Source organism: Eriocheir sinensis, unplaced genomic scaffold (assembly GCF_024679095.1).
Source record: "Eriocheir sinensis breed Jianghai 21 unplaced genomic scaffold, ASM2467909v1 Scaffold930, whole genome shotgun sequence".
Taxonomy (NCBI): domain Eukaryota; kingdom Metazoa; phylum Arthropoda; class Malacostraca; order Decapoda; family Varunidae; genus Eriocheir; species Eriocheir sinensis.
This window is the reverse complement of record NW_026112309.1, coordinates 83,651-155,739: the sequence shown is the minus strand read 5'-3', so window position 1 is coordinate 155,739 and position 72,089 is coordinate 83,651. Positions and strand designations below refer to the sequence as shown.

The 72,089-nt window shown below is 43.3% G+C and overlaps 1 pseudogene; it reads left to right on the top strand.

Moving 5' to 3' along the window:
• The first annotated feature begins 21,074 nt into the window (after positions 1–21,074).
• LOC126994943 (uncharacterized) lies at positions 21,075–25,031 on the top strand (annotated as a pseudogene).
• Positions 25,032–72,089: the final 47,058 nt, after the last annotated feature.

Below are 72,089 nucleotides of genomic sequence, written 5' to 3'. Positions count from 1 at the left end.
ACATACTCCCTGACCCGCCGCACGGCCAGACACGCCCGCTTCCCCGCCAAATTTTTGGCTTGGCGTCAGCCACCTCACCCTTGCCCCCCCCCCCCCTCTCTCTCCAGTCACGTAGTCCACGCCGCTTCTAGAGTGCACAGGCCGCCTAAACGTCCCATACACGCTCAGGTTTGCCTGAACAGTCCTGGTTTTCGCAGGCAGCCGGAGAGGCCTCCAGAGCGTGTAAAATATAGGGTAATGTAGGATAATGTATAATATAGGATAATGTAGGTATACATAACACAGGATAATGACACCAACTCACCTGCTTATTGATCTTATTCCTCAACCAAAGCAAGTATTCCTTGGTTGTAAGATATAGTGGGAGGTGTACACTACTTGTGTGTTGCTTTAGTGCTCATCTCGTCTCTTTGGCCTAAATTTAGACAGTGACGTATATGTACGAGGTCATTCCAAAGTTAATGCCTCCTATTTTTTATTCTGCCCCAAGGGGTCCGAGGGATTGCTTATTGCATTCTTATGATGACAACCTCCTCGCAAATAACCTGAAATTTTCATCTCTGTTGCAGACATTGACGGTGTGAGTTTAAGAAAGCAACCCGTCATGGACGTGCGTCAGAAGCAGAGGTGCGTCACTGTATTCCTCCACGCAGAATAAGTTGAACCAATCGACATTCACCGACGCTTGGTGAACGTCTATGGAGCCGAGGCAGTTTATGTCAGCACGGTTAGGAGATGGGTTGGTCGATTCTTGAGTGGCGACAGAGATGTGAGAGACAAACCGCTCTCCGGACGCCCATGCACAGCCACCCGCCTGGCACACACTTTGCTGTATCCTTGGGATGACAGCATTTTTTTCAGTACACCGACACCCACATCCAGCAGTGCATTCATTTCATTCACTGTTATACGCCAGTTAGAGCGGGTGAGTTGATCATGGAGCACCTCAGTTTCCGGAGTGGTGGCTGTGCATGGGCGTCCGGAGAGCGATTTGTCACTCACATCTCTGTCGCCACTCCGGAATCGACGAACCCATCTCCTAACCGTGCTGACATCAACTGCTACGGCTCCGTAAACGTTCACCAAGCGTCGGTGAATGTCGATTGGTTCAACTTGCTCTGCGTGGAGGACAGTGACGCACCTCTGCTTCTGACGCACGTCCATGACAGGGGTTGCTTTCTTAGACTGTCACACCATCAATGTCTGCAACATAGAGATGAACATTTCAGGTTATTAGTGCGAAGGTTCAGTCATCATGTTATAATCAGTCCCCTCGGACTCCTTGGGGCGGAATAAAAAAAATAGGAAACATTACTTTTGGAATAACCTTTTACAAGCACATTGTCCTCAACCAGATCCACAAGATGAGCATCAATCATTCATCTCCTTCATTACTTATCCCTAGAATCATTTGTGAATCTATACTTTCATTTTTCCATGAGTGAAATTCAAATAATCATGTATATTTGAGCAATAACATATGATTCAAGAATCCCCAATTGATGTGTCTTTACTGTATTTCCTTATATATATATATATATATATATATATATCTATATATATATATATATATATATATATATATATATAATATATATAATATATATAATATATATATATATATATATATATTATATATATTATATATATATATATATATATATATATATATATATATAGATATATATATATATATATATATATATATATATATATATATATATATATATATATATATATATATATATATATATATATATATATATATATATATATATATACAAACTATCAAGAGATGCATAAAAAAAAGTTAATGGACGCATATGATATATTCTTTTCATCCCCAATATATTGTTTTCAAGTACTTAAGATAAATAAATTAACTTAATCAATAACTTATTTCCTAGACTGCATCTTTTATGATGTTCATTGTTTCTTAAATTTAGTTTGGCATTCTGTAGCCAGCCTTTCCATGTATGTCATGAATCCTATGTTTTTATATGAGTGCACATGTCAAGATGTGCATCGTACACTTTACATTGTCTTTCAGCTGCTTCCTGCTGCACCCGATAGACCGTCATTTGCTCCTGATGCTCAATTTTTGTTTGCTGAATGAAGAGATCATAGTAGTCATCCTGTTTCCTCCTATTCCTATACATAGAATACTCAGCAGCAAACCTCCCTTTGGTGTGCCTCCTTACATTAGGAGAAGGGGAAATGGGTGTTGTGGAAGCTGAAGGAATGTGCTGGAAAGTTACAGTGGAAGGATTTCTAGGGGCAGGAGGGGATGGGTCCATGGGGGAAGGCACAAGCTTGTCTGGGAGAGCAGAGGATGAAGCCATGCAGGCGGACACTCGCAAACCTGAAGCCCCACATTCATTACCAAGCAGTGTAGTGACATGCAAGGATGGATTTGCTTCCACTAATGTGAAAAAGAAGTTTAAAAATTTAAATACGTGTGCAATTAACCTAAACACCATGCCATGCTTTATTACAATCTTAACACTTTAGTAGCCTTAATAACTAATCCAAGAAGAAATACCTAAGTATACAGTGTTGTCTAAAAACAATGGATGGAGGGGTTACTGTTTTCAGAGGGAGGGATTGCTGGATCGATCTTGGAAGACCCTCCGCTCCCCCACAAGCCTGAGGAGCATCATTCTCTGCTCACGAGAGAATAGAGAAGCTCTGTCACTCATCTTCTCCATAGCGGTGTTCAGGGGCGGCGAAGCGATTCCAAGCAGTACAGGTCAGAAGAAGAAGAGGCTGTGTTTATGTTGTCGTTCTTCACAATTCGGCGCGATCCGGCGCACGGCATAGAACATAGTCACCCACACCCGCGCGGGTCGGAGCTCCTCACACTATTTATGTACGTCTGGGCCTCTTGTGCCGGTCGGCCTCTTCCCGGTGGATAACGAATATATATATATATATATATATATATATATATATATATATATATATATATATATATATATATATATATATATATATATATATATATATATATATATATATATATATATATATATATGGTTTTGAATGTCCTGCCTTATTTTTTTCGGCTATTATTATTATTATATTATCCCCATACATCGCTTACTATTCCAGGCAGACAAATTCAGAGACAACCACTTAAAAGCAGAAATAACTGGCTGACTATCCTTATTATTATCATCATTCTTATTATTATAATGATAATTCTTCATCAGTTCTTCTTCTTATCATTATTGTTATTATTATTATATATATGCATGATACTTCAGTCACTTAACGACGATGTCGGTGTTCAACATAAAATGAGAATAATATTTAAGATAATACTAATACTAATAATAATAACAATGATAATAATAATAATAATAATAATAATAATAATAATAATAATAATAATAATAATAATAATAATAATAATAATAATAATAATAATAATAATAATAATAATAATAATAATAATAATAATAATAATAATAATAATAATAATAATAATAATAATAATAATAATAATAATAATAATAATAATAATAATAATAATAATAATAATAATAATAATAATAATAATAATAATAATAATAATAATAATAATAATAATAATATTTATTATTATTATTATTATTATTATTATTATTATTATTATAATAATAGTAATAATACAAAAGCATGCGACGAAGACGTTTCCATGACGAGCTTGTTTTGTTTACGTCACGCACTTAGGCGTCTCCCCTCTCACCTACCCACGATACCGTTCAGCGAGATTCATGCTACAACAAACACTTAGGCGTCTCCCCTCTCACCTACCCACGATACCGTTCAGCGAGATTCATGCTACAACAAACACTTAGGCGTCTCCCCTCTCACCTACCCACGATACCGTTCAGCGAGATTCATGCTACAACAAACACTTAGGCGTCTCCCCTCTCACCTACCCACGATACCGTTCAGCGAGATTCATGCTACAACAAACACTTAGGCGTCTCCCCTCTCACCTACCTACGATACCGTTCAGCGAGATTCATGCTACAACAAACACTTAGGCGTCTCCCCTCTCACCTACCTACGATACCGTTCAGCGAGACACATGCTACAACAAACACTTAGGCGTCTCCCCGCTCACCTACCTACGATACCGTTCAGCGAGATTCATGCTACAACAAACACTTAGGCGTCTCCCCTCTCACCTACCTACGATACCGTTCAGCGAGATTCATGCTACAACAAACACTTAGGCGTCTCCCCGCTCACCTACCTACGATACCGTTTAGCGAGACACATGCTACAACAAACATTTACATTCAAGTTTTTAACGTCACATGATAAAGTACAGTTCCTTATCTTCAACATTATGCAAAAATGTGTTCTTTATAGTAAATAACATCTCTGCTACGAGCAAAGCAATTCATCTGCTACAGTCATTTGAAACACAAGGCGCCGTCATTCACAGTATCACGCGTGGCTGGAGCTCGGTAATCAAAACTCCATCATTACCCACAGTGGCACTATATATGCCGGCATGGCTGGAGATCTTGTGGGCGGGGTCGCGGGGGTCTTGTCTCCTTTTGGGGTCCCCCCCCCCCCCACACTAGCTTCTACAAATGAGTATGGCAACAAATGGGGGCTTCCAAATGGACCATTTGGAGGGCGGCGGGTACCTTTGTTGGGGGCCTGGGGGGCGTCTTCTTATATGACCCCAACACCCCTTTCCTTAGATACGTTACTAAATTTAGCCATTAGACTTGAGCCTGTATCATGGCACCACCTCCAAGCTTTCACCCGGGGCGGACCGCCCCCCCACCCCCCTTACTACGCCACTGTCCTTCCTGCAGGAAGTATGCCTTCATACAGCCTGTGCCTAAGAAGGGTGAGCGTTCCAATCCCTCAAACTACCGTCCTATAGCTTTACTTTCCTGTGTATCTAAAGCTTTTGAGTCAATCCTTAACCGGAAGACTAAAAACCACCTTTCCACTTCTGACCTACTATCTGATCGACAGTATGGGTTCCGCAAGGGGCGTTTTACTGGTGATCTCCTTGCCTTCCTAACTGACTCTTGGTCATCCTCTCTTAACCGTTTCGGTGAAACCTTTGCTATTGCGCTGGACATATCAAAAGCTTTTGATAGGGTCTGGCACAAATCTTTGCTTTCAAAACTACCCTCCTACGGTTTCTATCCTTCTCTCTTTACCTTTATCTCCAGTTTCCTTTCTGACTGTTCAGTTTCTGCTGTGGTAGAACTCTAAACCTATTAACAGTGGTGTCCCACAGGGTTCTGTCCTATCTCCCACTCTCTTTCTGTTGTTCATTGATGATATTCTTTCCAAAACGAACTGTCCTATCCATTCCTACGCCGATGACTCCACTCTGCATTACTCAACCTCTTTTAATAGAAGACCCACCCTACAGGAACTTAACGATTCAAGGCTGGAGGCAACAGAACGCTTAGGCTCAGACCTTCCTATTATATCCGATTGGGGCAAGAGGAACCTGGTGTCCTTCAACGCCTCAAGAAAACAGTTTTCCACTTATCCACTGGACACAATCTTTCAAACAACTATCCCTATTCTTTGACAACACTCAGCTATCACCTTCCTCAACACTAAACATCCTCGGTCTATCCTTAACTCAAAATCTAAACTGGAAACTTCATATCTCATCTCTTACTAAATCAGCTTCCTCGAGGCTGGGCGTTCTGTACCGTTTCCGCCAGTTCTTCTTCCCCGCACAGTTGCTATCCATATACAGGGGCTTGTCCGCCCTCGTATGGAGTATGCATCTCATGTGTGTGTGGGGCTCCACTCATACAGCTCTCCTTGACAGAGTGGAGTCAAAGGCTCTTCGTCTCATCAGCTCTCCTCCTCATACTGATAGTCTTCTACCTCTCAAATTCCGCCGCCATGTTGCCTCTCTTTCTATCTTTTGTCGATATTTCCATGCTGACTGCTCTTCTGAACTTGTTAACTGCATGCCTCCCTTCCTCCCTGGCCCGCTGCACACAACTTTCTACTCATGTTCATCCCTATACTATCCAAACCCCTTATGCAAGAGTCAACCAGTATCTTCAGTCTTTCATCCCTCACGGTGGTAAACTCTGGAACAATCTTCCTTCATCTGTATTTCCTCCTGCCTACGACTTGAACTCTTTCAAGAGGAGAGTATCAGGACACCTCTCCTCCCGAAATTGACCTCTGCTTTTGGACACTCTTTTAACCTCTGTTCGGGAGCAGTGAGTAGCGGGCCTTTTTTTTTTTCTTTACGCCCTTGAACTGTCTCCTTAGCTTAGTCTTCTTAGCTGTAAAAAAAAAAAGTAGAGATTACTGTCAGTAGCCTCAGAAATCTGTGTTTCGGTGCTGAAGAAAGTGAGGTTTAGAGGAAGAGATGGTGTTCCGCATAATGAAAATTAAAACGAAGACCGCGAATGTTGCAGAAATTGAGAAGAAAGAGGTTCGAGGATTTATCAAGACTGTTGGCATCACTCAGGAGATCAAATCTGACAGAGGCTCCAATTTTACCAGACTAGCATCCCAAGCGTGAAAAAAATGATAAAATAGAATTAAAAAGGTGACTGTGACTGTGATTTAGTGGTGATTGTTAAAGTTTGTTACAAGTTGTTTGTAACTATTAACCAACAAGAAAGTCCTTGTTTGTTACTAGAATAAAAATACCAATATGTAACTTAAGTATATATATATATATATATATATATATATATATATATATATATATATATATATATATATATATATATATATATATATATATATATATATATATATATATATATATTCAAATAGGATTGAATGTGAGCAAGTGCTATCAAGAACTATTCATTTATAGCAAGTGTTACTTACTGATCACAGGGTAACAACCAAAAAAATCGTCAGGGGTTTCTCAGCTGATTCTGACTAATTTTGGTGTTCTGAGTCCGAATATCACACTGATTTTGCTCTATCAGGTCAACTTTTTGAGATACAGCCATAGGCCTACCTGACGAGCTATACATATGCTAATATCAGGGGTTTTGAGTTCAATCATATTTTTCTTGAAGAATATATCGAATTACAAAACTAACTTACTTCTCTAAATTAGCTGCATACGTGTCAGTCAGTCATCCTGCTGACAGTCAGCTGCATCCTGCAATTACATAATTATTACATATATTTTTCTTAATATTTTTCGGGTCATTGATATGGCTTCGGCGCGACGGTCATGCAGGAATAATCCTGACGTTTTCTGCTACATCTGCGGAGAATACACGCTGTCAGTGGACAGGAAGAACATCACAGGATTTGTGAAGCGCGCCTACCAGGCTTACTTTGAAGTCAAGCTGGGTGACCAAGATAAGTCCTGGGCACCGCACACGGTGTGCAAGACGTGCGTGGAATACCTCCGGCGGTGGACGAAGGGCGCGAAAACTTCACTGAAGTTTGGGATTCCGATGGTTTGGAGGGAGCCGTTTGACCATGCATCGGATTGTTACTTCTGCGCCATCAATACTACTGGCATCAACCGGAAGAATCGGCACAGCCTCCAGTACCCCGACCTTCCATCTGCCCGCCGTCCAGTTGCTCACTGCGAAGAAATTCCTGTACCAGCGTTCAGAGAGCTTCCTGACAGCGACGACGAGGCCACCACTACAGACGAGGAGGAGATACAGAAGAGGAGTATGGTCCGCAGCCCTTTTCACAAGGTGAGCTTAATGATCTGGTTCGGGATCTCAGCTTGTCGAAGAGTTCCTCCGAGCTGTTGGCCTCTAGACTCAAAGAAAAATCTACTTGGCGAGGACGCGCGTATCACTTTCTTTCGTAGAAGGCATGAGGACTACATGGGCTACTTCTGCCAGGAGGAAGACCTCGTGTACTGCCGAGATGTCGCCGGTCTTTTTGTTAAACTCGGCGCTTCTCAATACGATCCGAGAGATTGGCGACTCTTCATTGACAGCTGCAAGCGCTCTTTGAAGTGTGTGCTCCTCCACAACGGGAACCAGTTCGCCTCAATCCCTCTTGCGCACTCCACAACTCTCGAAGAGAACTATGAAGCAGTGAAGTACGTGCTCGACAAAATCCAATATGAGCAGCACCAATGGATCATCTGCGTCGACCTCAAGATGGTGAACTTTCTACTTGGTCAGCAGTCCGGGTTCACAAAGTACCCATGCTTTATATGTATGTGGGACAGTCGAGACAGAGCCCAGCACTATGTAAAGAAAGAGTGGCCGGCGCGAGAGCAGTTAGTACCTGGGGCGAGAAACATCATAAACGAACCTCTTGTTGACCGGGAGAAGATATTGATCCCACCGCTGCACATGAAGCTTGGGTTAATGAAACAGTTCACGCGCGCTTTGGACAAGGATGGGAGGTGCTTCAACTACCTGTGCCGAGCCTTTCCTCGATGGCCCACAGATACGGCAGCTCATCAACGACACAGAGTTCCAAAACTCCATGAACACGCTAGAGTGCGCCGCCTGGAAATCGTTTGTGGAGGTGGTGAACAACTTCCTGGGGAACACGAAGGCAGCAAACCACGCCAGACTCATCAGCAGCATGATAGAGGCTTTTCAAAAACTCGGGTGTTTGATGAGTATAAAGATGCACTTCCTATTCTCACACATGGAGAAGTTTCCTGAAAACCTTGGGGCGATGAGCGACGAGCAGGGGAAAGGTTCCATCAGGACATGCGCCAAATGGAGGAGAGGTACCAGGGGAGGTGGGATGCAGTCATGCTGGCGGACTACTGCTGGTCGCTGAAGAGAGACAACCCAGCAGCTGCTCACGCACGGGAATCGAAGAAACGCCGATTTATGCCGTGAACTCTGAAATTTTGTGTCACGTAACGTTTATTTAGAAGTATTATATGCTTATCAAATTTGATGGAGTAAATAAAAACTGAATGAATTTGGATACGTTGACTTTTATTTCTTGAGGAAAACGGAAAAAATCGTCAGGGTTTCTCAGCTGATGATCCGCAGAAATTTGTTTTTTTTACGAAAAATCGATTATAAAAAAAATTCTGTAGCAAAAAATCTTGACCTGATTGAGCAAAACCAAGGTCATTTTCGGACTCAGAGCATCAAAATTAGTCTAATTCAGCTGGAAAACCCTGGACGATTTTCAAAAAATATTTTTTTGTTACCCAGTGTAGTCAGTGTGTGAGACTATCATGACAAACATATGCTGATTCAGTGAGATGGTTGGGCTTGTTTCTTTGCTACTAACAAGTTAATCCTCCCAAATGAACACCACTGAGTGCCAGGATCCGAACCCGGGCCTTCTGATCAGAAGTCAGGGCAGCAAACCGAGCAGACCACCGACGGGCTAAAAGGTTACCGCGCCTGAGGCCACTTCTGCGGCCATTACCTGACGCCCCAGCCCCGCACTGTGGACATGAAGGTGAAGGTAACCCCGCCCACACCCGTGACTGACGGAAACGCATTTAATCAAACCCTTATGGCACATACGGTGCGTAAATACATTAGAGAAACTGTATTAACACAGTGATAAACATCCCAAATGAACAACACTGAGTGCCAGGATTCGAACCCGGGCCTTCTGATCAGAAATCAGTTGTTAATACAGTTTCACTAATGTATTTACACACCGTATGTGCCATAAGGGTTTGATTAAATGCGTTTCCGTCAGTCTGAAACGGGGTTACCTTCATGTCCTGACTTTGATGAAGGCGAAGGCCGAATCCTGGCACTCAGTGGTGTTCATTGAGATATTTTTCACTGTGTTAATACAGTTTCTCTAAAGTCAATCCTCAGTACAGTGTTTGAAAGAGACACTTTTATGGCATCTCTGACTCCTAGACATGATCGTAACTTGTTTTTAATCAAGCACAGTGCTGAGAATCCCTGTTCACAGCGGTATGTAAAAGGAAACATCAAGAGGTTCCGGGCACATTTATTTGCTAGAGTAGGGTAAGAACTCGCTATTGTTGATCAAAATCTTGTCAGTGACAAACTCTCAAAACTTATCTTTGCAGTTGTTATTAACACAGTCAACGAATTTGTCTTGTAAGTCTTCTGGAAGTTATCTAGGGTTCGTCTTGAATCGATTTCGAATAAGTTGACAATCTAAGTCTGTGATATTAGGAAAATAGTTGTCCAACTCTTCACTGAGAAAAAACAAGTGCTCACGGATAACAACACTGACCTTATTCACATCATCTCTACACAGAGATGACAAGCTGTCACTCGTTTTCTCAAAAATGTCATACCGACCTGCTTGGACTTTTTCTTGCCAAAATCTGAGTTTCATTTGAAAAGCTCTCAGTTTGTCGAAAAAAATCAATCGCAGTTGTTGAGTAACCGTGAAGGGAGCTGTTGACTGCATTTATGCGAGAATATATATCAGTGAGTAAATATACGCTTGAATTCATCATTACTGCATGTAATGACAACAATAATTATTGTGATGATGTCTTGTGTTCAGCGTTTCAGGTCAACGGAGCATAAGCCAGCCAGTCAGTTCGCCTCGCCTCACCTCGCCTTCTTCCCCTCCGTCGCCTCCTCCGCCTCCGCCTCCTCTTCCAGTATGGGCACCAGCGTCTCCCTGGGACTCACGGGCTGCCTACCGCATCCCCCCATTTCCTCCACCTAAAAGGAAGAAAAAAAATGCTATTAATAACACGAGTAAAGAGTTTATGATGTGTAAAATTAGTACTGTTAGGGAAAGAAGAGTATCCGCGTGCCTCCATTTCCTCCACCTAGAAGTTAGAAAAAAGATGCTATTAATAACACGAGTCAAGAGTATGTGTAGAATTAGTATTGTTAGGGAAAGAAGAGTATCTGCTATGGTGTGAAATAAACCGCTAAAAATAAGTACCGGTGAACAATAGAGCTCTGAGATAACTACCGGTAGATCCAAAATAAATATGAATGCTGTGAAATAATTACCGAAAACTAAGTAAACAGTAATGCCGTGAGATAAATAATTAAAACTTGAAACGTGGACACACACACACACACACACACATTCGTAACACTAAATCACCTAACTGAGCAAAACTACCGTGAAATAGCTAAACTAAATATATAAAAATATGTGAAATAATAACGAAACAAAACTGCGGTGAAATAAAGTAAGTAAACTCAATAAAGCCAACACGTAGCCTACCAAGGAGACTATATTAGTACTCTAGTCTCCTTGTAGCTTAATCACCAAGCTCTGCAGCCGCTTCAGTCCCTCCTCGCAGCCAACACACGTCATCGGTGGGCTCCTCGGAACCTCATCTACGGAAATACACGTCCTCTCCACAGTGTCCAGCCCCTGCCGCAACCTCTCCAGCACGGGGGAGTCCTGGCGGGGGGAGGGGGGCCTGCGAAGTAACCTGTAGGACCGCTGGGGGGTCATGGTTCCATTGGGAGAAGTGCTCGAGGGTGAATATGGGGTACGGGGATCTCTTGGGTGGAGAGGGATGCTGGGAGAAGGCTGGGAGGGAGATTTGGGGTGTTGGGGAATGCTGGGGGAAGGTTGATCGGGTGATATGGGGTGCTGAGGAATGCTGGTGGAAAATTGGACGGATGCCAAAGGGTGGATGCTGGGGGAAGGCTGTGCTGGTGATGAGGGTGATATGAGAGGTAGGGGGAGGCTCTAGGAATGAACCTTAGAGCAAAGGGAGTAAGGGTGAGGCGCAGACGAGGCACTGGGGGACTCAGTGGCAGCAGGGACATGGGTCGAGGCTTACTGATGGTAGGTGTGGAGAGATTGAGGGACTCGAGATGGAGGTATAACTCGTTACTGATGGAGGGAAGGCGGGAGAGGTATGGAGATGTGGAGGATAGCGTCTCGTCTGCTCGCCTCGACACCAGAAGCTACAATGACCTTATCTGCGACTGCTCGGGACTTTGGGTTAAAAATGACAAAAACGGTTATGAACCACTCCCATGACCCACCTCCCTCTCTTCATCCCCTTCCTCTATATCCACCCCTATCTACATCACTCCCTCACTCTCCTCTCCTGCCCATTCTTCCCCTTTACCTTTCCCTCTTTCTCTTCGCCTCTCCTTTCCTCACTCTCTTTTTTAATCCCCTACTCCTCCCCGTTATCACTTCTTCCCCTCCTACCCTATTCTTCTCTCTCCCTCTCAAGGTCTGATATACCTGACAACACCTGACCTTACCTGACCCAACCAACCTCATACACACACCTTTCTGCCTACCTGCCCTGACCTTACTGTTAATGACCACACACACACACACACACACACACACACACACACACACACACACACACACACACACACACACCTGACAACAGTATCCTGTTCCTAACTTTTATTATTATTATACTGTTCTGCTTTACATGTTTTATTCTATTCTTCCTCTCTATTCTATTGTTATGCTGTTTTTTTTTTTACTGGTTTTGATTTCCCTGTTCTAGTTTGTCCACTGTATTCGTTTTATTTATTTATTTATTTTTTTTTTTTTCTCTCATATTCTCTCACCTTATCATCATTTACTTCATCCACCTTCATTATCACATCCCTCCTCCTCCTCTCATTCGGTCTCCCCTATATTTATCTCATATTATATTTTTCTTTTACTCCTATGGAAAATGCTGAAAAGTAAAGATGGCGCCACTATAAACACTTGCCTGAGCCACAACGGGCCGACCATCAGGCCCTACTATGAAGGCCTACCGACGCCAGAGGCCAAGACGTTATTATATAGGAAAACAACTTGAAGAGAACAACAAGATGGACAATCTGTTGTTCGGCGTCTGTGACGCCAATAATAATAAATGTCCCAATGTTTTTTTACCAGGCCAATCAATCAGATGTTAAAATAGGGCACCACAATATTTTCTTTCCATTCAACTTTTTTTTCTTACCGTCTCCATCCAAAAAGTTGGAATAAGTAGCACAATTATTTTCAAGCTCCTGTTTTTCTTTGCCTCTCCATCAATAAAGTTAAAATAGATACCCCATTATTTCCAACTCCCTCTTCTTCTTACCTTCTCTATCCAAAGAGTTACAAGACCGTTAAACAAGGAACCACTAACCACTTCTTTTTCCAATTCCATCCCCCTCCTGCTTTCCATTCGCTTTTTTCCTTCCTTCCTCCAGCTCTCCATTCACTTCCCTTCCTCCAGCTCCCATTCCTTCCTTCCTCCAGCTCTCCATTCCTTCCTTCCTCCAGCTCCCCATTCCTTCCCTTCCTCCAGCTCCCATTCACTTCCTTTCTCCAGCTCCCTATTCCCTTCCCTTCCTCCAGCTCCCCATTCACTTCCCTTCCTCCAGCTCCCCATTCCCTTCCCTTCCTCCAGCTCCCCATTCCTTCCTTCCTCCAGCTCCCATTCCTTCCTTCCTCCAGCTCCCATTCACTTCCCTTCCTCCAGCTCCCCATTCCTTCCTTCCTCCAGCTCCCATTCACTTCCCTTCCTCAGCTCCCATTCCTTCCCTTCCTCCAGCTCCCATTCCTTCCTTCCTCCAGCTCCCCATTCCTTCCCTTCCTCCAGCTCCCATTCACTTCCCTTCCTCCAGCTCCCCATTCCTTCCTTCCTCCAGCTCCCCATTCACTTCCCTTCCTCCAGCTCGCCATTCCTTCCCTTCCTCCAGCTCTCCATTCACTTCCCTTCCTCCACCTCCCCATTCCTTCCCTTCCTCCAGCTCGCCATTCCTTCCTTCCTCCAGCTCCCCATTCACTTCCCTTCCTCCAGCTCCCATTCCTTCCCTTCCTCCAGCTCCCCATTCCCTTCCTCCAGCTCGCCATTCACTTCCCTTCCTCCAGCTCGCCATTCCTTCCCTTCCTCCAGCTCCCCATTCACTTCCCTTCCTCCAGCTCCCATTCCTTCCTTCCTCCAGCTCCCATTCCCTTCCTTCCTCCAGCTCCCATTCACTTCCCTTCCTCCAGCTCCCATTCACTTCCCTTCCTCCAGCTCCCATTCCTTCCCTTCCTCCAGCTCCCATTCACTTCCCTTCCTCCAGCTCCCCATTCACTTCCTTCCTCCAGCTCCCATTCCTTCCCTTCCTCCAGCTCCCATTCACTTCCTTCCTCCAGCTCCCCATTCCTTCCTTCCTCCAGCTCCCATTCCCTTCCCTTCCTCCAGCTCCCCATTCCTTCCCTTCCTCCAGCTCCCATTCCTTCCTTCCTCCAGCTCCCATTCCCTTCCTTCCTCCAGCTCTCCATTCCTTCCCTTCCTCCAGCTCCCCATTCACTTCCCTTCCTCCAGCTCCCCATTCCCTTCCTCCAGCTCCCATTCACTTCCTTCCTCCAGCTCCCATTCCTTCCCTTCCTCCAGCTCCCATTCCTTCCTTCCTCCAGCTCCCATTCACTTCCTTCCTCCAGCTCCCCATTCCTTCCCTTCCTCCAGCTCCCATTCCTTCCCTTCCTCCAGCTCTCCATTCACTTCCCTTCCTCCAGCTCCCATTCACTTCCCTTCCTCCAGCTCCCCATTCCTTCCTTCCTCCAGCTCCCATTCCTTCCCTTCCTCCAGCTCCCATTCCTTCCCTTCCTCCAGCTCCCCATTCACTTCCCTTCCTCCAGCTCCCCATTCCTTCCCTTCCTCCAGCTCCCCATTCCTTCCCTTCCTCCAGCTCCCATTCCTTCCCTTCCTCCAGCTCCCCATTCCTTCCCTTCCTCCAGCTCCCATTCCTTCCCTTCCTCCAGCTCCCCATTCCTTCCTTCCTCCAGCTCCCCATTCCTTCCCTTCCTCCAGCTCCCCATTCCTTCCCTTCCTCCAGCTCCCATTCACTTCCTTCCTCCAGCTCCCATTCCTTCCCTTCCTCCAGCTCCCCATTCCTTCCTTCCTCCAGCTCCCCATTCACTTCCCTTCCTCCAGCTCCCCATTCCTTCCCTTCCTCCAGCTCCCCATTCACTTCCCTTCCTCCAGCTCCCATTCCTTCCTTCCTCCAGCTCCCATTCCTTCCTTCCTCCAGCTCCCATTCCTTCCCTTCCTCCAGCTCTCCATTCACTTCCTTCCTCCAGCTCCCATTCACTTCCCTTCCTCCAGCTCCCATTCCTTCCCTTCCTCCAGCTCCCATTCCTTCCCTTCCTCCAGCTCCCATTCACTTCCTTCCTCCAGCTCCCATTCACTTCCCTTCCTCCAGCTCCATTCCTTCCTCCAGCTCCCATTCCTTCCTTCCTCCAGCTCCCCATTCACTTCCCTTCCTCCAGCTCCCCATTCACTTCCCTTCCTCCAGCTCTCCATTCCTTCCTTCCTCCAGCTCTCCCATTCACTTCCCTTCCTCCAGCTCTCCATTCACTTCCCTTCCTCCAGCTCTCCATTCCTTCCCTTCCTCCAGCTCCCCATTCCTTCCTTCCTCCAGCTCCCCATTCACTTCCCTTCCTCCAGCTCTCCATTCCTTCCCTTCCTCCAGCTCCCATTCACTTCCCTTCCTCCAGCTCTCCATTCACTTCCTTCCTCCAGCTCCCATTCCTTCCCTTCCTCCAGCTCTCCATTCACTTCCCTTCCTCCAGCTCTCCATTCCTTCCCTTCCTCCAGCTCTCCATTCCTTCCCTTCCTCCAGCTCTCCATTCCTTCCCTTCCTCCAGCTCTCCATTCCTTCCCTTCCTCCAGCTCCCCATTCCTTCCCTTCCTCCAGCTCTCCATTCCTTCCCTTCCTCCAGCTCTCCATTCCTTCCCTTCCTCCAGCTCCCATTCCTTCCCTTCCTCCAGCTCCCATTCACTTCCTTCCTCCAGCTCTCCATTCCTTCCCTTCCTCCAGCTCTCCATTCCTTCCCTTCCTCCAGCTCCCATTCCTTCCCTTCCTCCAGCTCCCATTCCTTCCCTTCCTCCAGCTCTCCATTCCTTCCCTTCCAGCTCTCCATTCCTTCCCTTCCTCCTCTCCATTCCTTCCCTTCCTCCAGCTCCCATTCCCTTCCTCCAGCTCCCCATTCCTTCCCTTCCTCCAGCTCTCCATTCCCTTCCCTTCCTCCAGCTCCCCATTCCTTCCTTCCTCCAGCTCCCATTCCTTCCCTTCCTCCAGCTCCCATTCACTTCCCTTCCTCCAGCTCTCCATTCCCTTCCCTTCCTCCAGCTCTCCATTCCTTCCCTTCCTCCAGCTCCCCATTCACTTCCTTCCTCCAGCTCTCCATTCCTTCCCTTCCTCCAGCTCCCATTCCCTTCCCTTCCTCCAGCTCTCCATTCCCTTCCTTCCTCCAGCTCCCATTCCTTCCTTCCTCCAGCTCCCCATTCCTTCCCTTCCTCCAGCTCTCCATTCACTTCCCTTCCTCCAGCTCTCCATTCCTTCCCTTCCTCCAGCTCTCCATTCCTTCCTCAACTCTCCATTCCTTCCCTTCCTCCAGCTCTCCATTCCTTCCCTTCCTCCAGCTCCCCATTCCCTTCCTTCCTCCAGCTCCCCATTCCTTCCCTTCCTCCAGCTCTCCATTCCCTTCCCTTCCTCAGCTCCCATTCCTTCCCTTCCTCCAGCTCCCCATTCCTTCCCTTCCTCCAGCTCTCCATTCCTTCCCTTCCTCCAGCTCTCCATTCCTTCCCTTCCTCCAGCTCCCATTCCTTCCTTCCTCCAGCTCTCCATTCCTTCCCTTCCTCCAGCTCCCCATTCCTTCCCTTCCTCCAGCTCCCATTCCTTCCTTCCTCCAGCTCCCCATTCCTTCCCTTCCTCCAGCTCCCATTCCTTCCCTTCCTCCAGCTCCCCATTCCTTCCTTCCTCCAGCTCCCATTCCTTCCTTCCTCCAGCTCCCCATTCCTTCCCTTCCTCCAGCTCCCATTCACTTCCCTTCCTCCAGCTCCCATTCCTTCCCTTCCTCCAGCTCCCCATTCCTTCCCCTCCTCCATTCCTTCCTTCCTCCAGCTCTCCATTCCTTCCTTCCTCCAGCTCCCATTCCTTCCCTTCCTCCAGCTCCCATTCCTTCCCTTCCTCCAGCTCCCATTCCTTCCTTCCTCCAGCTCCCCATTCCTTCCTTCCTCCAGCTCCCATTCCTTCCCTTCCTCCAGCTCCCATTCCTTCCCTTCCTCAGCTCCCCATTCCTTCCTTCCTCCAGCTCTCCATTCCCTTCCTTCCTCCAGCTCCCATTCCTTCCCTTCCTCCAGCTCCCATTCCTTCCCTTCCTCCACTCTCCCATTCCTTCCCTTCCTCCAGCTCCCATTCCTTCCCTTCCTCCAGCTCCCCATTCCTTCCCTTCCTCCAGCTCCCCATTCCTTCCCTTCCTCCAGCTCCCCATTCCTTCCCTTCCTCCAGCTCCCCATTCCTTCCCTTCCTCCAGCTCCCATTCCTTCCCTTCCTCCAGCTCCCATTCCTTCCCTTCCTCCAGCTCCCCATTCCTTCCTTCCTCCAGCTCCCCATTCCTTCCTTCCTCCAGCTCCCATTCCTTCCCTTCCTCCAGCTCCCCATTCCTTCCTTCCTCCAGCTCTCCATTCCTTCCTTCCTCCAGCTCCCCATTCCCTTCCCTTCCTCAGCTCCCCATTCCTTCCCTTCCTCCAGCTCCCCATTCCTTCCCTTCCTCCAGCTCCCCATTCCTTCCTTCCTCCAGCTCCCCATTCCTTCCCTTCCTCCAGCTCCCCATTCCTTCCTTCCTCCAGCTCCCCATTCCTTCCTTCCTCCAGCTCCCCATTCCTTCCCTTCCTCCAGCTCCCATTCCTTCCTTCCTCCAGCTCCCCATTCCCTTCCCTTCCTCCTGCTCCCCATTCCTCTTCCTTTCCTTCCATTCCTCATCTCCCACTTCCCTTCCTCCAGCTCCATTCACTTCCTCTTCCTCCAACCACCTTCTTCCTCTTCCTCCAGCTCCCATCCACCTTCCCTTCCTAAGCTCCCCATTCCTTCCTTCCTCCAGCTCCCATTCCTTTTTCACTCTTTCTCCATGACAAAAGTACCACTATTTATTTCCAAGCCCATTTTCTTTCCCTCCATCAGTAAACAGTAAAACAGGCACGAGTCAAACACAATGATAAATAGCTATAAAACAAGCTATATTTTTACCGGAAGGCACGACATACCTTGCCTTGGACCGACTGTCAGGATCTACTGGGAAGAACCTGCTGGCCCTACCTAGCGCAATTGGCCAAGACGTAAAAAAAAAAAAAAAAATATATATATATATATATATATATATATATATATATATATATATATATATATATATATATATATATATATATATATATATATATATATATATATATATATATCCATACCTGATAATTTATCTACTTTTTTTTTTTTTTACATTGTTATCTTATCTCCTTACAGTTCTATTTTCTTGGCAACTCTATCTCCATATAACTTTATCTTATCTTATCTTATCTCATCTCTATATTTATAAGTACTCATTTAACCTCCAGCCGATCAATCCTTAAACAATACATTAAATAAGTAATAAGATCATAGAACAAGAAAAGTAATAAAAATAGACTATGACAAATAAGTTAATGACAGTAGGTACAGTATATAAGAACATAAGAACGTAAGGAGTCTGCAAGAGGCTGGTTGGCCTATACAAGGCAGCTCCTGTACACTCAACCCCACCTTACCTCACCATCCGTGGTTTTATCTAACCTCTTCCTGAATGTATCTACGGTATTGGCACCCACAACATGGCTCCCAGGCCTGTTCCATTCATCTACCACTCTTTTGGTGAACCAGTTCTTGCCTATGTCTTTGTTGAATCTGAATTTGTCTAACTTAAAACCATTGCTACGCTTCCTACCTGGCTCTTTTACTATCAAAATCTTATTGACATCCCTTTTATTAAAGCCCTTCATCCATTTATAGACTTCGATCAAGTCTCCTCGCAACCTTCGCCTTTCTAGAGTGTAGATTTAAATGCTTCAGCCTATCTTCATAAGGCAAGTTTCTCACCCCCTGAATCATCTTTGGCATCCTCCTCTGTACAGATTCTAACATCTTGATATCCATTCTATAGTAGGGGGACCAGAACTGAACTGCATAATCGAGATGAGGTCTAACTAATGCTAAGTAAAGTTTGAGGATGACTTCAGCGCTCCTATTGCTTACGCTCCTTGAGATGAAACCAAGTACTCTGTTTGCCCGATTTTTAGCCTGAATGCATTGAGCCCTAGGACGGAGGTCAGCGCTCACTAGTACTCCTAAGTCTCTCTCACGCCCAGACCAGCTTAGAGGAGTGTCATTTAAGGAGTAATTGTGTGAGGGATTATTCCTACCTACACTCAGAATGCTACACTTCCCGACATTGAATTCCATCTGCCATTTCACCTTAATGATATAGTCTGTCAAGCTCATCCTGGAGAACAGTAGCGTCCCTGTCTGATTGGATTACTCTACCGATCTTGGTATCATATGCGAACTTACTGACATCACTACTAATTCCTGTGTCCAAGTCATTGATGTAAATAATAAAAGCAGAGGACCCATCACCGACCCTTGAGGGACTCCAACATCTTTTCTACAACTGATGTAAATGTAAATGTAAATGTAAATTCCATTGATTGGGCACATACCCAGAATTTACCGACATATTAAAGATATTGGTAACTGGACCACTGAGGACCTCCTTGCACTCTTTCAGAATCCGTGGGAATACTTTGTCCTGCCCCGGCGATTTGTTTTCTTCAACCTACCAATCTCATCCTGGACTACTTGCCTAGTGATGATCACATCCCTCAACTTGTCGTTCTCTTCGCCCTCATAAACCTGAACTCTCTCTGGAATGGTTGTTAGATCTTCCTGCGTGAAAACTGAGAGGAAATAGTCATTCATCATTTGACTCATATCTTTTCCATTCTCAACGAGCTCACCTGTGTTTGTTTTCAACGGTCAAATCCTGTCCCTTGTTTTCGTTCTGTACCTCTGTAAGCTGAGATATAACAAAGAAAAATAATGTTATAGAAAGTAATGTTTGGGACAAATAGTATATACATAAACTTCGACAATGGTTCTTATTTAACAAGCAGCCAAGTCAAAAGTTGCTATAATGTTACTTGATTACTGAATTTGTTGAAGTACGTAGCAATATTTATGTAACTTTCTAAACTTAATGAACACCCAAGAGACTCTAGTGAAACGAGAAAGTGTGTATGCCGTTTCATATCTTGTCCATGTAGGAGAGCACGTAACTTCTTGTAAAGCTTCTATATACGTATATCTTATGGACCATTATCCCGGTAGCAGCGACGGGACAAATTTGTGGCTTTACCGTGTAGCAGCGATTGTTATAGTAGGATATCAATGTATTATTATTATTATTATTTAGTATCACCACGAATTAGGCATACAATTGTCAATGGAAAAGACCCTCGACAGATAGATCACGCCACCTTATAGGAATGTCGTCCGTCAGTGTTTACCGTCTCAGTTTGTATACAAAGCATTTCATCAAGCTTGAGTCACCTTGACGTACGTGACCAATTGTAACAATTATTTTCCAACCTGTAACTCGTCACTCCTTCACGAGAGTCCGACTGACACACAACGGCAGTCGCTCTCGCTCCGACGCTCCTTGTACATAGGCTACGAATATATTCGCCTTAAGGAAGCTGAAGTCTTAATCAACGCCCTTTAAACGCCCCCCGGTAACCCGTTACACGATAGGCCAAATTTCTGCCATGATATGAACCTCCCAAAATAGACGATGTATTCACTGATCACAAATGCGTTGATATATATTATGAAATGGCTTGTACTAATGATGTTTCTGTCTCATTATTTTGCTTAGATGGGACCTTTAACCTAACCTAACCTAACCTAAGAAACATGACCCCCGCAGCTACCGGGTTAAATGAAGTTTATACACTTAATTAAGTCAACAAAGCAGCAGTCTTACTCACCCATTGGTCCAGCACCCTCAGGCCCTCCACACAGCCGAGGCAGCTCACGGGCCGAATCGGAACGCACCCACGCCCTGGTCCTGGCCTGCTGCACGAGATCCACGGACGCCTGCATGTGGTCGGGGAACCTGGTCCAAGAAGCGATCTGAAGGACTTCACCGAGGTCATGGAAGAGCTACGGGTCATGGTAGACGGCCCTGCAGCGACCCCGGCAGGCAGCGTGTGTACCGAGCCATGCAGGGAGGGGGAGGACAGAGCGAGGCTGGATGGGGGTGTCTGGAGGAGGCTGGAGGGATGGATAAGTGGGTCAAGGTCGTCGGTGAGTGTAGGCGGCCGGAAGGGGCACAAGGGGTATTTGGAGGGCCAGTACGGGGTCATGGAGACGGTGGAAAACTCAGGAAGACCAAACGAGGAAAAGGACTCGGAGGAAACAGCAGTGCCATCGAGAGCTTCAGCAGCAGGAGCGGTAGCAGATGCCTTCGTCTCGGCAGCACCAGTAGTAGTAATGCTGGAGGACGTCGTGAGGAAGGAGGTATACGGGTAGCGGGGGAGGGAGTGGACCCACGGTAGGGCCTTGGGTAGCCGACTTGCAGGACTCTGGTTATTCCGCGCCAGGGAAGGGGGCGCTCTAGTCCTCCTCCTCCACCGCCTCGCTTCCGCCGTCATCTATCGACTTCGCTGTGGAAAGAAGACGACGTTAGAATATTGGTATGAAGTGATAGTGACAGGTACACAGACACACACTCACCCTGCAGCACACCTGCATGAACAAGCACACCAGCAGCGAGAGAGAGAGAGAGAGAGAGTCTAAATATTTGAATTAATGTCCGCCTATGTAATCATGTCTATATAAATATAAAACACACACACACACACACACACACACACACACACACACACACATATATATATATATATATATATATATATATATATATATATATATATATATATATATATATATATATATATATATATATATATATATATATATATATATATATATATATATATATATATATATATATATATATATATATATATATATATATATATATATATATATATATATATATATATATATATATATATATATATATATATATGAAATGGGGATTTGGTCATTTTGGAGGTAAAAAATGATTTTGGCCTCAGGAGTGTTGGAATCACTATGGACAAAAATGAGTGCATAAACTATTAGAGCATTCATTTGCGGTCATTTCAGTGTGTGAATCGTTTTTCTACGTTAAAAAATGAATGTGTGACAGAATTGCTCCCAAAACCATGCAAAAAATGTTGCAAAAAACATTTGCAATGTTTCAGAAAATTTGTTATAATTCACCACACGGATAAATTTTGGGGGCAATTTGCGATGCTTGAAGAATTTGGGGCAATTGGCGATAGCTATCACTTCCATAGCATTTATATGCAAGTATTAAAGACACCACAGCATTCTGAAAGTGGGGCAGATTACGACTGGTGTGGGGGCAATTGAGGATCGCTACCCGATCGTTTATTGCCCCCACACCGATCGTAATATGCCCCATCCACGTTTTCTATTTACCCCCATTATGATCGTCAATTCCCCCATGTTACTTAACCTTTTTTCTAGGTTTCAGAAGTTGTGAAAATGGTGCGAGATTATGTTAAGAAGGCTAAGCCATATAATGATGCCACCCTTAAACTCGCCCTGGAAGAAATTGCAAGTGGTGTTGCAATTAAGGAAGCATCGAGGAAGCACAAGATTGGGTATGGAAAGCTATGGAGTGACCATACGAAGCACCAGGAATCTGAGGACTACCAACCTACAACGCACACAGGCAAAAGAGTGAGTACAAATATAATTTAGTACAATAAAGCCATTGTCACAGATGCATAAGATTCACGTTCGAGTCAGAGACGAATGCGAAATTACCATTTTACACTGTTTAGTTTCAAAGTCTCTCATAAGTTTTGTTGTGTCTGTTTACCGTAGGAGTACATTTTCTGGGTTAGGCAGCAGTTTTTATAGTTTCTGCTCAATCAATTTTAAACTCAATAGCTTTAAAACTACATTGATTTCCATATTTTGTTTTTCTTTGTTTGCAGGGAAGGAAGGTTGCACTGTCCGCTGAGATGGAGGCAGAAATATTGAGATGCGTGAAGATCATGGAGCAAATGGAATGCCTCCTCCCATTGCTGAATTCAATCTCTCATACATGACTACCTGGAATTCAACCAATGTGTCACGCCTTTCAAAGACAATCGGCCAGGAAGGGACTGGGTGAGCAGTTTCTTGAAGCGCCATGGGCTCACATTAAAGAAAGGAGGCATGATGCAGCTGGCGAGGAAGAGTGTCACGTCAGACCCATTCGTTGTCTACGGATTTTACGACAAGTTAGGGAAGCTCTTCGATGAAATGGGACTAGCAGACAAGCCTAGTTCCATCTTCAATATGGATGAGACCGGTTTTCCTACAGACCCATCAAAGGCCAAGACCATCGGCACAAAGGGGTGAAAACAGTAAGGATTACACATGGTGCCAACAGGGAAAACATCACTGTGTTAGCTACCTGCTGCGCCGATGGGACTGCACTACCACCTTTGATTGTATTCAAAGGCAAGAAGATGCAGACTACCTGGCGGGGTGATAATGCTTTGCCAGGAACTCAATATGCTGTGACTGATTCTGGGTGGATGACCACCTCTGTCTTTGAGGACTTCTTCGAGTCTTTTGTAGAAGTAGTGAAGGAGGGCCAATTCTGGTGGTGCTATATGGTCACCTGAGCCACACATCCTTACGTACAGTAGATTTGGCAGTGAAAAACAACATCACCATCTTGAAGTTGCCACCTCATTGTACCGACCTCCTCCAGCCCTTGGATGTGGCTTGTTTTGCTCCCTTGAAGTCGTACTACGACTCCAAGTTGCTGGAGTATACTCAAAGTACAGGAGGCCGTGAGAACCTTCGTAAGGATCTCTTTGTGAACATGTTGTGTTCAGTTTGGAACACTGGGTTGTCAAAGGAGAACATTGTGGCAGGTTTCCGAGCAACTGGTATCCATCCCCTAGATAGGGTGAAGTATAACACTTCAAGGCTCGATACAATAAAGCTCAAAACCTATGATGACTGGGTGTCTGCAGGAAAGCCCACTGATGACGATGACCAGCCAATCCTGCCCACTGCTCGTACCCAGTCCCTAGACATACCTCCTCCTCCTGCACCTGAAGATGATGAAACCCCAGCAGCATCTACACCTACTGCTTCAACACCTAAGCGAACAGCCACTGCTTCTACATCCACGGATTCTCAAACAGCCCCCTCACAGGAATTGAAGAAGTACACGGACCAACAGCTGGTGGATGAGCTACTGAGCAGGGATGAGGCTGCATTGAGTCTCTTCTTCAAATGTCTCGTCTCAAGCATCTCTCAGCATGGTAAGAAACTTCCCCCAGCTTCCATAGAGGCTGTCCTACACTCCAGAGGACGTCGTGCTACCCCCTCACAAAAAGAGGAGAGTCATTCCCATGAGTTGCTCTGTAATAACTGATGAGAAGTGCCGCCAAAAGATTGCAGAAATGAACGAGTCTAAGGCAAGACCTCGGAAGAAGGGAGCTCCTACTCAAACTGAGAAGTCTACGAAGGAAGCACCAAAGAAAAAGGCAACAGGGAAGAAGAAAGTTGAAAGAGGAGGAGGATGAGGACTCGGACTCAACAGTTGTCTCCAGTGTCGCAATGACTGAAGCTAACACCTCCAGTGATTTATCTCTGGAGGATCTGCTGAAGATGACCTTGAAGAGGTGCAAGACGACCTTGAGGAGGCTACAGAAGTGAGAATGGAGGAGGTGACACAACGAAGAGAAGAGACAGAAGCCAGAAGGAGAGACAGAAGACAGACGAGACGAGACAGAAGACAGAAGAGAAGAGACAGATTACAGAAGTGACAAGGACAGAGATTATAGGCATGATGAGGCCACAGCAGATGGAACAGAGGCGGTCACATCAAAGAATGGTAGGCCTACCATTGAAGACGCAGACACCTATAAATATGTCGCAGTGTACTTCTCGCACCCAAAGCCTCAGTACTTCTGGGGGAAAATTCTTAAGGTATTTTCAAGTGACGAAGAAACTGAAGTGACGCAGGTGGAGGTCGATTTTTTGCAGAAGAAAGCGATCTCCAGTGACCCTTCAGCATGGACCTGGGCTGAGAAGACGGTTAAAGAGGTCCTAATCATTGACACCAAATTCATCGTGTTTGGGCCTCTGGTCCCTGACGTAAAGAAGAACATATTCCGCTTTCCAGATGTTCAGGCCATGGCCTCTCTTCGAGAATTTGAACAGAGGGATGATTAAGGAAGAAAACACTATAAGGAAGAAAAACACTTTTATTTCTCCTAGAAAAACACTTTTAATTCTCCTAGAATACATTATGTATCAGCTTTAAGGCCAGGCTAAGTAAGCTAGCCTTGTAATGTGGGCTATATCATCTTTGTTTTTTGTTTGAATATATTTAGTTGATAATTTCTGTCTTTATCTATCCTATAGTATGCCAAATTACCTTCAAATAAACGAATTACAGACCGATAGTTAATTGCCCCACGAAAATCGTCATTTACCCCACTGGGGCAAATGGCGATTACCACTAAATTCGATCTCTATTTAAAACAACAAGATTTTCAAAATCTTTCAATACGGGGATAGAAGCATAATGTATCAACACACTGTGTGGTACCTAGTTTGTTTTTCAATTATTATTGTTTTATTTTTTGTGTGCAATAGAGCTGCCTCCTTTGTTGTAAAAAAAAAAAATAATAAAAATAATAGAAATATAAAAAAAATGGAAAAAGAACAGAATAAACATCGAAAAAGAAAAGCAACAGAAATAAATGAACATCAAGAAAAGAGAAATACAAAGAAACATCATCCACCTTTCGGTCCCAAACAACATCACCAAAATTATGGATGGGTCTCTTCTGGGAGGAAAGCGGCTCAGCCAGACCAACGACCATCAACAAAAGGATGATAGGAAAAATAACAACAAAAGCATCAATAAAGTAAAAGAAAAAGAACAGGAAAACATCGAAAAAGAAAACTAAAGCAATAAAAAGAACGAAAAACACGACATCAAGAAAATGAAATAAAACAAACATCATCCACCTTTCGGCCCTAACAACATCTCCAAAATTATGGGTGGGTCTCTTCTGGGAGGAAAGCGGCTCACCCAGACCAACGAACATCAACAAAAGGATGATAGGAAAAAAGAACATCAAAAAAGAAAACCAACACCGGGAAAACACAAAGGAAAAAAGAAAGAAAAAGAAAACAAATAGAAAAAAGAAAAGAAAGAAAGAAAAGGAAAAAGAAACAACAAAATAACAAAAAAAAAAAATAATAATAATATAAATAAATAAATAAATAAATACAGAATATAGTAAAATTAACTAACTGACTCTAGCTGCTTAACTAACTATCAAACTATCTATTTAAGTAACGTACCTAACTGACGGTAATACAGCTGTTTGACTACCCATTAACAAACAAACAAACAAACCACTTAACGATCTAACATGGATAGTGAGGTAAGGTGGGATTAGACTTACAGGAGCTGCCTTGTATAAACCAACCGGCCTCTTGCAGACTCCTGACGTTCTTATGTTCTTTTACGTTTAATAATATGGCCCTTAAACCCCATTCACACCTGTACTAATACCTGACTGGTTGGGTGACTCTTCTACCTCTGCCTGCCTCCCCTCCTGCTACTGTCTCCGCTATCAGCACACAATCTACGCTCCCCCATAAAACCCACACCTAACCTAACTTAACCTTCCTGTATATCCCCTTCACACCTGTGCTAATACCTGGCTGGATGGGTGACTCCTTCTACCTCTGCCTGCCTCCCCTAATGTTACTCCCTCCGCTATAAGCACAAATCTTCCCTCTCCCATAAAACCCACACCTAACCTATCCTAACCTTCCTGTAAACTCCCTTCACACCCGTACTAATACCTGGCTGGTTGGGTGACTTTTTCTACATCTGCCTGCCTCTTCCTGTTACTGTCTCCGCTATCAGCACACAATCTTCCCTCAACCATAAAACCCACACCTAACCTAACCTAACCTTCCTAACCTAAGCTTACTGTATACCCCTTCATACCTGTGCTAATACATGACTGGCTCACTTCCCTACATTCAACCACTAACACCTCACCCCCCCACACACACACGCATAAAACTATCAAACCCTCATTTAAAACAATATATCAAACACTCACAAGAAAAAACACTAGGACGCAACACTGTATAAGGCAAAGATGATGGTGGGAAGAGGGGTAAAGGGGGGTGGGAGGTCTCACGATAACCTACGCATTACCCCGGCGCGCTCCTCCGTCCCCTTGGCTCGTGACTCCGCGCAGGTAACAGCAGACCCCCTCAGCCGGCGACACAGGACCGATTGTGACACGCAGGTTACCTCAGTTTACCTTTCCCAGGCATACCCATTTCACTGACCCACGCGTGAGGAGGAGGAGGAGGAGGATAAAGAGCAAGGGAAAAAGACGACGAGGTAGAGGTCAAGAAAGGGGAGCTAGCGAGAGGGAGAAAAAAGAGGAGGAGGAGGAGGAGGAGGAGAAACCCAACGTGGCGGGTAAGGTAATGTAGGCTGCGGGGTCAACTAAGCTCTGCACCATTATGCCCTATTTTCAGGAGTAAAAAAAGTCCTTGAAATGGATTTTCAAAGCGTTTCCATGACTGTTGAAGGTTTGTAGAAAAGATATATGAAGAGATAGTGATGTTTCATAAAGTAGATCATAAGATACTGGCACGGACATGAAACGAATCTTTACCCGAAATGTTTAAGAATATGGCTCCTTATGGTCTTACAGTATAGAGGTTTTGCAGTGACGTCACGAAATAGCGTCGTCTGCACCTTGTGCGTCGTCTGCAGACCCGCTGGTGGTCACCTACCCAGCAGAGTGAGCAGACGGACCACGTGTGCCCCCTCCCTAAGTCACTACCCGCGGGCAAATGGCAGGAACTTTAGCATCATTTGTGTTAAGTGTTAAGATCGCTTGGGAATGCTGCGAAGCTAAGATACATCGAACAAATCAGTGCTTTTGGAGGAGGAAAATGGTAGACTGGCTGTCTAGCTGGCTGGCTGACTGTCTGGCTGGTCGGATGACTGGCTGTCCCTCTGCCTGGCCGATCTCCTGTTGCTGACCAGTGATGCCCAGGTAGGCAGCACAGGCAGTCAAACAGGAGAGGGCAAGTGACGACAGGTGAGGGCAGGTGACGGCAAGTCACCTTACACTACGCACTCTTGGTCACTTCCCTGCGTACACTTATATACTCCACCCAGCACTGAGCTCTGTCCCTCTGTGCATTTTGCCTCCACTGAGTTTCCTTTCCTATTTTCTTCCCCTGCTTGAGCGCCGCCATGCGTGTTTACCTCCGCCAGCTTGTTTACCTCCGCCAGCTCATGTAAATCCCGTTCAAGAGTAATCCCCCGCCACACAATAAGCTAGGGGACCCGGGACAACACCTACATGAGTGATAGCTCATGTAATAATCTGATAAGTTTTGCCTGTAATATATCTTTGACAAAATAGGCACTACAGAGTCGAGGTGAAGCAGACGGCCGCCAGTTCTCCTCCTCATAGCTGTTATCCACTTCCCCACTGTCATGATTTTATTATTCAAGAAATAGGCTGGGGAACAACACGCGGGAATCCCCGCCATTTTGATTGAGAGAGCGGGAAGATGCATCACTAGAAGTCGGGAGCAGAGCGATATTTCAAATCATATTCGTTATTACTGCCATAGCTGAGCTATGTGTGGGATGCATGGCCCACTATTACTTACTGCATGTGTTAGGTTATTAATAAATAATAATCCATAGCCGTAGGGCGTTTAGCATAAGTGTTATGCAGAAAAACGAGATGTCAGTGTGGCGAGACCTGACATCTTCTCCGCGCCGGGGCGCTGAGCCTTGTGGGTCTTGCCGCTCCCCGCAGCATTCTTCCACCCAGACTCCAACGCAACTAGACGTCCCTCTACTTGTTACTTGTTACTTGTGTTTCTTATTTATCTGGTCCCACTTCCGCCGAAGCGCTCTGCAAGACCCACATATTTTAATTCATTAAATTTTCAATAATGATAACAGCTTATATGCCATGTTAATTGTCAATGTTTCCATGTCATAGCAGTCAGAGAACAGAAAAGTTTTTTGTTCTTTCTTAAATTTGGAGAGATCCTCTGTTCTTCTAATGTCAGGAGGAGCTTATTGTACAGACTTGGGGCAGCAGAACTGAAAGCGCGCAATCCAACATTTGAAGAGTACCGCGGTTCATGAAGTGTGATTCCAGTAGTGGCTCGGCAGTGTTAATGCCTTTACCTGGCTGTATTTCGTGTAATAATTCTCCCAAATACGGTGGACGGCCAGTAATCAAAGCTTAGTGTGTCTAAACACATAACTTAAATACTATCCTTGCTTTTATTGGCAACCAGTGGAGCTCTATCAGAACAGGAGTAATTCTCTCTCGTGGTGGAATTCCTTTGATTAATCTCGCTGCTCTATTTAAGACCATCTGTAATTTCCTTAATTGGAGCTTTGGCAGGTTATAGTAGATTGAGTTGCAATTATCCACTCTTGATATAATACTGTTAATCACCAATTTCTTGATAGAATCTTCATCCAGGTATTTCATGATAAAAGCAATATTTGTAAGGTGATATCCGGCAATCCTTACGACATTATTTATCTGACATTTCAGTGTCAAATTGTAATCCAACAACACTCCCAAGTCACGAACACTTTCAACAACATGAATTTTATTACCACTTATAATCATGTTACCGTCACCAAAATAACGTAGAGTGCCCTTCTTCCCCACAAGCATGAATTCAGTCTTATCATCGTTTAATTTCAATTGCTTATAATCCATCCAGTCCTTGACTGAATTAATAACACTATTGATCTTAGCACTTGTATTTTCAATATCAGTGATGGAAAAGTAGAACTAGGTGTCATCAGCAAACACCTTGAATCCTACATCATGTTGTTGTAGTATCCTGAATAAACTAATTGTGTATATACAAAATAAAATAGGTCCCAGCACACTTCCTTGTGGAACTCCTCTTGTCAGAGCTTCATATGAAGAAAAACAATTTCAATTTGCACACAATAATTTCTGGTTTGTAAATAACTCTCAAGATACTTTAACGCATTGTCTACCACTCAATGCTCCTTAAATCTTTTACAAGCAATTCATGAACAACCGTATCAAATGCTGCACTAAGATCTAGAAGAACCAATATAGCACATTTACCCCATCCATCATTTCAAGTAAATCATTAACAACAGAACAAAAAGTAGCCTCAGTAGAAAATATTGGCCTATATGCAGACTGACTATCAGGCAAGACATGGACCTTTTCAAGTGTTCCATCAACTCTCAATAATTGCATACTCTAATAACTTAGACAAAAGGCAAATTTGATACTGGTCTATAAGAGCTTACATTTTGATAATCAAGTTTTCCCTTTAAGACTGGTTTTATAACAGCTCGCTTTTCAGAATCCGGAAATTTACATGAAGAAATACTAGTACTGACAATTCTTAGCACCATATCCATGAAACTAGGAAAATTATCTGCATCCATGATATCCAATACAGGCAATGGGTCACTGGCACAATATGTTTTCTTAGCTTTCTTGAAAAGTCGAACAAGATCATCCTTCCTAATGATTTTAAAACACTGCAATCTACAATCCACCTCAACATCAGCAACAGGCATAAAGGTGTTTACACAAATTCCGATACAATATTCATAATCTTACTCTTGAAAAAATTACAAAGTTATACGCTAAATCTTTATCACAGAAACCATCAGGAAGCTTTCTTCTCAAAGTAGTACCAGTAAGACTATTGAAAAGTTGATTTAATTTGTTCATATCTGATCCTGCCTCAAGAATTTTAGTATGATAATAGTTTCTTTTACTCCTACTTATCAAGTCATTATAGCGATTTCTCACATTTTATAATCCTCCCAGGCCACAACAGATCCCTCATTTCTCCATTTACATTCCTTGCGTCGTTTCTCTCTTCTCAGAGTCAAAATTTCACCATTAAATCAGGGCGATCTATCCTTGACAGTAATGACCTCTAGGATCGGACACACATTGTTATATTGTGTCTTAATCACCTCATTATAAGTGTCAGTAAGACAATTCACACAATTTGATTTAAATAACAAATCATTGTGAACACACTCTCCAGTCATATCTTCATAAAAGTCTGACTAATTTCACTGATAAATGTAGCAGCAGAGAAACCCATCTTATTCCTATAATAAATTTTCTTAGTTACCTTACATATTGACAATAGTAATTTAAATGTTATGAGCCTGTGAACTGGGAAATAGTAAATTCATGTTCAACATCCACCCTACCTATGAGATTGTTTACATCATCACTAATGACTAAGTCTAACACATGGCCAGTTGATGAAGTTATTATGCTCACCTTGTTTGACAACTGATAAGATTCAAGAAGCTCACAGAAAGAAACTGTGTTATGGTTTTCATGATCATCCATCCATATATTGAAGTTACCAACAATAAAAACTTTAAAAGAAACCATATCAATTGGGTCCAACAATGCACCAAATTCATCAAATAAAGATTAACACTTGACCAAGGTGGCCTATAAATAACAAGGTATGCTACCCGCTGGTTTTGATGCTTAAAACTAACCTCAATATATTCAAAACTTGATACTTTCACTCGTGTCAACACCCTCAGGTGAAAAAAATATTCGACAAGAAAATGCCTACACCACCCCCTCGTCTGCCCTCTCTGGGGCTATGACAGAAAGTGTGAGTAGCAGGTTTCATCTCAGTAACTCTACTTGTGTCATGCTCATTCAACCAAGTCTCAGAAATAGCTAAAATATCAAGTGATTGCTCATTTAACATTTCCCTAATTTGAATAGTCTTGTTACCCACAGATTGAATATTAACAAAAGCACAATTTAAATATTCAATAGTAGACCTAGACCATACTTTAAATATTCAATAGTACACCTAGACCACACTTTAAATATTCAATAGTAGACCTAGACCACACTTTAAATATTCAATAGCAGACCTAGACCACAATTCAAATATTCAATAGTAGACCTAGACCACAATTCAAATAGTCAATAGTAGACCTGGACCACAATAAATATTCAATAGTAGACCTAGACCACACTTTAAATATTCAACAGTAGACCTCACCATCCTTCCGTGCCACGTGTCCGTCGTGGTGGTTTACCTGCCTTTGTAGTATCCACAAGTCAGGGTGATTGTGTACTGCAAGGCGAGGAAGCATTTGGAAGGTCGAGAGGCGGCGTGTTGCAGAGAAGGAACGAGAGAGGACTGAAGGAAGACTCCAAGACTCCAGACCACGAGGTAGACCAGGTGTGGTTTCGGCTTCGCCCATCTCCAGCTAAGTACATATTTTGCTAAGGATGTTTTAAGATAGTTAGCTAGGTAGATGTGTGCCTGGAATTAGCTTATTCCTTATTTTCCAGCGAGTTTCTTTGTTGCTGTAAATAAACTTGAGAGCAGGTTCATTTGGCCTTTGTTTGTCCTATGGGACAAATAATAAAGACGAGAAGGGCTGTTAGTCTGAGAACTCAATTTTTAGATATTTTTTTTTTTTTTTTTGCGGATAATTTTTTCGAGAACTCAAGAAGTCCAGACCTTTCAAGAACCCCACACCCGCTCTACTGGATTCGCTGGCAAACTATAAAATGACAAAGCATCTCACCCCTGGCGGTTAGAACATCCAACCGCACAGCATACGTATCCCATGACGAACACAGAGTACTTGTGCTGCAGGTTCTGCAGCCGCCACCAAGGTTTGCTTTGATAACTGACCACCAAGATGGCCGTGCAGGCCCGCGCGACCCCCGCACCCCCACTAATGACGTCAGCTGCAAAACCTCTAATGCATTCACTAAGTCTTCCCGATCGTTCTTAGGGGCTGAACAATGAAGCAGAGGCGAGGTGATTTAGTTCGGGTCAAGGTGAGGCTGCAGGTTCTTAAGAGGCTTACGTGATGGTGCAGAAAGTCATGGAAGGAAAGTCTTTCAGGTTTAAGATCTAAAGGTTATTCACATCATTCGGTAACTCAGCAAATACTCGTCTGTGTGTGTGTGTGTGTGTGTGTGTGTGTGTGTGTGTGTGTGTGTGTGTGTGTGTGTGTGTGGAGGCGGGTGAATATGTGTGTATGTCTGGGGGGGAAGACGGGGTACGTGTATGTGTGTGTGTGTGTGTGTGTGTGTGTGTGTGTGTGTGTGTGTGTGTGTGTGTGTGTGTGTGTGTGTGTCTAAGCCATCTATCTATATTTATCTATCTGCACATTACGTCGATATCTGAATCTTTTTATCTATCTTTCCATCAGCCTATTATTCTATGTATTTCTATCAGTCTATGAGATGGAAGAGGCAGGAATTGGTTGTTTTTTGTGGGTGTCATCACTAAAAATTATTATCCAAGCTTATGACGATTAAAAAATGTACAAATTGCAAATATTAACCTCGCCCTGATCCTCTTGTTTCAATCACATACAGAAGGAGATCTAAGTTATTAAGCAATAGAAACTCCACCAGTAAACGCAAGAAAGTGTAAATACTGACCTCTTCCTGATGCTCCAATTTCTTACATGTACAGAGAAATCTTAGGTCGGCACTGTCAGACCCTTCCACACCTCACATCAACAATTTCCAAAGGCCAAAAAGGAGGCAAATCAGGTTCTAATGAGTGTTTTTAGGGTTCTTGGTACAGAGGAAGGGCCAAACTACCACCAGGGCTTTAAAGCTACCCAAGGAAATGCCCAAAACTCCTAGGAAAACCGTGTCAAATATGTGTGCCTGCGCCGATATGTTTAAGAGTATGGGCCTAAGTTATTAAGCAAGACAGTTCGCGCGAGTGACGGTTCAGTAACTCCTGCTACTCTTCCTATTCCTCCGCCTCTTCAGCCCGTGCCGCGCCGCTAAAGCCTCTGAGCCACGGTTTTTACACGCGTAAAACTCAGCGTGATCAAAGCGGACACCTACTGTTTGATATCTATTCTTTGTTCCTGTCATTACAAGCGAGTCAGTACAGCCGCCGGCATCACAGTGAGCACGGCGGGATATTATTCATCAAGGGGCTGAATTCCGCGAACTTTAATGGATTATACACACACACACACACACACACACACACACACACACATACACAGTAGCACATCACGCCACACGTTTCATAACTAAGCGAATCCAGTCAAAGCAAACTTAATTAAAATTGTTTCTTTGTGAAGAGTGGAACAGACGCGCCCTCGCCCCGGTGAAAAAACGTGGGCGGGTGGTTACCCGCGACAATTATCCGCAGCAATAACAGTCTGGAGACAAATGATTCCCCTGGACGTGGGGCGGCGGAAGGCAGGGAAGGAAGGAGGGGAAGGAATAGCTACAGGAAAGGAACACATAGGGATAGGAAGCGGAGAGATAGGACAGTAGGCTGGGATTTGGTTGTACGAGGGGCGGCGTGAAGCAGGGAAGGGAAGGAATAGAGCCAGTTAGGGATAGAAAGGCTAGGGATAGTAAGCGGATACAAGTCAGTAGGATGGACAGGCTGGTGGACCTTAGTTGATGATTCGGCTGCACGAGGAGTGGGGGGGGGGCAGGAAAATAGGGAAGGCAAGAGCACCAGGACAAGCAAGGGCAGGAAAGTTAGGGGCAGGCAGCGGGGATAGGACAGTAGGCAGGGGGGACCGGCGAGCCTCAGCTGTTCACAATTGGCTTGCGGACTGGCTCTCTGAGCGGAAACAGAGTAGTTCTAAACGGTAATACATCTAACTGGCTCGATGTCAAAAGCGGCGTACCTCAAGGATCAGTGCTTGGCCCCATGCTCTTCTTAATTTATGTTAATGATATCGATGATGGGCTCACTTGCAAAGTATCAAAATTTGCTGATGAAATGAAATGCAAATGAAATTTAACGTTGACAAATGTAAAGTGTTGCACATCGGAAAAAATAACAATCGCGTTCGGTACGTAATGAATGGCCAACAACTTTCTGCAGTAAGTAAAGAAAAGGATCTTGGAATCACTATATCAAGCGATTTAAAGCCCGGTCAGCATTGTTCAGAGGTAGTTAAAACTGCAAACAAATTGGTTGGCTTCATCGGACGAGTCTTTAATAATAAATCGGAAAAAGTAATATTAAAACTGTATAATTCGTTGGTTCGACCCCGTCTAGAGTACTGTGTACAGTTTTGGTCTCCCTACTACAGAAAAGACATAGAAAAGTTGGAACAGGTCCAACGAAGAGTAACAAAGATGATTCCTAGGTTGAGAAATTTGTCATATGAACAAAGGCTTAAAGAAGTAAATTTATTCAGCCTATCAAAGCGAAGAATGCGAGGCGATCTAATAGAAGTGTTTAAAATGTTCAAAGGATTCAGTGATATTAATGCGGAAGATTACTTTACAATTGATCGATCAAATAGAACAAGAAGAAAGCACAATTTGAAGATAAGTGGTAAAGATTCTCGTCGCACGAAGCTAAACACTTCTTCTTCAATCGAGTTGTTAATGTTTGGAACTCTCTACCTTGTGATGTCGTTGATAGTACAACAGTTACGGCCTTCAAGAATAGATTAGACAAGTGTTTTGAATCCAACCAGCAACTTAGATATTACTCATTGTCGTAATAACGTTAAGTTCTTTCGAATACTGGTGTCCTTGTCCGCTTTTATCGCCCGGTTAGTGGTAGCAGTAATGGTAGTTCTTTCCTCTTTCCTACATAAATTCCATGCAGTTTTTCCATGGTTCTATTTCCTTTACTGCCAGCTTTGGCTGGAGGGATGGGGGGGTGGGGAGGAGCCTTCGCCTTTGCTGTCCTTCATCTTCCACCTTTGATTAGATAGTTAGTGTAGCTTGTCACAAACAACCTCGTAAGGACCAGCAGGTCTGCTGTTGTTTGTTCTTCCTTTGTGTTCCTTTGTGTACTTTGTGTTAAGAGTGAAGCTCTTCGTACAGGGCAGTGTCATCGGCTGCCTGTTGGAGGAGGAGGAGGAGGAGGAGAATGCCGACGAGGAGGAGGAGGAGGAGGAGGAGGAGGATATGGAAGTGAGGAAAGAGAGTGAAGAGATGGAAAACGAAAAGAGGGATGGGGAGAAGAGAATAACGAGAGGGAAATGGGTTTAGGGATTATATCAAGGGGAGGAGCAGAGTGGAGGACGCGAGGAAGAGGCGAGCTTGCCACACACACAAGGAAAAAATGGAAAAAATGAACCAGCAATATTATCATCCATGCTTTCATACACCAAACATAACTATACATACCAACTTTTTCGTGTCAATCATAACATATACATACGACAATAATTATATACTTTTGAACGGATATTATTTGTACTTGTATATAACATCAACGTGCACCAATATCTATACGAAGAGACATATATACCAATACAGAAAACAATATCCCTGTAGATCTTTGAATGAGTAAAAGGTAAGAAAAGTGGATGGTAGATAACTTAATATGTATCTCTCTCTCTCTCTCTCTCTCTCTCTCTCTCTCTCTCTCTCTCTCTCTCTCTCTCTCTCTCTCTCTCTCTCTCTCTCTCTCTCTCTCTCTCTCTCTCTCTATATATATATATATATATATATATATATATATATAGATATATATATATATATATATATATATATATATATATATATATATATATATATATATATATATATATATATATATATATATATATATCATTAAGATAAACTCACCATTTATTATCATTTATCATTCAGCGTAGCTCCATCTACTTATACGTATTAATTATGCATCTCCTATCTCCTTATGACTACGAGAATACTCCGGCACTAACATGGATTTTAGGACAGTGCGGCGAAAGATGGAACGGATCAAGCCACCACTGTAACCTAACCTAACCTCATCACTTTGCATCTCCCTCTATCTACCACGCACGAGCATACCCTTACACAACGTATACTTTTGGGTGAGTGCAACCTAAGGAGGATCGGATCAAAACACCATCGAAGCCAAACTAATCACTATCACTCAACGTCTCCCTCTACCTGCCTTTTAACGTGGCAGAAGGTGAGACTCATCTTCGTGTGCGCCTCAGTTCAGCTCCCCATCTGCCTCCCGCACCATAGGCATTAGAATAAACCAATACAAACATCCTCTTATCCAGACACCACGTTATCACACGGCAACGCAGGTCCTCAAAGTCCACACAGCACACACTCGTAAGGGCAGCAGATGAACACTAGCGGCAAAGGGTCCTCGTGTGTGTGTGTGTGTGTGTGTGTGTGTGTGTGTGTTATCAATGGCACCTCCGCAGCCTAGTTCCGTCCCATCCTCGCCCAGCCAGCACCGATAAGGGGACCGTACACAGCGACAAAGCGTTAGCCGGGCATGCAAATGATAGGCTGCTGAGGGGCGGACGAGGAAGGCAAATCACGGCCCAGCGAGAGAGGGAGACTGGTGATACTTTAATTGAAAGACTGCCGCTGGGTGATGCCGGGATGGCGATGAATATAGGCGTCGTTATGTATAGGGAATGGATGGTCATGAAGGATTAAGGAGGGATATTAGAACTCTCTTACTCTATGAATGAATGAAGAGAGGAAGGAAGGAAAGAAGGAGGAAGGAAGGAAGGAAGGAAGAAAGGGGAATTAGACCTCTATTACTCAATGAATGCATGAAGAGAGGAAGGAAGGAAAGAAGGAAGAAGGAAGGAAGGAAGGAAGCAAGGGGAATCAGAACTCTCTTACTCTATGAATGAATGAGTAGTGAATGAAGAGAAAGAGAGAAAGAAGGAAAAGATGTAAGCATTTGAATATAAACTGCCAGGGCGTGCCAGGATGATGCTATATGAAGGCGTTGTTATGTATGGAGTGGGTGGCCATGCTGGATTACGGAGGGAAGACATACTTATATTACTCCATGAATGAACGAGGGGGAAGGGAATGAAGAAAGAAAGGCAGACAGAAGAAAAAGAGATGTACGCATTTACTTATAAACTGTAAGAAAGCGAGCTCAGAACTATTAGTCAATATATGAAGGAAGGAATGAAGGAAGGAATAGGGATGGAAAAATTAAGGAAGGAAAGAGAAAGAATGAAAGAAAAATATGTAGGTACGTATATATCTATGAAGTATAAAACCAAAATCAGACCTCTCAATCCACAAATCAATGAATGAAAGAATGAGGAAGGAAAGAAGGAAAAAAGAGGAAGAAATAAAAAAGAAATACGCATTAACCCATAAACTATAAAAAGCGAAATCAGACCTCACATGATCCATATACAAAAGAATGAAGGAATAAATGAACATATAAGTAAAGGATCATGAAAGAAAAAAGGGAAAGAAAAGTGATGAATGAAGAAATATAGAAGGGAAAGAAACTGAAGAAACAAACATAGGAATTTACCTATAAAATCTCAGAACCCCAAAACATGAATAACCCAAAACAGGCAAGGAAAAAACTCACAAAACAAAAGAATAACGGGATTGAGTGAATAGATAAATGAAGGACAGAAGGGAAAGAGAAGTATATAACTGGTGAATGAAAAAAAAGAGACGGCAAAGAAAAGGGGGAAGAAGAGGAAGAAAACTAAAAAAAGACATACGAATTTATATAAAACATCACACCCCAAAAACTGACTGAAAGGAAACGGAAGAAACAAGCAGAATAAAGAAGAGAAAAACGGAACTGTATTTCATTTTCATTTTATTATTTTTATTCTTTTTGTGTGTCTGTAAGGAAACACAAGCCACAAATTTATCCTGCAAGATCAGCAAACCAAATTCTTACTTCCGGAGGTGCGGCGGCGCCATACATATACATTAACTTTTCTCGCCTCCCAACCTGATGCGAGACTCCTGCGCTTCGAGGTGAGGGAAGACCAAGGAAGGTGTGATAAAGGTCTACCAAACAAAATCCAGCCACGTTATTTGTATTTGGGAGCAAGAAAGATAATAAGTTTTTGGTCCATAGTCCGACCTTCTGAATCTGTCTCGAGGTGAGGGAAGACCAAGGGAAGGTATATTGAAAGGTCTAAGAAAACATAATCCAGTCACGTCATCTATCTAGTTGGAAGCAAAGCGAAAAAGAATATGTTTTTAGGCCAGTATTCCAACCTGATATGATTCTTCTGCTTGTGTCCCGAGGTGAGGGAAGACTAAGGGAAGGTATACTATAAGGTCTGCCAAAACAAACTCCAGGCAAGTCATTTATAGTAGCAAGGCGAAGATAATGAGTTTTAGGCCAATATTCCAACCCCACTTCTACGCTTCTGTCTCTAGGTGAGGGAAAGACAAAGGGAAGGTATAAAATAAGGTCTAGCAAAACAAAATCCAGCAACGTTATTTGTAGTAGGGAACAAGACAAAAAGAAACAGTTTTAGGCCCATATTTCAAGATGGTACGATTTTTCTTCTGTCCCGAGGTGAGGGAAGACAAAGGGGAGGTATAATATAAGATCTAGCAAGACAAAATCCACCCACGTTATTTGTATTTGGAAGCAAGACGAAAAAGAGTAAGTTTTTAAGGCCAATATTCCAACCTGATACACTTTTCCTCTTTCTGTCTCGAGGTGAGGGAAGACCACGGGAAGGTATCATACAAGGTCTGGGAAAGTAATATCCACCCACGTTGTTTATAGTTTGAAGCAAGATAATGAGTTTTTGGCCCTTATTCCAGCCTGATATGATTGTTCTGCTTGTGTCTCAAGGTGAGGGAAGGCCAAAGGAAGGTATATAATAAGGTCTAGCATAGCATAATCCAGCCACGTTATTTATAGTTTGAAGCAAGACGAATATAATTAGTTTTTTGGCCATTATTCCAACCTGATATGATTTTTCCCCTTCTGTCTCGAGGTGAGGGAAGACCAAGGGAAGGTAAAATATAAGCTCTAGCAAAACAAAATACAGCCACATTATTTTTTGTAGCTAGAGGCAGAAAGAAGAGGATGAGTTTTTTGGGTCCATACTCCAAAACATTTCTGGATTTACACATTTCCCCGAAGTTGGTAAGGCTTTCCAAGAGGCTGTTGTTGTCTTTCCATGGGTAGTTTTGTGAGCCTTGTGATAGTCTGACAAGGCCGAACATGAAAACACTCATGAGAACCCGACTAATCTTGTTTGTGGCCTTTGGAAACAGACAAAATAACAAACAAACACATATAGATAGACTGATATACTGACAGACAAACTGAGATAGATAGATAAAATTACAACTATCCCAACAGCTTTCAATGCAAAAATATCAAACAAACACACATATAGATAGACTGATATAGTGATAGACACACAGAGATAGATAGATAGATTAAATCAAGATAGATAGATAGATTAAATCAAAACTATTTCAACAGCTTTCAGTGCAAAAATATCGAGTGTTCCTTAACTAGTTCCAGAAGAAAAGAAGAGAATGTCGGAAATGGAAATTCAAATGTAATGGAAAAAGTCTCGCCCACACGGAGGAGGAGGAAAGAAAGAAGGTCGGGTAAGGATTCTCCCTCACGCTCCCCCCCTCCCCCCCTTGTTTCCTGCCAAAAAGTTAGTTCATAGCTTTTTTTCGTGCCCGGTGACTGTGTGTGGCTGCCTTTCTTTTACGTATAATTGTTGTGCAGGAGTTATAACGTTATTTTTTTACAGTAAAGGAAGCAGCTCGAAGGAAAAAGAATAATAAAAAAAAGCCCGCTAAACACTGCCCTGTAAAGACTTCAGAAGAGTGGCCAAAAGAGGTCAATTTCGGGAGGAGAGGTGTCTCAATACTCTCCTCTTAAAAGAATTCAAGTCAAGCAGGAGGAAATACAGACGAAGATAAATTGTTCCAGATTTTACCAGTGCGAGGGATGAAGGAATGAAGATGCTGGTTAACTCTTGCATAAGGGATTTGGACAGTATAAGGATGAACTAGAGTAGAAAGTCGAGTGTAGCGGAACCGAAAGAAAAAGACTACTCCAAAAACGTCGAGCTTCTTAGAGACAAACGAAAGGCATATTAACAAAACGTCGTGGGGGAAAGATCAATTCAATAACGTCGAGTTTCTTACCAAGACAGACAATAGATATATTAACGAAACGTCGTAGGAGAACAAATACTTCACTATCGTCAAGCTTCTTAGACAGACAAAAGATATATTAACAGAACGTCTTGAGAGAGCAACCTTAACAAACAACAGATATATTATATAAAACGTGGTAGGTAAGAACAAATACTTCACTACGTCGATTCTTAGACAGACAAAAGATATATTAACAAAACATCGAGAAGAACAAAAACTTCATTAATATCAGGTTTCTTATTCAGAGAGAGAGAGAGAGAGAGAGAGAGAGACGGAATTGGAAATTTTTCTTTGGCAATAAACTGGAAAAAAAAATCCGTTACCCAAACGATGAGATGATGCATAGCCAACCTTAGTACATCGGAGTTGAAGAAAAATTATTGAAATGTTCATAAATCAGAATGTGTTTACCCACTCTACTTATACTCTCCTAATAACATGAATGAGCTACAGTCAGCCATGCAGCAACACACATTCCCTTCGCCACACGCTTGTCATGCATAGAAGAGCGGCTGGATATTGTTTTCTTTGACCTTGTAATATATGATATACCTTCCCATGGTCTTCCCTCACCTCGAGACACAAGCAAAAGAATCGTATCAGGTTGGAATAAAGGCCAAAAACTCATTATATTCGTCTTGCTTCAAACTATAAATAACGTGGCTGGGTCACGTTTTCTTAGGCCTTTCAATATACCTTCCCTTGGTCTTCCCTCACCTCGAGACACAAGCAGAAGAATCATATCAGGTTGGAATAGAGGCCAAAAACTCATTATATTCGCCTTGCTTGAAACTATAAATATCGTGGCTGGAGTTTGCTTTGCAGACCTTATTTTATACCTTCCTTTGGTGTCCCGGAGCCACACACACACACACACACACACACACACACACACTAACAGCAGCCTCCCAGGAAACATATGGCAGGGCATTAGTGGGTGGCGTTGTTAATCCACGCTACGCAAGGATTAATGGGCCCCTAGAGTGAGTGCCTGCTCTTCCACCTCAATCCGTTGTATTGGCGTGCATCATGTCTTTTATATTACCTAACTCAGCAAGGGTAAATGGACCCCTATAGTGAATGCTTCCTCCTCCATCTGAGTCTCTTTTGTTTAATCCAGGTTACAAACATGAATAATGGACCCCTATAGTGTTTCCTCTTCCCTCTGAATCAGTTATGTTCGTGTGAGTCATGTCTGTTCATTACCTAACTCAGCAAGGATCAATGGAGCCCTAAAGTGAATGCCTATTCCAGACTTCTTACGTTCTTATGTTCTTATGTAGCCCTGTAATGCCTCCTCTACCATATTTCTTTGTTCACCTATATCACGCCTTTATCGTTCCCCAGCTCATGTTAACCTTACCATATAAGCAAGTTAGATGTATAGTAATAGAAAGTAGCAGTAAGGTAGCAGCGTAGGTCTTGTATAACTCATAGAGGGAATACCAAACACGCGAGTTAGATGTATAAGTAATAGAAAGTTTAAGTCAGGTAGAAGCGTAGGTCTTGTATAACTCATGAAGGGAAACAACAACTCCGAGACATAAATATTCGTTCTTGCTTGATAAAGAAGTCTTGTAGAGGTCTTGTATATCTCATAGACTCAAATATCTCGGAAACAACTATAATCGACATCAAAGCATAAATGGAAGTCGTGTTTACTCATATAGTGAAGTATCTCGGAAACATTTATATTCATTCCCGCTTGATAAGCTAAAGTGCGAGCAAAGTATTTATAGAAGTCTTGTGTATCTCGTAAAGTGGAATAATAACTCGGAAAACACTAATATTCGTGCTTGTTTGATAAAAGAAAAGCGAAACTAAAGCATAAATATGACTCTTGAATGTCTAATAGAGTGGTGGATGAGTGTAACAGGCTTGGCAGTCGTGTTGTGGATGCCAATACAATAGATACATTCAAGAAAAGGTTGGTTAAATTTATAGATAGTGAGGTTAGGTGGGGTTAGGCTTAAAGGAGCTGCCTTGTATAGGTGTATATAGGTATATAGTAGACTCCTTACGTTCTTATATTCTTATGTTCTTATGAAACATTTATATTTCTGTTTCCTCGAAAAAGACAAAAACAGAGATACCAAAACATAAATAGAAATCTTGTACATCTCAGTGTGAAGTATTTAGTAAACATTATTATTTCTGCTCACTCGATAAATAAAGTGATACCCAAACATAAACAGAAATCTTGTACAGCTCGAAGAGTGAAAAATAGGTATAGGAAACACTAATATTTCTGCCTCCTCGATGAAAAAAGTGATACCAAACCAAAAATTGAAATCTTTACGTCTTAAAGAATGAAGAATTTAGCAAACATTAATATTTATGCTTACTCGAAAAAAAAAAAACATCTCCAATTTCAATCCATGCGCTAACTGCAATAAATGTTCGTAACCTTGCAACCTTTAACAAACCTCACACACAATATTCAGGACAGCAAACATTCTCCCCGCCAAAGTACATTAATTAAAGACTTACAACCAGGAATTCGCTACGCCTCCTCTCTTTTTTCTGTTCAGCGCGGACTAAACCAACACCGCCGAGCTGCAGCAGGAGCCAGGCGTAGCGAGGTTAAATTAGTCACACAATGGTATAACTATTTACTGTTTATTTTCACCTCCTTAACAAAATAAGAGAAAGACGCAAAAAGAAACACCATCTCTCACCCACACACCAAACAAAGCATATGAGTTGCGTCCTTCGGAAATATATTACACACTTCTTCATTCCTCTGTTTACTTTTACCTTCAAGCAAAAAGGAAGAAAAACATTGCCTCACCTGGGCACACCTAACAAAACGTATAAGAGTTGGCTGTTCCGGAAAAGGCACACACACTTTTCATTCCTCATTCTGTTTATCTCCTCAACAACAACAACAACAACAACAACAACAACAACAAATAAAGCCCCCCCAAAAAAAACAACTCCCACTTATGTACACCTGACAAAGCAGTAACATCCGGGAAAGGTTTACAGGCACCATTCATCGGCCAGCGGGTGAGACAAATAACACAGCAACACGCGGCACGAGGGCACGTGTGGGGGACAGGGAGCCGGAGAGGAGTCCAGCCAGTTAGAAGAGGCCTGACAAACGGCGCCCAGGCTAAGAAGAAGACTTCGTTTGGACAGCCTGTAATAATTTTGGGTGTGAATCTATTTATGAGTTTTTTAAGACAAACTGACAAACACCCGGGAGGACGGTGAAGGAAATGTTGTTCACTTCCTCGGGCGATAAAAACAACACAGCGTCGATCACACTCGCGTCACACTCAAGTCCTTTCACGGGTTCCGGAGAGAAGATTCCTCCGCCGATGAAAGTAACGCAACGCAAAAACTTGTCCTTTCCTTGTTCATAAATGTCGCAAAAACCTAGATCCTTTTTTTGTTCCTAAAAGTTGATTCATTTTTTGTTCCTTAAACTTAGGTTTTTGTTACTAAAAACTTGAATCCTTTCATTGTTCCCATATAATTGATTCCTTTTTTGTTCCTAAAACTTTAATTTTTTTTTTTGGGGGGGGGTAAATTTCTAGATTAGGCCCCACAAGACACTGGTGGACGAAACTATTTTTTTTCTGGTAGTTTTCGGTGTGCTGTGAAATATTCTGCTGACTGTTTCTGTCGCAAATCATTAAATCAATGAAAAAAAAAGACTTTTCAAAGCCTGTTGAACACCAGCCGCCGCAGCCGCAAAATAACTCGCAGAGAGTTATTACATACTATAAAGCCAAAATTCAATGTAATAATATTATTCAAATTGACACCACCACCACCACCACTTACTCAGTTCAAAGTCCAGAGCTGGATACACAGGCCTGAGCTGGGCCTCTTCCAGAAGACTACTGGGAGTTACTAGTTATATATATATATATATATATATATATATATATATATATATATATATATATATATATATATATATATATATATATATATATATATATATATATATATATATATATATATATATATATTTCACTCACCGCACCGCACCGCTCACAAAGATTACAAGTGGACAAACAAAACACAATCAGGCAAATTAATGTTTCCCTGCTGTGTATGCCCCCAGCGCTCATACGTGGTGGACAGCAGAGCGACTTATCTCAGCGAGGAGGTATTTCTCGCAGCATCGGCCGCCGCCGCAGCCATGTTTTTGTCCTGGCGCCAGGATCCTTCCTGGCGCTGCGCGCCTCCAAAATACGATATTATGCCTCCATATTATGGTTAAGGGACGAAACACATGTCCCTAAATCATAATATGAAGGCGCAAGTAATTAAAAGCAAAGAAAAAGGCCTAATCCATTTCCCCTAACGATCTTGGGGACCCGTGGGAAATCGGAGTATTTGGGTGGGGGAGCATATTTAAGCTACTCAAACCGAACTTTACATAACCTAACCTCTAACGGGGGGGCTTCGCCCCCCTTGACCCCCTTCTAACCAAGGGGGGCTGCTCCCCCCTGGACCCCCCCACATGTATGATGCACCGGTAAATTAGAGAAGTACAACAGTTTCCCTCCTTCCCTCTCACACTACCATGGCGGTAGCGACTGACGTAAATATTTACGAAAAAAAAAACATATCACAAGAACAAATGATTTACGGCGGCAAAGCAATACGGCAATGTGTTGTATGGACACTGAACCCTTCATGGAGCACCAAGGCGTTCGTGGCTGTGAGTTGGGCCCTAATCTAGAATAAGACCTTTTTTTGTTCCTAAAACTTAAAGTCCTTCTTTGTTCCTAAAATTTGATTCCTTTTTGTGTTACTTAAACTTAAAAAAATATTTGTCCCTAAAATTTGATTCCTTTTTGTGTTCCTTAAACTTAAATCCTTTATTCGTTCCTAAAGTTTTTTTTTTTTGTGTGTGTGTGCTCCCTAATGGTCCCTCTAAGCGAGAAAAATGAGAAAAAATCATCACTCCCACAAACCATTTCATAATATATATCAAAGCATTTGTGATCAGTTTATGTATCATCTATTTTGGGGGGTTAAATCATGGCACAAATTTGGCCCGTCGCGGCTACCGGGCTAAACTTATCCTTCATTTGTTCCTAAAATTTGATTCCTTTTTGTGTTCCTTAAACTTAAAAATTTATTTGTCCCTAAAATTTGATTCCTTTTTGTGTTCCTTAAATTTAAAAATTTATTTGTCCCTAAAATTTGATTCCTTTTTGTGTTCCTTAAATTTAAAAATTCATTTGTCCCTAAAATTTGATTCCTTTTTGTGTTCCTTAAACTTAAAAATTTATTTGTCCCTAAAATTTGATTCCTTTTTGTGTTCCTTGAATTTAAAAATTCATTTGTCCCTAAAATTTTATTCCTTTTTATGTTCCTTAAACTTAAATCCTTCATTTGTTCCTAAAATTTGATTTCTTTTTGTGTTCCTTAAACTTAAATCCTTCATTCGTTCCTAAAATTTGGTTCCTTTTTGTGTTCCTTTAACTTAAATCTTTTACTCGTTCCTAAAATTTGGTTCCTTTTTGTGTTCCTTTAACTTAAATCTTTTTTTGTCCCTAAAATTTGATTCCTTTTTGTGTTCCTTTTACTTAAATCTTTTTTTGTCCCTAAAATTTGGTTCCATTTTGTGTTCCTTTAACTTAAATCTTTTATTCGTTCCTAAAATTTGGTTCCTTTTTGTGTTTCTTTAACTTAAATCTTTTTTTGTCCCTAAAATTTGATTCCTTTTTGTGTTCCTTTAACTTAAATCTGTCTTTTTTGTCCCTAGAATTTGATTCCTTTTTGTGTTCCTTTAAATTAAATCTTTCTTTTTTGTCCCTAGAATTTGATTCCTTTTTGTGTTCCTTTAACTTAAATCTTTCTATTTTGTCCCTAAAATTTGATTCCTTTTTGTGTTCCTTTAACTTAAATCTTTCTTTTTTGTCCCTAAAATATGATTCCTTTTTGTGTTCCTTTAAATTAAATCTTTCTTTTTTGTCCCTAAAATTTGATTCCTTTTTTGTGTTCCTTTAACTTAAATCTTTCTTTTTTGTCCCTAGAATTTGATTCCTTTTTGTGTTCCTTTAAATTAAATCCTTTTTTGTCTCTAAATTTGATTCCTTTTCTTCCTAAACCTTAATTCCTCTGATTTTTTTGTTCCTTTTTTGTTTGTATTTTTTGTTCCTTTTCACTTTTGTATTTTTTTTTCCTTTTTCATTTTTGTATTTTTTTGTTCCTTTTTCATTTTTGTATTTTTTTGTTCCTTTTTTTGTTTTTGTATTTTTTGTTCCTTTTTCGTTTTTGTATTTTTTTGTTCCTTTTAGTTTTTTGTATTTTTTATTCCTTTTTTGTTCCTAAACCTTAATTCCTTTCTTTGTTCCTAAAACTTCAATCCTTTCCTTGTTCCTTAAACTAAAATCCTTTTCTTGTTCCTTAAACTTAAATCCGTTCTTTCTTTTCCAAATATCGATTCCAGTGTCCGTAAAGCAAACCGTCGCACACTGCTATTGTCATCCCTCGCTGTTTTCCTCGGTATGTTACTAAATCAGTCACTCCTTCGCGTGTTGCGCTAACACGCACACACGCTTCAATCCTGGCGCTGTTTGGCACCGGCTGTGACCTGCGCGGCGACAGTCATAGGTCACCTCCGCCTCACCACTAGGCGGTGTCCTGTGCCTGCCACTCCGCCAGCAGCGCCCTCACGACCTCGTAACAGTCAAGGACCCCCTGCCTGGCGCCCCTGATCTGCATTTTCTTCTTGACGGGGTTCGTGAAGACAAGGACACCGTACTGGTGCCCCAGGTGCTCCAGGAAGCTCCCGTTAGGTCCCTCAAGGCGCAGCCGGAACCTCGGTGGCACGTACAGGCAGCGGCGCACCACTGAGGAAGACTCGTCCGCCTCCTGCACGGGCGGGGGCTTGCAGGACTCCTCAGAGGCAGGAGTCTCCCTTCCCTGGTCCTGGGAAGATGGACCAAGGCCTCCTGCCTCGTGAGGAGGGGTGCCAAGCCCTGGGAGCTCCTGGAACTGAGCGGCCTGGACCAACGATGGTCCTGTGACCTGCGACGGCCCGTCCGTTACCAATGGGCCAGGCGTGGCCTCCTCCTTTCCTCGCCCAGTGGCCTGGGCAGCAGGGCCACAGGCAGCGTCTCCCGTGCTGCTGACTGGCGGGGGTTGGCACCCCAAGGCCATGTCGGCCACAGGAAGGGCCATGTCGTGGCACTCCCGGGCCAGGTCGGCCACAGGAGGGGCCATGTCATGGCACTCCCGGGCCATGTTGGCCACTGTGGAGGCCACGTCGGCCACAGGGGAGGCCATGTCGTGGCACTCCCGGGCCATGTCGGCCACTGTGGAGGCGACGTCGGCCACTGGGGAGGCCATGTCGTGGCACTCCTTGGTCATGTCGCCCACCAGGGAGGCCACGTCGTGGCTCGCCTGGGCCCCGGCGGCCACGGGGCAGGGCAGGACGTGGTTCGCCTCAATTACGGGACCAGACGAGGCAGCCTTAGGGCGCCCAGCGACCCGCCGCTTGTAGCGCCTCTTGCTGAGGACACTGACAACCGAGGGCCGGGCCGGCTTTCCTGGGCAGCCTTTGGGCCTGTCCGTCCCGGGCTGAACCTCACCGCCTGGCGCCTCACCAGGGGGCACGACTTCCCTGGCGGCCTCAGCGGGCTGCTGCTGCTGCTGCTGCTGGGGGCGCCGGGCGAGTCTCAGCAGCAGGCAGCCGCACACAGCCAGAAGGGCGGCCAGCACGGTGACGGAGGCGGCGCAGGCCGTTGCCAGCAGGAGGTTTGCCCGGAAGGCCAGGTGCTCCTGCTGCGCCTGCTCCACCTCCCTCTCCAGGCAGGACAGATAGCTGTCAGCGCCGTACAGCTGCTGCAGCATCTCCGTCCAGCCTCCGCTTAGTGGGACGCCGCACTCACGGAGGGGGTCCCGCGGGGGGGCCAGCCAGCCGGCGGCGGCCAGGCGCTCCCGCAGGCGGCCCACGAGGGTGGTGTGGGGGCCGGCGGCCCGCCACTCCCGCGCTGTCTGCTGCAGCCTCCAGGAGTGCAACAGGAGGGTCCACGTGTCTGGCAGGCACAGCAAGGTGCACAGCGCCAGGCAGAGCACCTCGAGAACTTTCAGCATGCCAAGGGTTTTCATTGTGGACTGAAATACTTAACTTTGGGCGCGGAGCGGAAAGGTGGCGAGACGCGTCCTGACGCAGACTGGGGTGTGTCCCGCGGCGGCTGAGAAACACACGGGACTACCCGCCACAGGGGGCGCTGCCCCTGTCGGTTTGTGGCGATGATGCACGCCCGAGGTCTGTTTCAGATGTATAGACTTTTCGCCATGCGCCGATCACGACACGACGTCGTGCTCTCAAGAAACCTCCTCCTCTTCTCTCTCTCTCTCTCTCTCTCTCTCTCTCTCTCTCTCTCTCTCTCTCTCTCTCTCTCTCTTTCTCTCTCTCTGTGTGTATGTCTTTTTTTTTTTTACATCGCAGCCTATTGCGCCGGTAGGCTTGTTCCCAGTGGGGCCTGATGGTTTGCCCAGCCCATTCTGGCGCCGGCGAGTGTTTATAGTGGCGCCATCTTGTGTTGGCTCATGTTGCCCCCCGGAACTCATCTTTGAGCCTCTCTTTGGAGAGGTTATCTAGAGCCCGGGTTGATGGGTGGTCTTCAGGGCAGCATGTGGGTAGTCTTGGGCCACTCGGCGGTGACTGAAAAACCTCAGCTGTGCGGCGGCTAGGATTCGAACCCGCGTCCCTCCTGGAGCTCCTGAGCGCGGGGCCGTCACGCTAACCACTCAGCCAGTCCAAGTGTGTGTGTGTGTGTGTGTGTGTGTGTGTGTGTGTGTGTGTGTGTGTGTGTGTGTGTGTGTTCTGAATGGAATGAGGTGCCTCTCTGTCTATCTATCTTTGCTCTCTCTTTCTGTTTATCCATCTTTGGTCTCTATCTGTCTATCTTTACTCTCTCTCTCTCTCTCTCTCTCTCTCTCTCTCTCTCTCTCTCACACACACACACACACACACACACACACACACACACACACACAACCTTAACCCGTGTCGGCCAAAAACAATTTACCTGCTATTGTATATTATTATATTATTATACTATTATACAGAGACACCTAAAATATACTGTCTCACAAAACCTGAATCTAGCGTACAAAAATAACGACCCAACACACACAACCCGGTACGCACACATTCAGGGACCTTCTTTCCACGTGAGGCTGAGTAAGGTGATTCTCGCGGAAGGAAACCGTAAAAATCCCATAACAACACGTGGTAATCCAATATTATTCCGCATTAATGAAAGAAAACGTGTAAAACAAAAGATAAACACTTGAATCTACTCATATTTCGCTCTTAAAACTCGTAATTCAACCTCGCGTACAAGGAGAGGTGTCTGGTATACTACGGGTCATATTCTTAAGCATTGTGGCGCCCAAGTACACACACATACATTTGACAAGGTTTCCATAGGGGTTGTTTTTAGTGTTTCCAGGGGTAGTTTTATGAGCCTGGTGATAGTCTAACAAAGTTTCTGTAACCATGACCATGAAGGAACACTCATAAGAACCTGATTAATCTCCTTTACGGCCACTGGAAAGAGTTGATATGAGGGAAAGGCGGAAGCGTCTGAGAAAACCAACATCAAATGAGAGAAGATAATGACAGGGACGGTGAAGAAGAAAGCGAGATGAGTGGTGATGAAGAGGGAGACATGAAGGACACAAGGCACTAAGGAGACAGAAAAACAAGGAAGGGAAAGAAGGGAGGTGTAGAAAGGGAAGGAAGAAATTGTAAGTGAGGAAAAAGATAATGAGAAATAGTAAAAAGAGGGGAGAAAGAGAGGGGAAGAAGGGAGGCATAGATAAAGAGTGAAGTAGGAGAGAAATAACCAAAGAAAGATTATTGTGGGTCTTATAGTAGTTGTTTGTCCGCCTGGCAGCGTTGGAGAAGGGAGGAGGAGGAGGAGGAGGAGGAAGGAGCAGCAGAACGAATAATCAAATGTCCACACGCACTCGAGAGGAATGCGTAGAAAAAAGCGAAAAATTGATTCTAGAAATACACACACACACACACACACACACACACACACACACACACACAGAGAGAGAGAGAGAGAGAGAGAGAGAGAGAGAGAGAGAGAGAGAGAGAGAGAGAGAGAGATTGGCAGAGAAAGGAAGCTATAGGGACACACACACACACACACACACACACACACACACACACACAACCCCCACCCACCCACAACCAAACACAAAACCTCACCATCCCAGCAAGTCACCGGGCCGTGGGAAGGTGGCAATGAAAAGTAACCTCCTGACCAACCACCCGACGAAGACAACTGAGGATACAATTTATCTAATGTGGCGGCGGCGGCTGCGGCGGGCACAAGGATTACACGGCGCGAGGAAGGAAGGAGGGAGAAAAATAGATGAAAAAACAACCTTCCGCGCCTCTGACTTTACACACACGGCGGAGAGGCGTAACACAGGCGGCGGGAAGGAGACCAGTGGCTGAATGAGCTTGTGTGTGTGTGTGTGTGTGTGTGTGTGTGTGTGTGTGTGTGTGTGTGTGTGTGTGTGTGTGTTTGTAGAGGGGGGGTAGAGGTGGTGGTGTGTGTGTGTGTGTGTGTGTGTGTGTGTGTGTGTGTGTGTGTGTGTGTGTGTGTGTGGATAACACTGATCCTGGGGCAAATCTCTCTCTCTTACTCTATCTATTTATTTGTTTATCTACCTATTTTTGTGTGTGTCTATCTGTTTATCTTTGTCTGTCTGTCTATCTCTGTCTGTTTCTGTCTGTCTGCCTGTTTATCTGTATTAATTTCTGTCTGTCTAACTATCTATCATTTAACTCACGTATAATCTCATCATATATTCATCTTATACGTGAAATATGAAACGGTTCACTCCTATCGTTCATCTAGGGAAGCAGAAAATCATTGCGTGTATCTTAGCTAAGGCAGTGAATGGTGTTCGTGTGCGTGAGAATTCCGTGACAACGCCAACAACACATACCAAGCAGGGACGCTATACTCAAACGCTTCCGCCTCTCACATCAACAATTTCCAAAGGCCACAAGGAAGATCAGACGAATTTTAATGAGTCTTTTTGGGGGTTCAAGGTACAGAAGAAGGGTCAAACTACCACCAGGGTCATAATACTACCCCTGGAAAGGCTCGGGACTCCTACAAAAGCCTTGTCAAATATATGTTCTGGGCGACGAAAGGTTTAAAAATATGACCCCAAGGACCCTATTCTCAAACGCTCATATTTGACAGGGTTTTCGCAGGAGTTTGGGGCATTTCCAGAGGTACTTTTATGACCCTGATGGTGGCTTGACCCTTCTTCTGTACCATGAACGTGAAAAAAACTCCTGAAAACCGACTAATCTCCTTTTCGGCCTTTGGAAACAGGGTCTGAGAAAACCAACCCGGGGCCTTCACCTTTCCAAGCACGGCCGCGCCAAACTTTAATACCCTGCAACAATTACATATATCCCATACCATTAGACTTAATTACGGCACTTATCCGTTTTAGGTCAGTAAGAAAATAAACGCAGCTTTCAAGGGTGCGGTGAAAAGAAGTTAAAAGGCTGCTTGATCGTAAGTTGAATTATATTAAAGACGCTGTATTGAATAAAAAAATAAGACTAAAAAGAGCAGAGAAAAGAAAGAAAACAGAGAAGGGAAAGGATTGGGAGATAAAAAAGACAAAACAGCAGAATAGGGAAAATAAGATGAAAGATGAGGAGGAGAAGGAAAGTATGGGAGAAGGAGGAGAAGGAGGAAGAGGAAGAAATACAAAAAAGAAGAAGAAGAAGAAGAAGAAGAAGAAGAAGAAGAAGAAGTAATAAGAATGGACGTACAAGGCCCATATTCTCAAACATTTCGGGACTTACAAACACCCACATTCGATAAGCCTTTCGTTGTGGTTGTCTTAATATTTCCACGGCTATATAGCTACATGAGCCTCGTGATAGTTTGACAAGGCTTCTGCACCATGAACGTGAAAGAACACTCATGAGAACCTGACTAACCTCCTTTGTGACCTTGGGAAATAGTTGATGTGAGAGCCGAAAGAGAAGAGAGGAGAGACACACACAGAGACAGAGAGAGACAGAGACAGACAGAGAGAGGCAGAGAGAAACAGAGACAGAGAGAGACAAAGATACAAACGGAAACATACAGAGAGAAAGACATAGAGAGAGAGAGAGAGAGAGAGAGAGAGAGAGAGAGAGAGAGAGAGAGAGAGAGAGAGAGAGAGAGAGAGAGAGAGAGAGAGAGAGAGAGAGAGAGAGAGAGAGAGAGAGAGAGAGAGAGAGAGAGAGAGAGAGAGAGAGAGAGAGAGAGAGAGAGAGAGAGAGAGAGAGAGAGAGAGAGAGAGAGAGAGAGAGAGAATATGGAGTATATAGAGGAGAGGGAAGTAGAGAAATGGAAAGAGGGGAAAAGAGAGAGGAGAGAGAAAAAAAATAGGGACCACAGAGAAGAAGAAGAAGGAGAAGAAGAAGAAGAAGAAGAAGAAGAAGAAGAAGAAGAAGAAGAAGAAGAAAAAGAAGAAGAAGAAGAAAAAGAAGAAGAAAAAAATAATAATAATAATAAAAAGAAGAAGTGGAGAGAGAGTAGAGGGCACAGAGGAGAGGGGAATAGCGAGGAAAGGAATGGGAAGAGAGGGCTGCGTGGAATGCCCGTGGAGAGGCAGAAGGTGCAGGGAATGAAAGCCGGTGGAGGAGAGGCTGGAAAAGAGGCGTTTCAGTGGAGGATGGTGAAGTGGTGGAGCCGCTGCCGGAGGGGAGATGAGGCAGGCACGAGGAGCAGAACCGTGCTCACTTAAATTGATAGAAAATGCTAGAGTTATTATTGTCAGACGCTTCCACCCGTCACACCGACTATTTCCAAAGGCCAAACAGCAGGTCACTCGGGTTATAGTGAGCGCTTCTTTAGGTTCACGGCGCAGAAGAAGGGTCAGACTACCACCAGGGTCATAAAACTACCCCTGGAAATTGCCACAACTCCCACAAAAGCCTTGCCAAATGTGTGTGCTTGGGTGACGAAAGGTTTCAGAATGTGACCCCAGACGTGTAGTGCTTAGGAAGGTTACAGCGCATGAGAATAGAGAAGATCTGATGGATAAATGGAATAAATGACAATGTGGGGTATAGGAAAGGGTAAAGGCATAACAATAGATGATAACTGTACGATAAGTGAAAAAACAGTATGTGAGGCATAGAAAGGCTATAAAGCATGAGAATAGAGATGAACTGTTGGATGAATATAAAAGGACTAGTCGTTTGGTGCTTGGGAAGTCTGGAAAAATGAGAATGGAGAAGAACTGTCGGATGAATGAAAAAATGGCGATGTGTGGTACTTGGATGACTGAAAAGCATGAGAAAAAAACCTATTGGATAAATGAAAACAAACCATAGTGAATGCTTGGGAAGGCTAGAGAGCTTGAGAACAGAAAAAAAAACTGTGTATACGTGAAACTGCAGGAAAGAAAAGGAAAATTATAGAAAAAAGTAAACATCTGTAGCTTATGGAAAAAGAGTATGGATGAAAAATAACTATACGTGTGGGGCAAAGGAAGGCTGGAGAGCATAAGAATAGAAGTTAACTGATTGTGTGTAGGACTGCAGGAGATGGAAAGGTAAAATATTGGAAAAGTAGACGACTGTAGCTGATGAACAGAGAAGAGTTAAGAGAATGGACAATCGTAGAGGGGAAGAAGGTGGAGGAGTGAGGCAGGAGGAACCGATCACAAGGTCCACGGAGGAAAAGGAGAGGAATTGAGTGTGAGAAAAATTGCAAGATATAGAAAGGAAAGAAAAAAAAGGAGAGGAATTGAGTGTGAGAAAAATTGCAGGAAAGGAAGGAAAGGAAAGAAAAAAAAGGAGAGGAATGGAGAAGAAAACAACCGTAGAGGAAAAAGAAAAGAAAGTAAAGAGGCAGAAGAAAGAGGTCAAACTAATGGGCCACGGAGAAACGAATGAAATAAGAACTGAGAGAGCGAAAAATTGCAGGATATAGAAAGGAAAGAATATCAAAGAAAAAGTTAGCATAGAAGAGGAAAGACATGGAAGAGGTCAAACGGTCCACGTGATAAGGAGGGAGTGGTTGAACAAGGAAGAAAGAGAGGAAGAAAGGGTTGCGTGAGAATAAGACAGAAGGAGGAGGAGGAGGAGGAGGGGAAAAAGATGGATAAAAAAAAAGAGAAAAGAAAGAAAAGAAAGAAGGGAAAGGAATCAGATGAAGCAGACAAAATAGCAGAAGAGGGAAAATATTATGAAATAGGAGGAGGAGAGGGAAAGTCTCGAAGAAGAAGAAGAAGAAGAAGAAGAAGAAGAAGAAGAAGAAGAAGAAGAAGAAGAAGAAGAAGAAGAAGAAGAAGAAGAAGAAGAAGAAGAAGTAGAAGAAGAAGAAGAAGAAGAAGAAGAAGTAGAAGAAGAAGAAGAAGAAGAAGAAGTAAAAGAAGAAGAAGAAGAAGAAGAAGAAGAAGAAGAAGAAGAAGTACAAGAAGAAGAAGAAGAAGAAAAAAAAGAAAGAAAAAAGAAGAAAGAAGAGAAGAAGAAAGAAGTAGTAGTAGTAGTAGTAGTAGAAGAAGAAAAAGAAAGCGAAAAAAAAAGTCATAGTGGTAGTAGTAGTAGGAGGAAGAAGAAAAAGAAGAAGAGGAAGAAGAACAAGAAGAGCAAGAATATGAGGAAGAGAGAGAAGAAGAAAAAAGGAGGAGGAAGAGGAGGAGGAGGAGGAGGAGGAGGGGTTGCATGTAGGGAGGCTGTATTAACATAAACTTTACGGGCCTAAGCGTACCTTTACGGCGGCGAGGTGACGCCCTACACAGATTTGGGACAAGGCTCTTTGCGCCCCCGCCCTGCAACCCCCTTCGCCTACCCCCATCGTCATCTATCTATCTGTCTATCTATCTATGTATCTATCGGTCTGTCTTTATATCTACATACAATCTAAAAAATAAACGTAGATATATAGTTATTATATGAATGTAAACTAGTTATCTGTATCTGCAATAAGTTAACGTGTTTCTGTGTGTGTGTGTGTGTGTGTGTGTGTGAGGTGTGTGTGTGTGTGTGTGTGTGTGTGTGTGTGTGTGTGTGTGTGTGTGTGTGTATGATTAATAATAATTATAATAATAAAGGGTTTAGTTGGTTGCGGCAGCCGTCAGGCTGAAAATTTATATTATAAATACAATTTTTCTTCGCTAATGAAACAAGTACAAAAGAAGAGGGACAGGGAATGGGAGTCTGATATGTGTGGGGGTTTGGGCGACGGAGCTTGGGGTGGGGGAGGGAGGGCGGTGGGGGAGTGCAGTGCGGTGGTGCCGAGAGGGGGGAAAGGTGCGGTCTCTTTAGATGACGGTGAGGTCAGGCAAGGCCTTCTAAAAGTTAATCCTCAGGTCAGACGGTGGGTTCAGGTGACAGACGATGGTGGTGGTGCAGGTGGGTAGTTTATGGGGGTGGGTCACTCAGGTATACCCAGGCTTAGTAGGGAGGTGCTAAGCTCTTGGGGCGGCGAGACACAGATGGTGGGTGCTGCCCGGCTGGACGGGCTGGTAGATGTAGTCGTGGGAACAAGTGCACAGCGTTGATATAGTTGCTGTACATCTTGCTCCGAACCTGAGTGACGAGGCTGCCACACCGCCTGCCACCTGAACTGACCTTCCCCTGCTGCTGGGTGACCTAGATGATGGTATCCTTCGGATCTTGAGTGTGTCGGCTGGGACGCTGTGGATGACGAGGCGTTGGCGACACACAGCTCGCTATCCTTCCAGCACCACTAACACACTGCACTCACTGTTACATTTCACAAAAAGTTCTTTGGAGTAATGAGCTCCTTGAAAGACTGAGAAGGTGCGGGGAATGGGGAGCGAAGGAAAAGGAAAAGGGTCAACAGGACGACCCTGTGGCTGGTATGGGAGCGCCATAGACACGCCCTGACCCCGTGAAGGTCAGGAGAGTGTGTGTGTGTGTGTGTGTGTGTGTGTGTGTGTGTGTGTGTGTGTGTGTGTGTGTGTGTGTGTGTGTGTGTGTGTGTGTGTGTGTGTGTGTGTGTGTGTGTGTGTGTGTGTGTGTGTGTAATTCACCACGGCCTGATCACGTGTTGGACTCTGTCGCCAGCAGGTACCCTCCCGACATGAGCAAGTGCTCTTTATCGTCGATCTCTGGGTACTGTCAGGACCTCACACCACACACCCCATCCCCCTTGCTCAAGGGGGGACAGTAACCACTCCCAGTCAACGGAAAGAATCTGGCCTGAGCAGACTCTAACCGCCGCCCTGTCAGACTGCACCTATGTGTGTCTGTGTGTGTGTGTGTGTGTTTCGCTTTTATGATTGTAAGTTATGGGCCAATTTTCAGCACACACACACACACACACACACACACACACACACACATTCATTCATTCATTCATTCATCATTCATCCATCCTTACATTTCACTCCCAGAAATAAATGTAACAAACTCCCACGCCGCGGTCTCACATGTGGCAACTTTTACAATTACGTAATTTGTCGCGGAGAATATCACGCAACCATTATAACATTTTCTCTCTTATGTTTACTCAACCTTTAATGCGTGAACTCAGGGCATTGTGCGAGGAAGAGGGAGGGATGTGTTAGGTTTCTGGGCTAAGACCAATTTCACGATGGTAAGTTTTAATATTATCAAACACTTCCGCCTCTCACATCAACTACTTTCAAAGGCCAAAAAGGAGACTAGTCGGGTTCTAGTGAGTGTTAGTTTAGGTTCCAGGTGCAGAAGGGACAAACTACCACCAAGGTCACATCAGCGACTATCAAAGGCCAAGGGATATTAATCGGATTCTAATGAGTGTTGTTTTGGGTTCATGGTGCAGAAGAAGGTCTAACTACCACCAGGGTCATAAGAGCACCCACGGAAATGCCCACAACTCTACGAAACCCTTGTCAAAGTGTGCTTGGGCGCTGAAATGCTTAAGAACATGTCCCTACATCGCACCTTCTATACATTCGTCCTTTCGGAGCCTCCGCGACGGAACGAAACGCCTTCAGACTTGACAGTGCATGAGCCTTCAAATACTGGCGTCCAACATGCAGCGTGACTCTACAGCGAAAAGTCCTCCTGCACACTGTTAAAACATTATACCGTAGGAAGGCTGCTTGCGAGTCCGCGCGAGAATGGACTTTGTACCGAGAGATGAGTTGATGGTTCAGTCCTGTCACGTCGCCGGACAAAGCGTTTCAGATTCGCTTGCACGGGAATGGCAGTCGATCCGTTGTAAGCAGACACGCCAGTCCTCGTCGACAGACCGACTTGGTCGGCTAGATTTCGATCGCCGATAGAGTCGGTCTGTTGGTTCTCTACGGGCCGCCTTTGGCAAGGCCCGTGCTCCCTCGTGCAGAGGGAGCAATCTCCCCCCCCACCCGTTGTAAGGGAGCAAAATGTGTTTCTTTAGAGAAGAAAACGAACAATAAGACGATGAAAATAAGGCGTGTTATCCCTCAGTACACTGATAACTACTGGACTTCGGTATGTAGAGATAACATAATGGCAGTCGACCCGTTGTAAAGGGAGCAAGAATGTGTCTGTTCGGAGAAAGAAAACAATGTATAAGACGATTAAATTCAGGAGTCGTTGTATACCTCAGCGCAAAGGTAATAAAGCACAGCATTCAGCCTTTAAATTTATGCACTTGAAGACTGTAAAGCAATGAAAAGAGAAGCGGAATACCTCAGTACATTGACAGTAAGGTATGCAGGTCATTAAAACTTTTGTATATAGAGACAGTAAACGATGAAGAAGAGATGGAGTAACCGTAATATTCCTGAGTGCATTGATAACAAAGTGCCAGAGGCAATGCCAGAGGAAGTAGGGCACACAAACACTGACTTAGGAGGCGATTAACTTAAAAGTGTCTTGGCTTAGTTAGAATATTATGGCAGAAGGCGAGATTTATATTAACGTTTTCATCTTTCTTTGGTTTGTTTGTTTTTATCGTCTTTTTCTTTTCTCGTCGATTTTAGGTTCTTCTTTCCTTAGTTTTTTCCTCATATTTCCTGTTTCTCTCTTTTTTCATAGTTTTCTCTTCTGTTCTGTTTCTGTTTTTTCATATTTTTCTCTTTCCTCCTTTTATCTTTAAGGCAAAATGAGTTAGACGGTATAAGAAATGAATGTATATGAGTAGCGTAAGTTTAGGGGCCACACTGCACGCGGTTTGCTGGGAGGTAGAGGGTAGTGGCGCCCTAGAGGCAAGCGAGAGGAAAATCGCGCGGGAAGTCAGTCATTGTTTAGGTTTTGGTCACGCCCACTAGGTGCAATGTCATTGTCAAAATTCTCAAGAAAATTGCTTCTAAGTGAGAGTGTATCTCTGAAAATAGATGACCTGGATGTCGGCAGATCTTGCTGAATTCACGACTTTAACAAGCAGCGAAAGACGGTGAATTCAACAATGTGTACTGTCAAGCTCGTATGTACGACGAAATTTTTGAGTATCTGCGGATGACTCGTGGAACATTCGACAGTTTGCTGAATTAACTGGAAGTGCGGCTGACCAAAATGATAACCAACTTCAGAAAATCTTTAGTGCCGAACAGTGACTGCTCATAACACTGAGGTACGGAAATGATTAAAGTCAATCACAAGCACGTATACAGAGCGTGCTGTACATCCAATTTATTAAAGAAAGTAAACAAGCCTGTTAGTGCAATGTAACATTAGTGCTGAATAACACCTCAAACAATAAGTAACAAAAAGAAAAATAGCACTTATTATTTCTTCACTACTCATGTCTGAGCTGGTGTAGCTGCAGATCGACGGCCCGCAAGCCGCTGAGCGATTTTATCCGACTGTGGGTTCACGTAGCTGGGAGGGCAGCGTGAGCTTGAGGAACCTGCTACCCGCGTCCGGTATGGCCACTCGTATTAGATAACGTGTTTGTTCTTGCCGCGGACCCGCTAGGCGTCCCGCTACCCGCTATCCTCCCAGCAACCCGCGTGCAGTGTGGCCGCACCCCTAAAGATCTGAGATTATCAAACTAATTATATAATAGGAGTAAGATAACCGAGAGAGAGAGAGAGAGAGAGAGAGAGAGAGAGAGAGATTGAGAGAGAGAGAGAGAGAGAGAGAGAGAGAGAGAGAGAGAGAGAGGAGAGAGAGAGAGAGAAACAGAGAGCCTCCCTTGCGGCCTTAGGAAATGTATAGTTATTTTTGCGAGAGCCGAAAACTAATAGCAGAAGAGAGAGAGAGAGAGAAGAGAGAGAATAGTACACCCATGTCCTCAAACATTTGGGGCTACAAACAGACCTCATTCACAAGGTTTAGTAGAGGTTGTGTTATATTTCCAAGGTAGTTTTATGAGCCTCGTGATATTCGACAAGGCTTCCGTACCAAGAACGGGAAGAAACACTATGAGAGTCTGATTAACCTCCCTTGCGGCCTTGGGAAGAAGGTTGTGAGAGCCGAAAGCCTCAATACAGGGCCTGTAAGTGACCTTTCAAGCATATTAACGTTACCAGGAGTGAAGTTATTTTTCTTACCTGGTAACACTGCCCACTAAAACCATTTATCTATTCTTATGTTCTAAAGCATTCACAAAACACTACTTTATTCTGATCTTCTAAAGTAATCACAAAACATTATTCTTATATTCTAAAGAAGTTACAAAACATTACTATATTCCTATGTTCTTAAGCAGTCACAATACACACACATCCAAACTTTTCCTTCTCGCATCCTCTCAATCAGCTCAGTCATAACTTGCTGTACCTGTAAGCAGGAGGAACAGCGACTATTCATCCCTTTAAGTCCGCCCCGGCAGCTCATTGATTGCATATAAATGTAAATGGATCGCTCTTCCTGCCAGCGCGCGGGAGTATCCTGTATGGCACTGCGCCCCTTGAATAACAGGCCACTTCCTCACCGGTGCAGGCCGCCCAGGCACTCTGCTTGAACTTCTTTTTTCGTTATCATCTTTCTCTTGTCTTTTCCTTTTTTCTTCTCTTCTCTTCTCTATTCTTTCCTTTTCTTCCCTTCCTTTCCTCTCACTGTGCTTCTCTATATCTCTCTGTGTCTATATATCTATCTACCTCTTTATCTATATATATATCTCTCTCTCTCTCTCTCTCTCTCTCTCTCTCTCTCTCTCTCTCTCTCTCTCTCTCTCTCTCTCTCTCTCTCTCTCTCTCTCTCTCTCTCCGTGGCCCAGTGCTCTTCATTATTTACACTGTCCTTGGCCCAGTGCTCAACAATATTTATAAGGTCCTAGGCACAGTGCTCTTCATTATTTACATCAACGACGTGGATGTTGGACTCAATAACCGCATTAGTAAATTTGCAGACGACACAAAGATTGGCAACTCGGTTCTCACTGACGAAGACAGGCAAAGCCTCCAAGAGGATTTGCACAAAATTTCAGCTTGGTCGGATAGATGGGAGATGCCCTTTAACGTAGACAAGTGCCAGGTCCTTCAAGTTGGAACGAGGAATAAGAAGTTCGAATACGAAATGCGCGGCGTTAAACTCAAAAGCGTTCAATGCGTCAAAGACTTGGGGGTCAAAATCGCGTCAAACCTCAAATTCTCACAGCAATGCATCGATGCAGCAAATAAAGCGAACAGAATGTTGGGCTTCATTAAAAAGAAACTTTGTATTCAAGAATAAAGATGTAATACTCCCGCTCTACAACAGTTTAGTCAGACCCCACTTGGAATATGCGGTACAGTTTTGGTCTCCCCACCATGCAAAGGATATTGCTAAATTAGAAGGTGTTCAGCGTCGGGCAACGAAAATGATCCCTTCCTTGCGCAACAAATCCTACGAAGAAAGGCTTTCTACCCTTAACATGTTCTCTCTTGAGAAACGTCGCCTCCGAGGAAAACTGATCGAATGTTTTAAAATACTTAATGGTTTCACGAATGTAGACAGATCAACATTGTTTATGATCGATGACACTTTGCGCACGAGGAACAATGGCGTAAAACTCAGATGTAGACAAGTAAATTCAGACTGCACCAAATTTTTCTTCACCAACGTTGTAGTGCGAGAATGGAATAAGCTTCCACCGTCAGTGGTCCAGTGTAACACGATTGACTCCTTCAAAAATAAGCTCGACCACTTCCACCTTCAAAATATCAACTAGAGTAGAAATGCAACGTTTTGGAGTCTTCTGATTAATGTAAAATCACTTAGGTTTAATGACAGACCACCAAGTCTGGACCATGGGGTCTGTGTGGTCTGTTTTTCTATGTAAATCTATTTAAATCTCTCTCTCTCTCTCTCTCTCTCTCTCTCTCTCTCTCTCTCTCTCTCTCTCTCTCTCTCTCTCTCTCTCTCTCTCTCTCTCTCTCTCTCTCTCATTAGTCACACGCAATATCTGGTTGATGTATTGGTCATTAAGGTGTGTGTGTGTGTGTGTGTGTGTGTGTGTGTGTGTGAGAGAGAGAGAGAGAGAGAGAGAGACATGTTACGGTCAATAAACATTTATATCTATCTATTTGTGTGTGTGTGTGTGTGTGTGTGTGTGTGTGTGTGTGTGTGTGTGTGTGTGTGTGTGTGTGTGTGTGTCAGGGTTGGTGATTTTTTTTATTTAAAAAAAAAATCAAAAAAATCAGAATTTTTTTTATTTAAATCAGATTTTTTTAAAATTTAAATCAGATTTTTTTTTTTTATTAATCAGCATAAAAATATTTGGAAAGCTATACACACACACACACACACACACACACACACACACATATATATATATATATATATATATATATATATATATATATATATATATATATATATATATATATATATATATATATATATATATATATATATATATATATATACATTAGTTTAAAACACATTTTGGAGTGTTTTACAGCATGTTGCATCATCTCTCACTTGGTTACAACGTGTTTGAACCTGTCAAGCAGCCCAGTAGCCACTGACCAGGATTGCACCATCTCTCTCAGGCTCTGTCCTGTTCCTCTTACATCATGTTAGGACATACCCGGACTTGTGCCACTGTGTAGTAGTTTGACTGTTTAGGTGTTGCAGGCCAGCCACTCATTCCTGAGGTAACAGCAAGAGCGTAGAGATGTCACTGACCACAAGGATTAATGTATCTGGCAGGAAGAGTGATCCAGTGTGGGAACATTTTAGCAGAATTCCTTCAAAGTCTGGGAAAGCATGGACACAGTTGCTGTCCATATACAGGAGCCTTGTCCGCCCTCGTATGGAGTATGCATCTCATGTGTGGGGCTCCACCACACAGCTCTTCTGGACAGAGTGGAGGCAAAGGCTCTTCGTCTCATCAGCTCTCCTCCTCATACTGATAGTCTTCTACCTCTTAAATTCCGCCGCAATGTTGCCTCTCTTTCTATCTTCTATCGATATTTCCACGCTGACTGCTCTTCTGAACTTGCTAACTGCATGCCTCCCCCCCTCCCGCGGCCCCGCTGCACTCGACTTTCTACTCATGCTCATCCCTATACTGTCCAAACCCCTTATGCAAGAGTTAACCAGCATCTTCACTCTTTCATCCCTCACGCTGGTAAACTCTGGAACAATCTTCCTTCATCTGTATTTCCTCCTGCCTACGACTTGAACTCTTTCAAGAGGAGGGTATCAGGACACCTCTCCTCCCGAAACTGACTTATCTTTCGGCCACCTCTTTGGATTCTTTTTAGGAGCAGCGAGTAGCGGGCTTTTTTTATTTTTTTATTAATGTTTACTTTTTTGTGCCCTTGAGCTGTCTCCTTTGCTGTAAAAAAAAAAAAAAAAAAAAATATTGCATCATCTCTCACTTGGTTACAACGTGTTTGAACCTGTCAAGCAGCCCAGTAGCCACTGACCAGGATTGCATCATCTCTCTCAGGCTCTGTCCTGTTCCTCTTACATCATGTTAGGACATAGCCGGACTTGTGCCACTGTGTAGTAGTTTGACTGTTTAGGTGTTACAGGCCAGCCACTCATTCCTGAGCTAACAGCAAGACCGTAGAGATGCCAACGACCACAAGGATTAATGTATCTCGTAGGAAGAGTGATCCAGTGTGGGAACATTTTAGCAGAATTCCTTCAAAGTCTGGGAAAGCAAGGAGAGCTATATGCGAACAGTGTAAACTGTGAGTTACAATAAATAGTAGCAAGACTGAAAAGAACCAAATTTATTGTCATAAGAATTAAAAACCTTATTTTTTAAAGATTTTGAATTTCAATTTCAAAGAATTTTTATGAACTACTTTCAAAGAAGTGTATCACTATTTTTCAAAGACTGCTTTTACAGTATAAATTCAATGTGCTTTTGATTTAAATACAAGCCATAATAATTTTCTTTTTTAAATTGATGACTTCAGGACTTCAGTTCATTATAAGTAAAACTCTTTGATTTCCTTTTTTAATAGCAAGTGTATTTTTTGTTATACTGTATTGTAAAAGGAGTTGCTTCAATATTCTACTCCTCAGAAATAAGTACAGTTCATTACAAGTAAAACCCTTTGATTTCATTTTTTAATGGAATTTGGATTTTTGTTGTACTGTAAAGGAAGCTTTTAGTGTTCTATTCCTCAGGAATATATAAAGCAGGTGTAAGTATGTGTTTGTTTTTATATTTTTCCTTTACATTCCATGTTGGTTTGGGCAGAAGTAAATTTTGATTTAAATCAATGATTTAAAAAAAAAAATCATTTGATTTAAATCTTGATTTAAATCATCATGATTTAAATCGGCCAACCCTGGTTTGTGTGTGTGTGTGTGTGTGTTTGGCCTTGTAGCAATTATTCTGAAGGCTGACGTCACTCTGGATATTCCTCGTTAGGCGCCACTTGAATCAAAGCAGCTGAGCGTGTCAATATATTTCATTTCTGGGGGAGGGAACTGATTGGGATGAGCGTCTGACTCACCTCTGAACACGGGACTGAAACACCAATATACATCATACCAACGTGAGCTAGACTGCTGAAAATGGGACCAGAACACTACTTTTCCGTGCCAACCTAAGATACTAATGAGCAGGGGCCCAAACACCATATTATGCCTAACCATTGAAGATAATTATACTGTTGAAAATGGGACCAGAACACTATTTTTTCGTGCCAACCTAAGAGATACTAATGAACAGGAGGTCAAACACCATATTATGCCTAACCATTGATAATTATACTGCTGACAATGGTACCAGAACACTATATTATTCCGTGTCAACCTAGGATACTAATGAACAGGGGGACAAAACACCATATTATACCTGACCATTAAAGATAATTATACTGCTGAAAATGGAACCAGAACACTGTATTTTTCCGTGACCACCTGAGATACTAGTGGACAGGGAACCAAAACACCTATACATCACCATTGATAATAATACTGCTGAATAGGGGACCAGAACGCCATAACATTTAGTGCCAATCCAAGGTACACAGCAGAACACATAAGCACCCCGTGACGACCCAAGATCAACTGCTGAATAGGAGCCAAAACACTAATATTCCTTGCCTCTGTGCTCACCTCCGTTACATATCATGAACTTGGTGCAATATGAGATTTGAGGAATACACACACACACACAAAAAAAAAAAAATGTTAGTCCAAGTCACCTCAGAGAATATTTTTTGGAAGGTTATGATTCTGATACAAGATACACCGCTGAACAACATTAATAGTCAGTGCTAACCTGAGATATACTACTGAACAAGGGGCTAAAACAATATAATATACCTCGCCAACCTGAGAAACCTGAGATACATTACTGAACAATATGCCAAAACACTGTAATATTCTGTACTAACCCAAGATACATTTCTGAACAAGGGGCTAAAACAATATAATATACCTTGCCAACCTGAAAAACCCGAGATACATTACTGAACAATATGCCAAAACACTGTAATATTCTGTACTAACCCAAGATACATTACTGAATACGGGGCCGAAACACTGTAATATTCTGTACTAACCCAAGATACATTTCTGAACAAGGGGCTAAAACAATATAATATACCTTGTCAACCTGAAAAACCTGAGGTACATTACTGAACAATATGCCAAAACACCTCAATATTCTGTACCAACTCAAGATACATTTCTGAACGAGGGGCTAAGAATACATAATATACCTTGCCAACCTGAGAAACCCGAGATACATTACTGAACAATATGCCAAAACACTGTAATATTCTGTACTAACCCAAGATACATTACTGAATACGGGGCCGAAACACTGTAATATTCTGCACTAACCCAAGATACATTACTGAACACGGGGCCGAAACACCATAATATTCCGCGTCATTTAGGTCGGTATTGTAAGACAGTTTCGCTTCTCACATCAGCTATTTCTAAAGGTCAAAGAGAGGGTCAGGCAAGTTCTAATGATTGGTTCTTCAGGTTCATGGTACAGAGGAAGGGTCATAAAACTACTCCTGGAAATGCCCACAACTCCCACGAAAGCCTCGTCTAATATATGTTTTTGGACGACGCAATGTCTTATAATACGACCTTTAGTTATATTCCGGTGGTAATAAATATCCAGGGGGGTAAAAAAATATATATATCGCGAATGTCAAATCCAGGAAATGCACATACATCATAACCATAAATATAAGTAAAACACAAATCAGAGGTCATAAACTGTTCTGACCCAAGACATGTTCCAGAAAGGTAAAAAATAACCTGGGAACTGTCAAATTCAGGAAACACATATAAATCGCAACACTGAATACGAAAACAGGTCATGAAAAGGTAAAGTTATGGGCGTACACTAAAGATCCGCGTGGCCTCAGTGCTCATCTCCGTCACAGGTCATAAACTTAGTAAAATAATCAGATTTTTTACAGTCAACAGCTCAAGGACAAAAAAAAAGAAACAAAACAATAATGAAAATAATGCTCGCAAATCAGGAGGACCACAAACAAATAAATATGAATTGAAATCATCCCCGAGAATGTTTTTGTTAGTGAGGCCTAAATGTCTATGTAAATCTGTGTAATTTTATTCCTTGTCCCTCCTTCAGCCCGTAGCCAGCAGCACTCCATCAGTTAATGAGGCTTAGAGTGACTGCCCAAAACTTGCCTTCCTCTCTTGTGTATAACGTCTGGACCTTAGGGTTTGTGAGGTCTGAGTATCTATGTAAACCTATGTAATCTTCCTTCCTTCACTCCGTAGCCAGCAGCACTCCATCAGCTCAGTTAATGAACCTTACAGTAACTGCCTCAAACTTGCCTTATTTCCTTCTATTGAGTGTCACGTCTGAACCATAGGCTTTGTGAGGTCTGAGTATCTATGTAAACCTATGTAATTTTCCTGCCTTCATCTTCCATCACCTCTGTTAACGAAACTTAGAGTGACTGCCCAAAACTTGCCTTCCCTCCTTCTATTGAGTGTCACGTCTGGGGTTTATGAGGGCAAAATATCTATGTAAACCTATGTAATCTTCCTCCCTTCAGCCCGTAGCCAGCACCACTCCATCACCTCTGTTAATGAAGCCTTAGAGTTAATACACAAAACTTGCCTTCCTCTCCTGGGCGTCAAAACGGTAACTTTGCCTGACGTGGAGAAGCCCTCGCCCGCCACTCCCCGCGCCCTCCTCCATACGAGCTATTAATTAGGCTGGCTGGTGAAGAATTTCTCGTGTGTTGGGGGTGAGGGAAGGAGGGGGTGAGGGAGGACGTAAATATGGTTCAGAAAATAGATCATTGTTAAAAGTATATCTATTTTGTTTACTGTGTTTGTGTGTGTTTTTTTCTCTATTATTCTGGTATTATTATTGTCTGAGTTAACATCCCTATTCTCTTGCTTTTTGTCTCCTCCCCCCTCCTCCTTCTTCTTCTTTTTCTTCTTCTTTTTCTTCTTCATCTACCTCCTCCTCCTTCTCTTTCTCCCCCTCTTCCTCCTCCTCCTTCTCTTTCTCCTCCCCCTCTTCCCCCTCCTCATCCTCCTCTGCAGTGTCTTCGTCGTGGTTGCGTTTTCCTCCCGTCGTGTGTCAGTCAACGTTGAGTCAAAAAGTCGCCCGCGCCAGGCACTTCCCTAAACACTGCCAGGCCCATCCCACTAGCCCCCCACCCTCCTCCTATTTCTCTCTCTCTCTCTCTCTCTCTCTCTCTCTCTCTCTCTCACTCTCTCTCTCTCTCTCTCTCTCTCTCTCTCTCTATCTCTCCTCCTATCCCTCCTATCCCTCTATCCCCCCTATCCCCCTATCCCTCTTATCCCTCCTATTCCTTACTATCCCTGCTATCCCTCTAATTTCCTACTATCCCCTCCTCCTCCTTCTCACACTATTCATATATATTTACTTCTGACAGACATTTTTATATGTATTAGCGATCCCCAACCTAATATATCAAACCTTACCTTTACGAAATCCAAAAATATATATACAAAAATGATGAAAAGACTATATCAAAGTAATGCTGCGAGCTTATTATTATGTACGGGTTAATCATTTACAGTGACCTTTTTTCTTTCTTCTGCCGTAAACATTTAAAATATAACAAAAAAACGTCATCGTAAATATACTTTTTTTTTCCTGCGCTGCTAGGAAAAAAAATTGAGTATAAAATTATTTCAAACAATTATAATTCTTGCCGCTCCTTGAAGCTGATAACGGGCGAACTAATTTGTTTATGAAAATTGTCGTATTATTAAAGGTTAATAGGTGATGCTTTATTATTTCTATTATTAATATTATTATTATTTTTGTGATCCATGATAGGGCAGCTAGGGGTGTGGGTGAGAGAGAGAGAGAGAGAGAGAGAGAGAGAGAGAGAGAGAGAGAGAGAGAGAGAGAGAGAGAGAGAGAGAGAGAGAACGGAAAAAAAACTGCCTGACACTTCTTGAAAACTCACATGCAGCAAAACTGACAAAAAGACTTACAACACAATCTCCAGTAAATATATCACCGTGTTAAGTGAAGATGAAGGTTTAGCCGGACCCAGTATTCCTGCAGGCACTAAAACAAAGCATTAAGCGTGACAAATATGTATTATATTTACGCGCACATTAGTTCAGAAAGACAAAGGCTCGTTTAATTTCAAGTGATAATATGAATACGCGTTCTGCCCACTTCTGCACGACGGTATTTTATTTTTTACCCTTTGACTGCGGATTTCCTACCACAAGACTCACCAAGCTACAGGAATGGAACAAAAAGTGGCTGTTAAAATTCAATGAAGAAAAATGTGAAGTCATGCACCTTGGGAGAGGAAATTCAGTATACCAATACCACATGGGAAACACTCCACTATCCACCACAGAGGCAGAGAAAGACCTGGGAGTGTGTTACCAGGCTACCAGTGAAGGGATATCCAGCACACCAATACCACATGGGAAACACTTCACTATCCACCACAGAGGCAGAGAAAGACCTGGGAGTGTATTACCAGGCTACCAGTGAAGGGATATCCAGCACACCAATACCACATGGGAAATGCTCCACTATCCACCACAGAGGCAGAGAAAGACCTGGGAGTGTATTACCAGGCTACCAGTGAAGGGATATCCAGCACACCAATACCACATGGGAAACACTCCACTATCCACCACAGAGGCAGAGAAAGACCTGGGAGTGTGTTACCAGGCTACCAGTGAAGGGATATCCAGCACACCAATACCACATGGGAAATGCTCCACTATCCACCACAGAGGCAGAGAAAGACCTGGGAGTGTGTTACCAGGCTACCAGTGAAGGGATATCCAGCACACCAATACCACATGGGAAATGCTCCACTATCCACCACAGAGGCAGAGAAAGACCTAGGAGTATATGTTACCAGGCTACAAGTGAAGGCGAAATCCGTGCCAATCGCAGCGGACGGGTTGAACAGGAAGCAGCTCAAGAGTAAAGGACATAAACGAGGCAACAAAACAGCTCTCTGGCGCTGCTCCTGCAAATAGTGAAGCGTAGAATTCCAAAACAGGGGCCATGTTCTCAAACCTTTCCCCCAGCACACATATTTGACACGCTTTTTGAAGGAGTTGTGGGTATTTTCAGAGGTTGTTTAATGACCCTGGTGGTAGTGTGACCCTTCTTCTATGCTATGATTGTGAAGGAGTTCTCATGAAAGCCCGAGTGATCTTCTTGTTGACCTTTGGAAATAGTTGATGTGAGAGGCGGAAGCGTCTGAGAATACTGACCCGAGTGAGAACTATTTCGTGAGGTGTCTTGTTACGGGCAAACTACGTATCTATCATGGGCAACATATGACGGCCTTCTAGTATGGCAAGCTTGACTCCCTGGACACTGTTGTACTATGGCCGCCAACCCTTCTGAATGTATTTATCATACTCATCACCATCATCATCACCCTAACCCCAACAGGCAATAAACTTTTACCCAGTGTTTCCAATCGTCTATGTCCAGTATTTCTAGTTACCAGTATCAAGCTATATTCTCGGTAAAATTCTTAATTTCATCACGCCGTCTACTGAAGGAGAGGAAGGAAAGGAGTGAAGAGAAGAAAGGAGAGGAGAAAAGAAGGATAAGTAGGAGGAAAGCAGCAACAGGAGGAGGAGGAGGAGGAGGAGGAAAGAACGAACTGCAAGCGGTTATGGGAAGGACGTCTACTGAACAACTCCTAGTTGGTCTTTATATGTCAGTTATTTCCCAGTCTATCACTCTTTTGGGTTCTATGAAGGTATTTGACGGAGTACTGGAGATTCTACTGAAGGATACTGGACGAAAAGAATGGGAAAAGAAACCACTTGAGCAACACTGCACACCTGAATCCTGCAATGTTCAAGTTGTTATAGTTTCCAGTAATCCCTGCAGGGCCCATATTGTCAAACGTTTCAACGCCTTAACATATCTATCTAAAGAGGCTCTTGTAGGAGTTGTAGGGATTTCCATATAGGGTTTAATTTCTCTGGATGTAGTTTTGCAAGACCTCTGCGCCATGAACAAGTAAAACACTCTTGAGAACCCGCCGTGTCTTTTATGTCGCCTTCAGAATTTAACGCAACAGGAGCCCGAAGCGCCTGAGAATACGAGTCATGTTCCCCACCCATCATGTCTTCTTGTACACTTCTTCCTCTTCCACCAATCCTTAATATACAGTTTTCAAGGCATTCTGTTTCTTATTCCCCTTTCTTCTTTTTCCTTGCTGTTCTTCATTCATCATGTCTTCTTATACAACTCATCCTCTCCCTCCTCTCCTTCATGTATAGTTCTCAATGCATTCTGTTTCTTATTCCCCCTTTTTTTCTTTTTCCTTCTTGTTGTTCACTCATCATGTCTTCTTGTACAATTCATCCTCTCCCTCCTCTCCTTCATGTATATTTCTCATCTGTTCTTAACTCATCATATACAATTCTTCCTCTTACTCCTCTCCTTCAAGTATAGCTCTCAATGTATTCTGTTTCTTATTCCCCTTTCCTTTTTTTCCTTCTTGTTCTTCACTCATTATATCTTCCACAAATCTTCCTCTCGCAACTCTCCTTAATGTATAGTTCTCCAGGCATTCTGTTTCTTCTTCCCCTTTCTTCTTTTTCCTTCCTGTTCTTTACTCATTTCTTCCCTAACTACCCCATCACCGCCTTCGCCGCCCCTCCTCGTAGACGTGTTTTCCGCCCCTCGCCTCGCCGTCAGTCACTTCCTTTCAAAACCTTCCTCGTCGCTTTTCACCGCGCACCCAACCGACAGCTTTCCTTTTAAACTGACATTCTATTTATTAGCTCTCAGGGTGCTTAGGTTGACTCTCTCTCTCTCTCTCTCTCTCTCTCTCTCTCTCTCTCTCTCTCTCTCTCTCTCTCTCTCTCTCTCTCTCTCTCTCTCTCTCTCTCTCTCTCTCTCTCTCTCTCTCTCTCTCTCTCTCTCTCTCTCTCTAATTTTATATCTATCTTTCTAACTCTTCTTTGTCTCTATCTATCTCAATCTATCTATTTTCCATTTCTATCACCTATCTATATCTACGTCTTTTTCTAACTCTTTTCTTATCAATCTCTTAATCTATCTCTAACTATCTTTCTGTCTATCTATGTGCCTATCAATCTACCTATCTATCTATCTATCTATCTATCCACCTGCCTCCCTCCCTCCTCTCCATCACCCTTCTTTTTCTCTCTCCTCAGTGTCTTCTTAACTTCACGTAATTAAATTCAACGTTTTGCAACTCGCCCAAACTGTCCTTCCCAACACCGCGGCCAGTTCGTTCTCTCCTCCTGCTCCTCCTCCTCTTCCCCCTCCTGCTTTCCTCCTCCTTCTTCTTTTTCTCTCCTCTCCTCTCCTCTCTCTTCTTCTTCTTTCCTTCCTTTCCTCCTTCCTTCTCCTGTTTTAAATTTTTCTTTTCTTTTTTTCTTCTTTTCCTTTCCTTTCCTTTCCTTTCCCTTCCCTTCCCTTCCCTTCCCTTCCCTTCCTTCCTCCTTCCTTCCTTCCTT